Source organism: Corylus avellana, chromosome ca8 (assembly GCF_901000735.1).
Source record: "Corylus avellana chromosome ca8, CavTom2PMs-1.0".
NCBI classification, from domain to species: Eukaryota; Viridiplantae; Streptophyta; class Magnoliopsida; order Fagales; family Betulaceae; genus Corylus; species Corylus avellana.
This window is the reverse complement of record NC_081548.1, coordinates 645,317-702,725: the sequence shown is the minus strand read 5'-3', so window position 1 is coordinate 702,725 and position 57,409 is coordinate 645,317. Positions and strand designations below refer to the sequence as shown.

General features: G+C 36.7%; 10 protein-coding genes across 11 annotated transcripts; 4 read left to right on the top strand and 6 right to left on the bottom strand.

Annotated features, from left to right (window-relative positions):
• Window positions 1-6,557: 6,557 nt before the first annotated feature.
• LOC132190045 (UDP-glycosyltransferase 88F3-like) lies at window positions 6,558-8,264 on the bottom strand. Its single transcript, XM_059604925.1, has one exon. The coding sequence runs from the start codon at window positions 8,214-8,216 to the stop codon at window positions 6,786-6,788; it is 1,431 nt and encodes a 476-aa protein (XP_059460908.1). The 5' UTR covers window positions 8,217-8,264; the 3' UTR covers window positions 6,558-6,785.
• A 1,042-nt stretch (window positions 8,265-9,306) lies between these two features.
• Window positions 9,307-11,586, bottom strand: LOC132190134 (UDP-glycosyltransferase 88F3-like). The gene has a single exon (XM_059605030.1). The coding sequence runs from the start codon at window positions 11,437-11,439 to the stop codon at window positions 10,327-10,329; it is 1,113 nt and encodes a 370-aa protein (XP_059461013.1). The 5' UTR covers window positions 11,440-11,586; the 3' UTR covers window positions 9,307-10,326.
• Window positions 11,587-15,572: 3,986 nt separating this feature from the next.
• LOC132190041 (UDP-glycosyltransferase 88F3-like) lies at window positions 15,573-17,112 on the bottom strand. Its single transcript, XM_059604922.1, has one exon. It carries the CDS (start codon window positions 17,059-17,061, stop codon window positions 15,628-15,630), a length of 1,434 nt encoding a protein of 477 aa, XP_059460905.1. The 5' UTR covers window positions 17,062-17,112; the 3' UTR covers window positions 15,573-15,627.
• Window positions 17,113-17,977: 865 nt separating this feature from the next.
• On the top strand, window positions 17,978-19,861 carry LOC132190186 (UDP-glycosyltransferase 88F4-like). The gene has a single exon (XM_059605096.1). The coding sequence runs from the start codon at window positions 18,709-18,711 to the stop codon at window positions 19,813-19,815; it is 1,107 nt and encodes a 368-aa protein (XP_059461079.1). The 5' UTR covers window positions 17,978-18,708; the 3' UTR covers window positions 19,816-19,861.
• LOC132190187 (pentatricopeptide repeat-containing protein At3g13880-like) lies at window positions 17,984-18,646 on the top strand. The gene has a single exon (XM_059605098.1). The coding sequence runs from the start codon at window positions 17,984-17,986 to the stop codon at window positions 18,644-18,646; it is 663 nt and encodes a 220-aa protein (XP_059461081.1).
• Window positions 19,862-21,606: 1,745 nt separating the features above from the next.
• Window positions 21,607-23,973, bottom strand: LOC132190184 (UDP-glycosyltransferase 88F3-like). Its single transcript, XM_059605094.1, has one exon. The coding sequence runs from the start codon at window positions 23,753-23,755 to the stop codon at window positions 22,328-22,330; it is 1,428 nt and encodes a 475-aa protein (XP_059461077.1). The 5' UTR covers window positions 23,756-23,973; the 3' UTR covers window positions 21,607-22,327.
• Window positions 23,974-27,095: 3,122 nt separating this feature from the next.
• LOC132190182 (UDP-glycosyltransferase 88F3-like) lies at window positions 27,096-28,706 on the bottom strand. Its single transcript, XM_059605093.1, has one exon. It carries the CDS (start codon window positions 28,595-28,597, stop codon window positions 27,164-27,166), a length of 1,434 nt encoding a protein of 477 aa, XP_059461076.1. The 5' UTR covers window positions 28,598-28,706; the 3' UTR covers window positions 27,096-27,163.
• A 532-nt stretch (window positions 28,707-29,238) lies between these two features.
• Window positions 29,239-34,962, top strand: LOC132190181 (pentatricopeptide repeat-containing protein At3g13880). 2 transcript variants are annotated; one of them, XM_059605092.1, is made up of 5 exons: window positions 29,239-31,142; window positions 31,513-32,494; window positions 32,735-32,929; window positions 34,715-34,771; window positions 34,875-34,962. In XM_059605092.1, the coding sequence occupies exons 1-2, from the start codon at window positions 29,422-29,424 to the stop codon at window positions 32,264-32,266; spliced, it is 2,475 nt and encodes an 824-aa protein (XP_059461075.1). In that variant the 5' UTR covers window positions 29,239-29,421; the 3' UTR covers window positions 32,267-32,494; window positions 32,735-32,929; window positions 34,715-34,771; window positions 34,875-34,962. The 2 variants fall into 2 exon arrangements, with proteins under 2 accessions (XP_059461075.1, XP_059461074.1); XM_059605091.1 differs by lacking the exon at window positions 34,875-34,962 and having other exon boundaries at window positions 34,692-34,772.
• On the bottom strand, window positions 34,711-36,503 carry LOC132190185 (uncharacterized). The gene is made up of 2 exons (XM_059605095.1): window positions 35,211-36,503; window positions 34,711-35,013 (listed from the first exon to the last, which is right to left on the bottom strand). Exons 1-2 carry the CDS (start codon window positions 36,240-36,242, stop codon window positions 34,711-34,713), a joined length of 1,335 nt encoding a protein of 444 aa, XP_059461078.1. The 5' UTR covers window positions 36,243-36,503.
• A 3,667-nt stretch (window positions 36,504-40,170) lies between these two features.
• Window positions 40,171-47,851, top strand: LOC132189723 (uncharacterized). The gene is made up of 2 exons (XM_059604501.1): window positions 40,171-40,338; window positions 44,531-47,851. The coding sequence occupies exon 2, from the start codon at window positions 44,836-44,838 to the stop codon at window positions 47,611-47,613; it is 2,778 nt and encodes a 925-aa protein (XP_059460484.1). The 5' UTR covers window positions 40,171-40,338; window positions 44,531-44,835; the 3' UTR covers window positions 47,614-47,851.
• The last annotated feature ends 9,558 nt before the right edge of the window (window positions 47,852-57,409 follow it).

Below are 57,409 nucleotides of genomic sequence, written 5' to 3'. Positions count from 1 at the left end.
TGTCACTTTAACACGTCAACAATTGTTGACGTGTCACTTTGACACGTCAACAATTCTTGACGTGTTAGTATTTGACACGTCAGTAAATAATCAATTCATTATTTATTAATTTTAAAATAATGTTAGACTAAATTTGACTCAAATTTACTGACGTGTTTAAAACAACATGTCAGTAAATGCTGACGTGTTGAAATCAACACGTAAGGAATTCTTGACGGGTAGATTTTAACACGTCAGTAAATAATTTGTTGACGTTCTACTTTTGACACGTCAGCATTTACTGACGTGCCAAAAAAATATTACTGTTTACCACGTGAAGAAATGGCCGTTTTTTTGTACTGTCTTATTTTCGGCATTATTTTTCTGTTTATTGTTAAGGAGCCCATTGTAAGATGTGAAAGTGTTTTTGGCTTCCAAGCCAAAACACACGTGAACCTATTTCATTACATAGAGAGTAAATGAACAATATAAAGTAGAACTAGAACTCTACTACAATTTGCAGTAGGACTTTTCTATTCTAAGAATTATAGATTGAATGCAAGTTAAATACAATGTACGTAAACTTTATCTCTTTGAAGTCTTTGATTGGAAGGAGAGTCCTTGAACTTTATCTCTTTGGAGTCTTTGACTAGAAGATGGGCTCTTGTCTTTATTATCTCTAACAGCCCCCCTCAAGCTAAGGAGAGGAGGAATCACCGAAAGCTTGTCATGAAGTATACAAAAACGGGCTGTCGTGAGACCTTTTGTAAAAACATCGGCTAGTTGATCATGTGTGGAGATGAACTTGACAATAAAATTCTTATTCACCACTTTTTTCACGAATAAAGTGATAGTCAACTTCGATATGTTTAGTGCGAGCATGATAGACCGGATTAGACGCAAGAGCAAGAGCGCCTATATTGTCGCACCACGATGTAGGAGGTGTAGATAAGGAAATATGAAGATCTTTGAGCAACATTCGAAGCCAATAGGTTTCTGCAGCCGTAAACGCCATTGCATGGTATTCCACCTTTGTGCTGAAAGAGCAACAACATATTGCTTTTTGGCACACCAAGACACAAGGCAAGACCCCAAAAAAATCCCGAAGCTCGTAGTAGACCAACGACTATCCGGATCGCCCGCCCAATTTGAATCGCAAAAGGCTTCTAAGGAGAGAGATCCCTTGCGATAAAATAAACCATGATCCACACTATCCTTAAGATAACGTAAAACCCTCTTGGCAGCAATCCAATGAATAGTGGTTGGTGAGTGCATGAATTGACATAATTGATTCACTGAATAAGCGATATCCGGCCTAGTGATGGTGCAATATTGCAATGCACCAACTACTTGACGATAGGTAATAGTGTCAGGCTCAGATAGGGGATCACCATGATTTGCGGAAAGTTTGGAGCCAGACACTGTATGAGCTACATACGGCTTGGCACCTACCATGGATGATTTGCGCAATAAGTCCACAATGTATTTGGATTGCTGAATATGTAATTCCGTGGAATCATGATGAGCTTGCATTCTAAGAAAGAAACCAAGATCACCAAGATCTTTCATTGCAAATACAGCTTGCAATTGTTTGACAACAGAGAGGATAGAAGCCTTGGTTATCCCTGTAATTAATATATCATCTACATAAACTAAGACATACAAAGCTATGTCAAATTTATAGTAGGTGAACAAAGATGTGTCTACGTTAGATGATTGAAAACCAATATCAAATAATGCTTGAGATAGGCAAGTAAACCAGGCTCGTGGTGCCTGCTTAAGGCCATAAATCGCTTTGTGAAGGCGACAAACATAATCAGGATGGGAAGCATCCTCAAATCCTCTGGGTTGCTTCATAAATACAATTTATGAGACGTGTCCATGTAAAAAGGCATTTGAAACATCTAACTGACGAATGCACCAATCATAGTGAACAACCAACGCTAAAACCACCCGAATGGTCATGGATTTAATAACAGGGCTAAAAGTTTTAGTATAATCAACCCCACTTTTCTGATCAAAGCCTTTAGCCACAAGTCGCGCCTTGAACCGTTCTATAGATCTATCTTGTTTACGTTTGATTTTGTACACCCATTTATTGCGAACAATATTCTGATGTAAAGGTTTTGGGCATAAGGACCAAGTGCCATTAGCAAGGAGAGCATCAAATTCAAGGCTCATGGTAGCCCTCCATTCTGGTTTTTTTCACCAATACCCACATTGCCGGCACTGGAGAACATCTTACTGGCTAGCATCGCATGCCATTTCTTCTTTCTTTCTCCCAAACCCTTTTTTCTTCTTTTCTTCTTTCACTTTTCTTCATCCAGAGAAAACCAGAGGCGAAAAACCAAAACCAAATTAAGCTCCAAATCCATCCCACTGACTGTTTCTTCTTTCTTTCTTTCTACCAAACCCATCAGCAATTAAATTTTTTCTTTTCAATTAAATTTTAGCTCCACATCTGAACCAATTACTTCATGTTCTATCATCAAAAGTCCAGTTGCAACTTAAAACCTATATAAATCCCTACAAAACTCCTAAAATCTCATGAATTCACTACACATATATATACCTTAAAATCCCCAAATATTCAGACCCCTTCCCTTCTCTCTCCATTTCTCTTTCTTCTTCACCTTTTCCTTCGCAGGTAGGATCTCTTCTCTTCTCTTCTCTTCTTTTCTTTTGTTTAAGCTATAAACAAGGGAGGTGGGCGTGAGAAGAAGAAAAGAAAAGAAATATATATATACACGTACATGTAAGAGGGCACCTGTAATCGACGTTAAACATAACCCACGCCCATCTCCACGAACAAGAGCTTTATCTGTGGGGACAAATCATTGGTGGTGGCAATTTCCTCGGAAAATTTCATGACTGCTGGGGAGGCGTTGGAGAGATCTAGAAGATGGGTTTATGAGAAAATAAGAGGGGAAGCTGCAGGGGAGGCGTGAGAAAAGGAATAGAACAGAAGAAAGAAGAAAGAAGAAGGGGAAAAAAAATTTAAAATAAAAAAAAACTGAGTGAAAAATGAGCTACTGTACGTGCGCGAGAGGAGGAAGAAAGAGAACTTAGAGGAGGAGGGAAAAACAAAGGACAAAAAGAAAAGGGAGGCAGTTGGCTCGCGCCTTCCCAATGCCCTTTTTTTACGTGCCACGTGTGACACGGCAATAAATAAAAATTTGAAAATCTTCTTCATAATGATCACTTATTTTTTTTTATAAATACTATATACTAAAGACTAAGAGAACACGTATTTATATTAATATCCTAGATTGTTAATACTAAAAAATACTTAAATTTTTTAGTTTATAATACTCCTACAATATTGAAAACGTGATGTAGCCATAATAATTTTTTCAAAATAAATTAAAAGAGTACAAACCACAAGAAATATGTACATATTTATTATTGTCTATAAACATTTAATAGGTAATGCATAAGAATGTTAAGAGACAAGAGCATTAACTAGTTTTATAAAATTTTAATGGGTTTGAATATATCTCTTAATATATGACAACATATACCAATTATACATGAATAGAAAAAAAAAATATATATATATATATATATATAATTTTTTTTAAAACAAATAATTAATGTTATTAATTAATTAATTTTTGATGTATAGAATAATGACACACCAATAATTATTGACGTGCCATTTTGACATGTCAATAATTATTGACCTATCTTTTGACACGTTAATAATTATTGACGTGTCAAAATGTGAAACATCAATAAATTATTGATGTGTTACATTTGACACGTCAAGAAAATATTGAAAACAATAAGAGAAAAAATTATATGATCACTTTTTTTAAAAAAAAATACTATATACTCAAGACTAAGATAATACATATATGTATTAATATTCTGGATTGTTAATACTAAAAAAACACTTTAATTTTTTAGTTTATAATACTCCTACAATATTGAAAACGTGATATATATATAATTATACATATACCAATTAAATTTTGTTACCTAATATAGGTACCATTAATTAAATTTTGAATCAGGTATATATATATATATATATATCAATTTAATTTTGTTACCTAATATAGGTACCAAAATTTGGTTTTGTTATATATATTTTCAAAAACAATTAATATTATTAATTATCACTTTGACGTGTGAAACAATAACACGCCATTAATTACTGGACGTGTCAAAATGACACGCCATGGTGCTGATTCGCAGAAATGGACACATTTGACATCTACCGACGTGTCAAAATGTGACACGTCAAGAAATTATTGACGTGTTACATTTGACACGTCAAGAAAATATATTGAAAATAATAAGAGAAAAAAAATTATATGATCACTTATTTTTTAAAAAAATACTATATACTTAAGACTAAGATAATACATCTATGTATTAATATTCTAGATTGTTAATACTAAAAAACACTTTAATTTAGTTTATAAACTAAAATATATATATATATATATATATATATATATATATATATATATGTCTCTTAAAATCATTCTTTTGTTCTCATAATCAACTCCTTTCATTTCGCAACTTATTTCAATGTAAAAATAATTGAAAGCATATAATCATGTTACTCATAAAATATTCAGGCTCATGTAATAATCATCATATAATCATGTTACTCATAAAATATTCAAGCTCATGTAATAATCATACTTCGAAAGCTTCATAAAATAGTATCAGTCTCAGTAATTAGTTATACTTACTAAAATAGTACTATGCTCAGTAAGTAGTTATACTTACTTTTCATCGTAAACCGTTAAGCTGGATTCCTGCTCTAACCCTTGATTTTAATATCCACTGCATTTAGTGCGCCTGCGCGCCACCATATATTAGTTTAAAATTATATTTAAAAGGCTAAAATAACGACCTCTTAATTTCTCCCTATGTTCTATCAAAAATTGGACAGCATAACGACATATACCTAAAATATTACAATGTCACTCGGGTATCATAATGACTATGTAGTGTTACCACATATTTTTAAATGGGCATTACTACGACATTAATGTAATATTTATCTAAAACTTCTAATATTACTTGGGCATCACAACGACACTATTGTAAAATACCTAATAAAATTTAGGTAGCACAACGACGCATTTGTAATAATATCCTTCTCTAAGATATTCAATCACATTTTCCCGAGCAATTTAGACATCATAACTACATAATTTAAATTATAATAACTAGAATTGACATAAACTAAAGATAAAAGAATTATACCTAGCATTCTCACTTTAAGTAGCTCCAAAGCTTTAAGATTTAAAGCTTATTACTAAAATATATATATTTCTCACTATTTAGAATCTCTTAGTATGTGACTCGTGAGAGAGGGAGAGAGCATTGCTGTGATTTGAAATACACAAGCATCGCACGGGCTATTTATAGGCATGGCTTTGGGGACACGGCTGGAATTAATCCTAAAGGCGGTAAAACAAAAGCTTAAATTGTCATTTTCTATGGAATAGGATCTTCTCCAATTCAAAATAGACTGAAAAATATCAAGTTCATAATTAGGATTTCTTCTTAGAAATCCTAAAGTCACAAATAGGACATCTATCCACTAACCAAAAATAATAATAAAATATTATTTTAGATTTAAATAAAAATAAAAAAAAAAATTATAAAATATTAAGGGCTGGTTGGCCACCCCCGACCGAACCACCCCAATTGGGGGTTGGGGTGGCTTTCCGGTTTGGGGTTGGCCGGACCACCCCAGTTAGGGGCTGGGGTAGCTTCGGCCACCCCTTAATATTTTATAATTTTATTTTTTATTTTTATTTAAATCTAAAATAATATTTTTTTATTATTTTTAATTACTGGATATGTGTCTTATTTATAGCTTTAGGATTTCTAAAAAAAAAATTCTAGCTATAAACTGAATATTCTCTAATCCGTTTTGGACGAAAAAGTGAAAACAATAATTAACTCAAGCAGCGGAAATTTTATTTCATTAAAAACTATTTACTGCAATGTAGCGGACAAGAGTAGGAAACTTTAAAATCTAGTAGAGTTTGGTGGTAGTGGGCATAACTACCTTCAGAGTGATGATACAAAATACGCCGTCGTGCACGCCCGGCTTCTTTTTTCTTTTTTCTTTATTTTTATTTTTAATAATTATAATAATAAAATATTATATTTTATTATTTTAAAATATCACATCAGCCAGGCGTGCATCACGCCCAGCGTGATGTTTAACATCACCCATGGGTTCATATGAGCTATTTTAAGTAATTTTCAACAATAACTAATCTAAAAGTTAATTGAGAGACATTAATATGATGAAATAGTAGTATAATGTAGTATATAGGATTACTCTTCCTCGAAAACAAAGTTAGGAACCAAAGAAACAAAACCATATATATATATATATATATATATATATATATATTCGTTGTTATGTCAATCTTCTGACTTTGAAGGTTGATCCTCACCAATAATATGAACTAATTGCAGTGACCCAAAAAAACTATAGGGCTTCTCCTTATTTATTACAAAAAAAAAAAAAAAAAAGATAATTATGTAACTATGACAAATCAGAGGAAAAAGAAAAAGATACGTCGCTTGTCATTTAATTCGTCAAATGATAGAAACTGGACCAACTCAAACATATTTAAAAAATTTAAACTAACATGCACTTTTTCTTTTCTTTTTTATGAATTATTAAACATACACTTAATTATCTGAATCCCGCTCATGAATTACATTTCCATTAATCATGAGCAAAATTCCATGATTTTTCTTGAAACAGATGTACCGAGAAAATCATTTTCCTAATCACAGTTTGCAATTACTTCCAAACACTATCCAAGTGCCTCAACAAACTTGGCCACGGCTCTGGTAGACGAACCAGATGCCGATCCCAAAGCAGCCAAAGCAATTTCTCTCATCTTCGAACTTTTTCCCCTGAGCTCTCTCCCTTGTTCGGACTCCATCAACTCCTTAACCCTTCTCTCCAACTCATCCCCACTCACAAAACCATCATTCTCTCTCTGCTCCAAGTCAATAGCCATCTTCATATCATTCACCAAAACGTTCCTGTTCAGCTGCTGCTCGGCATAGAGCGGCCAAGCCACCATCGGCACTCCTGCAACCACCGCCTCCAACACCGAGTTCCACCCACAGTGAGTCACGAACCCCCCAACGGCTTCTTTTCTAAGCACACCCACTTGGGGTGCCCACGTCTTCACCACCATGCCCCTGTCTTTGGTTCTCTCCAGGAACCCTTCTGGCAACACACCCTCTAAATCAAACTCCGCAGTAAAATTCTCAGCCTGCTTGGTTTTCTCATCGCGTGGTGGCTTTTTCACCACCCACAAGAATCTCTGCCCACTCCTTTCCAACCCATGGGCAATCTCTTTCACCTGTACCACCGAGAACGATCCTCGGCTCCCAAAGCACAAGAAAACAACACTTCCACTCGGTTGGCTGTCAAGCCATGACAAACATTCATTTCCATCTTCACTTGTTGGCTTCTCTGCATCTGCAATCAAAGGACCTATACAATAAACAGGCGGAGTTGGCGAATCAGGAACGCACACGCCATCAGCAATGGCCTTTAATGCTTTTGACTCCAGGTCATCAAATGTGTTAGCTATGATCCCGTTTGATTTTGGAAGATGTGAACAGAAATAGAGCATGTCCCAATAACCAGGGTCGTCACGGTCGAGTGTTGGTTCAGGCATATGTGTCGCTTTCAACGGCGACGATATTCCTGGGAAGTGAAGCTCAGTGGCGGTGAGGTCCTTGAAGCTCTTGGTGGTTTGGTCGTGGATCTTGGGGAGGTATAACATGGCGGCGAGACAATAAGCACCGGAAGTGAAGAAATAATAAACAGGAAGGTTAAGATCTTTGGCTATGGGAAAAGCCGAGGTGCAGAAAAGGTCGATGACAAGGGCACGAATGGTGCATGAGTTGGAGATTTGTTGGAGTGCATGGGGGGCATGGGCTATGCTGAGCCGGATAAACTCGAAAGCTGTGGCGAGGATGCTGCGAGTCGGGGTGGTGTCAATAGAGACCGAGGGTAATCGGTGGAAGGAGATGGAGGAGTTGGATTGGGAGACACGGTGGATGTAGGAGGTGATGCTTGGGGTGTCCAGATCGGAGCCGGTGGTGAAAAGAATAGTGATGGAGAACTTGTGAACGTAGTGGTGGAGGATGAGCTTGCCAAGTTCAACCATGGAGATGATATGGCCCATGCCTGGAGCTGGGACTAGGACGATGGTGTCCTGCATCTTCTATTTGGCTTCTCTGTGGGTTTGTTTTCGGCTTCTCTCAGAGCTTTTGTCCACATACATGTAAATATGATATATAAAGAAAGTAAAGATTAAAAAAAAAAAACAACGTCAATTGTTAATAATGTGGCAACAACTTGTTTGTAGTTTAGTCCGAAGAGTAGTTGGCGGTGGAGTAATTTATCTTGTGGGATTGGTCGAACTCCCTCTCTCTCATCTCTAGAAAAAAAATCAATGGGGTCCCAATTATGCACGCCGGCAATTTTTTTTTTTTTTTTTTTTTAAAAAAAAAGAAGAAAGCCTGGCGTGCTATGAATCACGGCCCATGAACCCATATCGGGGCTAGTATAGATACTGGAGTGTCAAACATATGAGATATATCTAATAAATAATAAATAGTTAACTTTGATAGTAAAATGACGGAGTAATATATTTAAAATTTGAGCAAAATTTAAAGACCTTATTCTTAAAATTAAAAATCCAAATTTGAGCGTTTTCTGGTCCAAGAATTTGCTACCCAGTGATTTTCTTGATGGCTAAGCTGTGAAGAACCTCTTGTACGACAATGAGATTTTTGCAAAACAAAAATGAGGTCAAAAAGTTATCAATTGAAGCCGAAAACTCTACAATGCTTAAGTTAACATATTTGTTTGTGAATAAAAAATAAAAGAAAAATTTGCCTCTAGTATTCATGAATCTCGGTGTATATTGAGTGAGGTATATATATACAAGAAATGAGAGAGAGAGAGAGAGAGAGGTCTTTGCCAGGGTCTTCTCTCTTATCTCTTTTTATCCTCAAGTAAAAAGGTAGTGCATACATGTTTTGCCCAATAAGAGGTGAGGATAATGTTGTAAATAACTGTAAAAATGAGTGGAGCCCATTAAGAGATATTTTCTCCTTGTCCCAAAATCTTATAGGAATAAGTAAATTTATTTATTTAAGTGTGAGCTCAAATTCTCTTTTAATAAATATTTAATTAAATTACCACTTGTTCTAAAATTATAAACTTACAAAAAATAAATAAATAAATAAATTTAATTATTTAATTAATATTCTTACGAAAAAGACTAATTACCAAAAACACCGACTTTCAATACTACGTTATTTTATGAATGAGTAAATGGACCGAGTATTCTAGCAGTTTTTAGCCAGAAACTTTCAGGAAACACCAACATGTCTCCTAAACACTAACTTATACATTAAGGAATATCCAAACTATACAGCAACTATAAAAGTCAATTCCCAGAAAACAGAAAATCTGGAAAAACTCAGCACTAGCTATATCAAATAGAAGCAGTATCTGCAGCCTCTGTACCTCCAGCCAATAATTGAAACCCGATGCACAAAAAGAACAAGCAGCCCAAATACCAATCTACCTATTTTACTCTATAAAAGCTCCAACAATGCTCTACATCTGCAGCAACTTCAGGATTCTGCAGCAACTTCAGAAGATACCTTCAACCAAAACAGCAGCCCCAACACACTCTAGCTATTTTCCTTGTCTGAAATTCGCTTTTCCTCGGTTTGCAATTGATTCCCATGCCTTCAATTATTTATCTCCTTCCAGAGATTGTAAACTAAAGCACTCAAAAGAAGTCGAGTAATACAGCATTCAAGCCTTTACTCCTCCAATTCTTTACTCCACTCTCTACAAGAGCATCCCATTCCGAGGGTCAACATTAATCAAACACTTTCTCTCAGGTTTCCAACCAAACTCATCCACATAAAAATATAAAAACCAAAAGCCACTCCATCTCATCAATCAACGTCAATCCACATCCCAACCCCACTCAATTACAGTGCTTCAACGAACTTAGCCAGGGCTCTGGTAGACGAACCAGATGCTGTTCCCAAAGCAGCCAAAGCCATTTCTCCCATCTTCCTGCTTTTTTCCCTAAGCTCTCTCCCTTGTTCAGACTCCATCAACTCCTTAACCCTTCTCTCCAACTCATCCCCACTCACAAAACCATCATTCTCTCTCTGCTCCAAGTCAATAGCCATCTTCATATCATTCACCAAAACGTTCCTGTTCAGCTGCTGCTCGGCATAGAGCGGCCAAGCCACCATCGGCACTCCTGCAACCACCGCCTCCAACACCGAGTTCCACCCTCAGTGAGTGACGAACCCCCCAACGGCTTCTTTTCTAAGCACATCCACTTGGGGTGCCCACGTCTTCACCACCATGCCCCTGTCTTTGGTTCTCTCCAGGAACCCTTCTGGCAACACACCCTCCAAATCGAACTCTGCAGTAAAATTCTCAGCCTGCTTGGTTTTCTCATCGCGTGGTGGCTTTTTCACCACCCACAAGAATCTCTGCCCACTCCTTTCCAACCCGTAGGCCACCTCTTTCACTTGCGCCACCGAGAACGATCCTCGGCTCCCAAAGCACAAGAACACAACACTTCTACTCGGTTGGCTGTCAAGCCATGACAAACATTCATTTCCATCTTCACCTGCTCGCTCCTCTGCATCTGCAATCAAAGGACCTATACAATAAACAGGCGGAGTTGGCGAATCAGGAACGCACACGCCATCAGCAATGGTCTTTAAGGCTTTTGGCTCCAGGTCCTCAAACGTGTTAGCTATAATCCCATTTGATTTTGGAAGATGTGAACAGAAATAGAGCGTGTCACAATAAGCAGGGTCGTCACGGTCGAGTGTCGGTTGAGGCATATGTGTTGCTTTCAACGGTGACGACATTCCTGGAAAGTGAAGGTCGGTGGTGGTGAGGTCCTTGAAGCTCTTGGTGGTTTGCTTGTAGATCTTGGGGAGGTATAAGAAGGCAGCGAGACAATAAGCACCGGAAGTGAAGAAATAATAAACAGGAAGGTTGAGATTTTTTGCTGTGGGAAGAGCAGAGGTGCAGAAAACGTCGATGATAAGGGAACGAATGGTGGATGAGGAGGAGATTTGTTGGAGTGAATCTGTGGCATGGGCTAAGCTGAGGCGGATAAACTCGAACGCTATGGCGGCGCCGCTGCGAGTTGGGGTGGTGTCTACGGAGACAGAGGGCAAGTGATGGAAGGAGATGGAGGGGTTGGATTGGGAGATACGGTGGATATAGGAGGTGACGCCTGAGCTGTCCGGAATGAAGCCGGTGGTGAGGAGGATCGTGATGGAGAATTTGTGACCGTAGTGATGGAGGATGAGCTTGCCGAGCTCAATCATGGAGATGATGTGGCCCATGCCTGGAGCTGGGAGGAGGACGATGGTGTCTTGCATCTTGTATTTTGGCTTCTCTGGTTTTGTTTGAATAACGTACGCAGTGACTCAGTGAGTTGAAGGAAGTGATAGACATAAGATGATAGCCAGGAAGCTGAGATATATTCCGCGCACACAGACACTTGTCAACAATGCAACCACTTCTTTCTAATTAATAATGCAACCACTTCTTTTTTTTTTTCTTTTTTTCTTTTTTCTTTTTTTTTTTTTTTAAAAAAAATTTATTCAAAAAAATGTTGGTGGGGTGGGGGGGGGCCAATTGTAGTTATTCTATTTGGGCGTGACCATAGTAGCACAAACCTGCGAAGCGCCGCTCAGGAAGGGCCTAGACGATGAGAACTGTAAGCGCTCCCTCAAGATTGACCAAGCCATAACTTAATACCTATCCCACCAAGGCATTAATAGGACTCAAGGTATCTAATACTAATAGGCTAAGAGATTCCCATTACGAAAGTTGAACTTAAGCCTTAGTGCATGCCCAACCTAATAGAAATTTTCTTGAGACCATTGAACTACCATATTTGATGGTTATTAATGCAACTACTTATTTAGGTGAAAGTGCATATATACCAAACTTTCCTAATTTCCTTCTTAAAGTTAGGTAGGGGTGTTTAACCGCCCGCTAACCGCTTAAACATATAAATCGCTAACCGCTATAATCGGTTAGCGGTTAGCGGTTATTGGGTTTACTAACTGTAACCGCTAACCACATTTTTATATAATATATTTTTATAATTATAATTATAAAAATATTTATACATATAACACAATCACTTGATTATTAAATCACAATTTGAGTATTAATATATTATCACTATAATTTATATGATTATATCACATGATCAATTCATCATTAAATCTTTTGATTATATAATAACAAATTATACATATATAATATGACATAACTCATAAGTATACCAATTCATATTAATACAACAATTAAATATCTAGAGACTTATTTTCAATGTATGTTATAAACTTATAAGTCTATAAAATTATAAGTTTATATATGTTATAAGTCTATATAAGTCTACATAAGCATATGAATAATATAAATGTATAATATCAATACTTAATCATATGATTCAATGACAATTCAAATATTTTATTCAAGACTTCAAGTGAATCATATTATTAATGTACAATGATGATATGATTCGTATAATATCAAATTAAGTAATTGACATTAAATTAAACAATGACCAATGCGTTACTTATAAACACAATTTAAGTATTAATGTATTATTATTATAACTTTAATAATTTATATATTATCACTATAATTTATATGATTATATCACATGATGACTTGATCATTAAATCATATGATTATATAATAATAAATAATACATATATAATATGACCAAATGAGAGGATTGATGAAGCTTTAATATTTTATTTGTATCATTTAATGTTTTATTTGAACTTATTTTATATGTTTTGTGTTGATTTTTTTTTTTACATTTTTTTTTTATATGTTGTGACAGTTGTCTGAATTCTAAACTTTTTTTTTTTTTAATATGTTGTTTTTTTAAAAAAAAAAAAAAATTAACCGGTTATGATTTAATATTTAAGAAAAAAATTTTAAAGTACAAGTAAATATAAATTTTGGGTAAAATATTTTTGATTTTTTAATATAGGCTCTTTTTATAGCAATTGAGCCTAAGAAGACACTATAAATATATATATATATATATATATATATATATATATATATAAAAAGATGGTAAAAAAAAGCCCAAAAAACCTTAATGAAAGCCCAAAAAGCCCAAAAAAAGCTCAATTTTCAAAAAGCGGTTAGCGGGCGGTTATTTATTTCACTAACCGCTAACCAGCGGTTGCGGTTAATGAAATCTACTAACCGCTAAGGCGATTACGATTCACGGTTATTGCCAATAACCACTAACCGTAACCACCTTGGCATCCCTAAAGTTAGGAAAGGTTGTCCCGGGTCCTCAGTTTTTACTAGATTTTGATTTGCTTTATTTAATGATTTAGATTGTGACAAGTCATTAAAATATGATGTTATTAATGATATAAATCATTAAATCCCATAAATTTTAATTTAGGCCGTAGAATAAATATTTTTCATTTTACCTCATCCCAGATATCAAGTTGGATTGGCAAACTGTACCATTGCCCAACCCACAATAACATTCTCAGCCAGTTATATGTCAAACCTGGTTCTCCTATCTTTGGCAAGCTTGCTCATGCCCACCCACATGATCACAAAAGTGCGTTTAAACCATGTCTGTTTTTGCTGAATAATCTTCTGCATATGTATTGTAAATGTGGTGATATAAACACGGCTCGTCAGCTGTTCGATAAAATGCCAAAACGCAATGTCATTTCCTATAATTCTCTGATTTCTGGTTATGCCCAGATGGGTTTTTATGATAAGGCCATGTGAGTGTTTAAGGAAGCAAGAGTTGCTGCTTTGATACTTGATAGACTTACCTTTAAATTCTCTTGACCATTTCCAATCATGAATAGTGCTGAGACCTCACATCGACCTTATTGATAGACAAATGTTATTTTTCATTCTCCTCACCATCTCCTCTCTCTCTTGTTTTTATTTTATTATTATTTTTTTTTTTTGAAAAAATCAAAATGTTGAAAGAGAAAAAGATGGTGGGGAGATGGTGAGGGGAATGTATTCTAGCATCCCTCCTTATTGATATCAACAATTTGGAAGTCTACCACTATACGATATTAACACGTGATAAAATTTTAAGGAAACTTCAGTTTACTTTTTTGAACTTTCAGTTGACTTGATAAAAAAATTTTTCATCTTTCAAATATCTCATTTTAGACTCATGAATTTTAATTTGCTCTCATTTTAAACTTTTTTATTAATTTTCAACATTAAAGTCAAACATTTTGACTTTTTATGTCCATTATATCCTCATCCCAAATTTACACCGTGTTATACCCCAAAACTATAATACCCACCCAGCCAAAAATGACATCATTTTGGACATTAATTTTTGTTTTTTTTAAAGGCAAAATATTAAAAAAAAAAGAAAAAGAAAGAGTAGAATTGGCTAAATTTCTCATGATACAGTTTAAGGTGGTGGTATCACCGGGCAGCGGAAGTGGTCCGATACGCCGCGAAACAAAGAGAATTACGATTGTTTTGAGGGGTGGAAGGACCACCCAAGCACAAATAATTGACCACCTCTATCAGCATTGGTTCACCCAAAAAAACACTGTCCTCCCATTTTTTTTTTTTGAATTTTTGGGGATGACTGGACCTACCCCTTGGCAATAGGGGTGGAGGATCCACCCCCATACCTACCAGGGGAGTGGCTCTCTGTTTATTTATTTTTAATATTTTTCTTTTATATATATATAATTTTGTCTAGTCCAAAACGATGCCGTTTTGGGTTGAAGGTGGATGTTGTAGTTGTGGACAATTTTGAATTTCGAAATTTCATTGATTGAGGGTATAATGGGTATAAAAAGTCAAATCGTTTGAGTTTAATGTTGAAAATTAAGAGCATTCTCAATGGAGGAACCATATTTTTATATAAAATAGCTTCTAAAAATTTACTTTTATCTAGTTTACATAAGCCATTTTTCAATGTCTCTACATCCAATTAGCTATATTTTTATATATTCTATTAAAATATTATTAAAAGTAAGAAAAGTTTTGAAAAAAAAGAGAACATGTGAGAGTAAAAATAGGAAAAATTTTGAGAAAAATAGAACATGCAGAGAAAAAGTAGGAAAATATTTGAGAAAAGAGAAAACATGTGAGAGAAACAATGAAAAATAAAATAGCTCCCTTAAAAAGTGATGCTACATTTAGCTTTTTTTTTAGCTATTCCAATCAAATATCTATTTTACATTTTCTTTTGGCTAATCTAAGGTAGAGGATTTTTTGAACATTTAAAGAGCCATTTTAGATAAAAGTAGTATTTGACTCTTCTATTGAGAATGCTCTAATAGAAGAGTTCAAAGTGAGAGCAAATTAAAGTTTAAAAATTCAAAGTGAGATTTAAAAGTTTAGAATTTCTTTATCAAATTGACTGAAAGAGTGAGAGGACAAACTGAAATTTTCCCAAAAATTTTCCTCGTCCAAACGCTGTCAATCAAGAAACTTGAAATGCACGATGCATTTAATGAAAAAAAAAAAAAAAAAAAAAATTAAGAATCGAACAGATGCGACATCCAAAAGCCACTCAATTACAGTGCTTCAACAAACTTGGCCAGGACTCTGGTAGATGAGCCAGAAGCTGATCCCAAAGCAGCCAAAGCCATTTCTCTCATCTTCCAGCTTTTTCCCCTGAGCTCTCTCCCTTGTTCCGACTCCATCAACTCCCTAATCCTTCTCTCCAACTCATCCCCACTCACAAACCCATCATCCTCTCTCTGCTCCAAGTCAATAGCCATCTTCATATCATTCACCAAAATGTTCCTGTTCAGGTGCTGCTCGGCATAGAGCGGCCAAGCCACCATCGGCACTCCTGCAACCACCGCCTCCAACACCGAGTTCCACCCACAGTGAGTCACGAACCCCCCAACGGCTTGTTTTCTCAGCACTGCCACTTGGGGTGCCCACTTCTTCACCACCATGCCCCTATCTTTGGTTCTCTCCATGAACCCTTTTGGCAACACACCTTCCAAATCGAACTCCGCAGTACTCTTCTCAATGTGCTTGGTTTTCTGATCTCGTGTTGGCTTTTTCAACACCCAGAAGAATCTCTGCCCGCTCCTTTCCAACCCATGGGCTATCTCTTTCACTTGTGCCGCGGAGAACGATCCTAGGCTGCCAAAGCACAAGAACACAACACTTCTACTCGGTTGGCTGTCAAGCCATGACAAACATTCATTTCCATCTTCACCTGCTCGCTCCTCTGCATCTGCAATCAAAGGACCTATACAATAAACAGGCGGAGTTGGCGAATAAGGAACGCACACGCCATCAGCAATGGCCTTTAAGGCTTTTGGCTCCAGGTCCTCAAACGTGTTAGCTATAATCCCATTTGATTTTGGAAGATGTGAACAGAAATAGAGCATGTCCCAATAGGCAGGGTCGTCACGGTCGAGTGTTGGTTCAGGCATATGAGTCGCTTTCAACGGTGACGATATTCCTGGGAAGTGAAGCTCGGTGGTGGTGAGGTCCTTGAAGCTCTTGTTGGTTTGATCGTGAATCTTGGGGAAGTATAAGAAGGCAGCGAGAGCATAGGCACCAGAACTGTAGAAATAATAAACAGGAAGGTTGAGATCTTTGGCTATGGGAAGAGCAGTGGTGCAGAAAAGGTCGATGATAACGGCACGAATATTGGATGAGTTGGAGATTTGTTGGAGTGCCTGAGGGGCATACTTGGCTAAGCTGAGGCGCATAAACTCGAAAGCTTTGGCGGGGAGGCTGCGAGTTGGGGCAGTGTCAACAGAGACAGAGGGTAATGGGTGGAAGGAGATGGAGGGGTTAGATTGGGAGACACGGTGGATGTAGGAGGTGATGCTGGGGCTATCCAGAACAGAGCCTGTGGTGTAGATGATGGTGATGGAAAACTTTTGAGCGTAGTGGTGGAGGATAAGCTTGCCGAGCTCAACCATAGAAATCATGTGCCCCATGCCTGGAGCTGGGAGTAAGACTATACTAGTGTCTTGCATCTTCTATTTTGGTGCTTAATTAATTAGTGTTTGAACAACTTTCTGAATGATAGGAAGTGACAGACGTCGTAGGAATTAACCTGGGTTTATCTGTATATATATAGATAGGCCAAGGAGGAGTAGTTGGACAACGTGCTTACCCAACTTTCTCAGGATTTGAATATTCCCTTCGCATATATTCGTATATTGGTGGGTTCTTCTGCTTTGAATGAATGTCAAGTCATCCGGGCAGCAATATTGTAATAAAAACAAAGTTTTTGATTGTTTTTTGAAGTGATCGTACAACTTAAAATTTGTGGTGGGGCACAAATTAAAAAAAAAAAAAAGAGGTCGACTTAGTTCTTATTGGGGGCTTAAATGTGCGTTTAAAATTTAAAAAATTTGTTTAAAAAAAAAAATTCATTTGTTAGCGTTTTTAATAATTTAAAAAGGAGCAAAATGCACTTTTGAATAAAAAGCTTTCGTTAAAAAAATAAAATAAAAAAACAATTCTTACTAAAAAACTCTATTTACAAAATCTCAAACAAACTTTAAAGGTCGTTTTGACTCTTAAATTATCAATCAAATACAATTTTATTCCCATTTCAATGATATAGAGAGTATCTGTACCATTGCCCAAACTGTGCCATTGCCCAACCCACTACAACATTCTCAGCCATGTCGTATACAAAACTTTTCTTTAGACTCGGTGACCTATACAAAACTGGTCCAGTTATCTATCAAATCCTGGTCTCCTATATATGGGAAGCTTGCTCATGCCCACATGATCAAAAGTGCTTTTAAACCATGTCTGTTTCTGCTGAATAATCTTCTCCATATGTATTGTAAATGTGGTGACATAAACACGGCTCGTCAGTTGTTCGATAAAATGCCAAAACGCAAGGTTATTTCGTATAATTCTCTGATTTCTGGTTATACGTAGATGGGTTTTTATGATAAGACCATGGAAATCTTTAATGCAGCAAGGGTTGCTGGTTTGATAGTTGATAAGTTCACCTTTGCAGGTGCTCTAAATGCGTGTGGTCAAACTGGGGATCTTGAGTTGGGTAAGCTGATTCATGGGTCAGTTATCGTGAGTGGATTGGGTGCTAAAGTGTTTGTAACCAATTCGCTCATTGATATGTACTCAAAATGTGGTGAGGTTAATAGGGCCAGGCTTTTGTTCGAGATTTCTGATGATTTGGATGAAGTTTCTTGGAATTCAATGATTGCTGGGTTTGTCAGAATTGGTGCCAATGAGGAAATGTTGAAACTTCTAGGAAAAATGAACCGATCTGGATTGAAATTGAATACTTATACACTGGGAAGTGTCCTTAAGGCTTGTTGCCCACATTTTATGGATTCAAAACATTACGGAAAAGCACTTCATTCCTGCTCAGTCAAACTTGGGCTGGATTCAGATGATGTTGTTGCTACTGGATTACTTGTTATGTATGCAAAGAGTGGTGATTTGGTTGATGCAATCCAAATTTTCAAACTGATACCCAGCCAAAGCGTCATCATCTATAATGCCATGATCGCTGGATTCCTCCAAGATGATACCATTTATGATGAATATGCAAATGAAGCTTTCAATGTTCTCTGAGATGCAAAGACAAGGAATGAAGCCTTCAAAGTTTACATTCTCAAGCATGCTGAAAGCTTGTAATGGTGTTGAAGCTTTTGAGTACGGAAAGCAAATTCATGCTCAAATTTGCAAGAGGAATCTTCAGTCTGACGAGTTCATTGGAAGTGCGCTTATTGATTTGTACTTTTTGTTGGGTTCAGTTGAGGATGGAGTCAAATGTTTTACTTCAACTCCTAAGCTTCAAGGACCTCACCGCCACTGAGCTTCACTTCCCAGGAATATCGTCGCCGTTGAAAGCGACACATATGCCTGAACCAACACTCGACCGTGACGACCCTGGTTATTGGGACATGCTCTATTTCTGTTCACATCTTCCAAAATCAAATGAGATCATAGCCAACACATTTGATGACCTGGAGTCAAAAGCCTTAAAGGCCATTGCTGATGGCGTGTGCGTTCCTGATTCGCCAACTCCGCCTGTTTATTGTATAGGTCCTTTGATTGCAGATGCAGAGGAGCCAACAGGTGAAGATGGAAATGAATGTTTGTCATGGCTTGGCAGCCAACCGAGTGGAAGTGTTGTTTTCTTGTGCTTTGGGAGCCGCGGATCGTTATCGGTGGGACAGGTGAATGAGATTGCCCATGGGTTGGAAAGGAGTGGGCAGAGATTCTTGTGGGTGGTGAAAAAGCCACCACGCGATGAGAAAACCAAGCAGGCTGAGAATTTTACTGCGGAGTTCGATTTGGAGGGTGTGTTGCCAGAAGGGTTCCTGGAGAGAACCAAAGATAGGGGCATGGTGGTGAAGACGTGGGCACCCCAGGTGGGTGTGCTGAGAAAGGAATCAGTTGGGGGGTTCGTAACTCACAGTGGGTGGAACTCGGTGTTGGAGGCGGTGGTTGCAGGAGTGCCGATGGTGGCTTGGCCGCTCTATTCCGAGCAGCACATGAACAGGGACATTTTGGTGAATGAAATGAAGATGGCTATTGACTTGGACCAGAGGGAGGATGATGGGTTTGTGAGTGGGGATGAGTTGGAGAGAAGGGTTAAGGAGCTGATGGAGTCCGAACAAGGGAGAGAGCTCAGGGGAAAAAGTTTGAAGATGAGAGAAATGGCTTTGGCTGCTTTGGTATCAGCATCTGGTTCATCTACCAGAGCCCTGGCCAAGTTTGTTGAGGCACTTGGATAGCGTTTGGAAGTAATTGCGAAATGTGATTAAAAGGGAAAATGATTTTCTCGGTACATCTGTTTCAAGAAAAATAATGGATTTTTGCTCATGATTAATGGAAATGTAATTCATGAGCGGGATTCAGATTAAGTGTATGTTTAATCATTCAAAAAAAAAAAAAAAAAAACAACAACAAATTTAGTTGTGCAAAAATGGCTAGATGGCCAAAATCACCCCGAATTTTTTTAAAATTTTTTATTAAAACTAAAAAAATAAAAAATTATGGGCAATATAAGAAGTTTTGGATACAATTGGTCAAATTGTAAAAATTTTAAACTTTGGAGGGTGAATTGCAAAAATTGAAATTTTGAGATTAAAATTGAAAATCTCTGTCAACTTTGGGGAGGTAAAAAGTAATTTCTTCCTCCCCAAAAAAAATAAAATAAAAAACAGAAGGCCTAGTTTTAAATAGTTTTAAAATGATACTTCACTTCTCATTTGTCAATGGCAGAAACTGGACCAACTCAAACATATTTAAAACTACACCTTCTTTCTTTTTTTATTTTTTATTTTTTTTATTTTTATTTTTTTGTATCTTTTCCTCTGATTTACATAATTATTATTATTATTATTATTATTATTATTGTAATTATCCTTATAAGGAGAAGCCCTATAGTTTTTTGGGTCACCGCAACTAGTTCACATTATTGGTGAGGATCAATCTTCAAAGTCAGAAGATTCACATAACAACGAATATATAAGATGGTTTTGTTTCTTTCGTTCCGAGTCTTCCGACCTTTGTTTTCGAGGAAGAGTAATCCTCATTATACTACTCTTTCATCATATTAATGTCTCTCTCAATTTACTTTTAGATTAGTTAATATTGTTGAAAATTACTTAAAATAGCTCATAGGAACCCATGATATCATTACTCTTTATTCTTTTAGCCTATTTTTTGTTTTTGTTTTTTTAAAGATGAGATACTTATTGATGATATGACATTGGAGGCTAATACAGATACAGGAGTGTCAAAATGAGATATACCTAATAAATTACAAATCGTTAACTTTGATTGTAAAATGATGGAGTAATGCATTTAAAATTTGAACAAAATTTAAAGACTTTATTTTTAAAATTTAAATAAAATTTAAACTTAAGGAACTAAATATAATTTTAAAGAAAAAAAAAATTAGCGAATTACTAATAACAAACCCTTTTGTTGGAGTGTTTTCTGGTCCAAGAATTTGCTACCCTATAATTTTTTTGATGGCTAAACTGTGAAGAACCTCTTATACGACAATGAAATTCCTGCAAAACAAAAATGAGGTCAAAGAGTCTTCGGTTGAAGTCAAAGACTCTCTGATGCTTATGTTAGCATCCTTATTTGTTGATAAAAAATATAATAAAAATTTGCCTCTAGTATTCATGAATTGTTGAGTGAGGTATAGAAGAAATGAGAGAGAGAGGCCTTTGCCAGGTCTTTTGTGGAGGAAGGAGAAGAATCCACTATCCTTCTCTTCTATCTCTTTTTATTCTCCGGTGCAACTTTTTATTCTCCGGTGCAAAGGTAGTATGTACATGTGTGGCCAAATGAGAGGTGAGAGTTATGTTGTAAATAAGTGTAAAAAGGAGTAAGGCCAACTAAGAGATATTTTCTCCATCTTCCAAGAGCTTATAGAAATAAGTAAATTTAATTATTTAATTAATAATTTTATACTCTCTTCACACGGAGTTAAGCTTCAAAGTTAAACTTATAAAAAAAAACTAATAATAATAATTATTATTTAATTAATACTCTTACGAAAAGACTAATTACCAAAACCGACTTTCAATACTTCGTTATTTTTATGAATGAGTAAATGGACAATGAGTATTCTAGCAGTTTTTAGCCAGAAACTTTCAAGAAACACCAACATGTCTCCTAAACGCTAAACTATGCATTCATTCAGGAATATCCAAACTATACAGCAACTATAAAAGTCAATTCCCAGAAAACAGAAAATCTGGAAAAACTCAGCACTAGCTATATCAAAAAGAAGCAGTATCTGACAGCCTCTGTACCTCCAGCCAATAATTGAAACCCGACGCACAAAAAGAACAAGCAGCCCAATGCCAATCTACCTATTTTACTCCACAAAAGCTCCAACAATGCTCTACATCTGCAGCAACTTCAGAAGATACCTTCAACCAAAACAGCAGCCCCAACACACTAGATATTTCCATACTTGTCTGAAATTTGCCATTGGATAAGCTCTTCCTCGGTTTGCAATTGATTCCCATGCCTTCAATTACTTATCTCCTTCCAGAGATTGTAAACTAAAGCACTCAAAAGAAGTCAAGTAATACAGCATTCAAGCCTTTACTCCTCCAATTCTTTAGTCCACTCTCTACAATAGCATCCCATTCAGAGGGTCATCATTAATCAAACACTTTCTCTCAGGTTTCCAACCAAACTCATCCACATAAAAATGTAAAAACCAAAAGCCACTCCATCTCATCAATCAACGTCAATCCACATCCCAACCCCACTCAATTACAGTGCTTCAACGAACTTAGCCAGGGCTCTGGTAGATGAACCAGATGCTGATCCCAAAGCAGCCAAAGCCATTTCTTTCATCTTCCTGCTTTTTTCCCTAAGCTCTCTCCCTTGTTCAGACTCCATCAATTCCCTAACCCTTCTCTCCAACTCATCCCCACTCACAAACCCATCCTCCTCCCTCTGCTCCAACTCAATAGCCATCTTCATATCATTCACCAAAACGTTCCTGTTCAGGTGCTGCTCGGCATAGAGCGGCCAAGCCACCATCGGCACTCCTGCAACCACCGCCTCCAACACCGAGTTCCACCCACAGTGAGTCACGAACCCACCAACTGATTCTTTTCTAAGCACACCCACTTGGGGTGCCCACGTCTTCACCACCATGCCCCTATCTTTGGTTCTCTCAAGGAACCCTTCTGGCAACAGACCTTCCAAATCGAACTCCGCAGTAAAATTCTCAGCCTGCTTGGTTTTCTCATCGCGTGGCGGCTTTTTCACCACCCACAAGAATCTCTGCCCACTCCTTTCCAACCCATGGGCAATCTCTTTCACTTGTACCACCGAGAACGATCCTCGGCTCCCAAAGCACAAGAAAACAACACTTCCACTCGGTTGGCTGTCAAGCCATGACAAACATTCATTTCCATCTTCACCTGCTCGCTCCTCTGCATCTGCAATCAAAGGACCTATACAATAAACAGGCGGAGTTGTCGAATCAGGAACGCACACGCCATCAGCAATGGCCTTTAAGGCTTTGGGCTCCAGGTCCTCAAACGTGTTAGCTATAATCCCATTTGATTTTGGAAGATGTGAACAGAAATAGAGCATGTCCCAATAGGCAGGGTCGTCACGATCGAGAGTCGGTTCAAGCATCTGTGTCGCTTTCAACGGTGACGATATTCCTGGGAAGTGAAGCTCGGTGGTGGTGAGGTCCTTGAAGCTCTTGGTGGTTTCCTCGTGAATCTTGGGGAAGTATAAGAAGGCAGCGAGAGCATAAGCACCAGAAGTGTGGAAATAATAAACAGGAAGGTTGAGATTTTTTGCTGTGGGAAGAGCAGAGGTGCAGAAAAGGTCGATGATAAGGGCACGAATGGTGGATGAGGAGGAGATTTGTTGGAGTGAATCTGTGGCATGGGCTAAGCTGAGGCGGATATGCTCGAACGCTATGGCGGCGCGGCTGCGAGTTGGGGTGGTGTCTACGGAGACAGAGGGTAAGCGATGGAAGGAGATGGAGGGTGTGCATTGGGAGACACGGTGGATGTAGGAGGTGACGCCTGGACTGTCCATAATGGAACCGGTGGTGATGAGGATGGTGATGGAGAATTTGTGAGCGTAGTGGTGGAGGATGAGCTTGCCGAGCTCAACCATGGAGATGATGTGCCCCATGTCTGGAGCTGGGAGGAGGACGATGGTGTCTGGCATCTTCTATTTTTACTTGGCTACTTTTGTTTTTGGTTGTGTGTTTGATCGAGTGGAAGGAAGAGATAGAGATAGGATGATAGCCAGGAAGGTGAGATATATTCCACACACACACACATATTTGTCAACTACTTGTTTAGGTGAAAGTGCATATATACCAAACTTTCCTAGTTGCCTTCTTAAATTTAGGGAAACTGTCCCGGGTCCTCAGTTTGCACAAGTTGCTTCATTTAATTTAATTTAGACTGTGACAAGTCATTTAAATATGTTATTATTATTAAATCCCATAAAATTTAATTTAGGCCATTAAATAAATATGTTCCATTTTACCTCATCCCAGATACCAAGTTTAAGCTCATTATTGTAAATAGGGTTAGCAGTTTCAAATCTTCCACCTATTTCAATAAGTGGCAAGTATTATTCAATATCTTTAAGTTTTTTTAAAAAAATAATGTTTAAGTTCTTATTTTAGTAGAATGACAATAAATAACTTTTAAAAATATTAAAAAAAAAATGTGAAATATGACACTTATCACCAAGTAAACTGAAGGAAATTTTTTTCAAACTAATTTGGAAGAAATTTTTGTCACTTCTAAAGGATTAAGTATCTTTGATGTACCGGTGATAAGGAACATTATCATTGGGTTCTCAAAAGTGTCTTACATGACACATGTTTTGAGCCTAAATATCGAGATGATACCTCCCTCAAAAATTTTAACAGAAAGACACATCACACTCATCAAAAACTGCTAAGTGGCCCATATGCCTCATGAAAAAAAAAACCAAAAAAAATGATGCGGTGGCTTGAGCCACCCCTATTGGCAATTAAAAGGGTTTTATATCATCCCAACCAAACTTGATCAATTCTTACTTAAAAAAATAATAATAATTAAGGGTTGGCTTGAATTTTTATTCATCATTGTTGATTAATAGTTGTCAACTAACCCTTGGATAATTTATTGTTAATATATATATATATATATTAAGAGTTAGTTGAGATTGTTAGCAATAGGATGATTGTAAGATAAAAAATCTGATATATATTATTACTCTTACAGAATTACTTATTTTTCAAAATTTTGTTTAAAAACATAATTTTGACTTTAAAAAAAGTAATGTTATAGACCATATTTTTATCTCTCAGTGTTAGTGTGGCAAAAAAAATCCAACAAACATAGAGACTGGTCAATTAATATCGAAAAGAAAGTCTATTTGAGATACTCTTTCAGCTTCCATCTAAAAGAGAGCTTGAACACGCCTTCTTACTAGCCCATAGAGAGTTCTTCCAGGAAAGACCAATCACCAATACCAGTTCAACGGAAAATAGATGGCATGGGGGAATGGAATATGGGAAGGCGGGAATTACTAGGGAATGGATTCATGTGTTCGAGCTATCACGTCATAAGCCAAGGTGAGGTTTAGGACAGACAAACCACATAACATTAAGGATTGAGATTCATAATAATTACATGTTTGAATTGTTAATAATTTGAATGTAAGAAATTTCATATGAAATTTATATACCTAAATAAATTGTTGAATGTCTAACCATTTATTCGAACAAACGAATTTCATATAATCTCTTATGTTACTTACCCCAATTGCTAACAATTTGGGCAAGTAATTGCGTGAATACTTGTCCATTAAACCCTTCAAATTCTCCTTTGAAATCCATAGCAACGAAGTGGTAACCTCAATGAACATGTTGCTCCCAGGAACAAAATCCACAAAGCCCGAATTTGTCTTCCACAGCATTACATTTCACGGGCTCAGGCAACCCGGAAAGGATCCCTTCCGCCACGTTGCCGCCAACTGTACCATATGCCCAACCCACAACAACATTCTCAGCCAGTTATCTGTCAAATCTGGTTCTCTTATCTTTGGCAAGCTTGCTCATGATTGATGCCCACCCACATGATCAAAAGTGCGTATGTATTGTAAATGTGGTGATATACGGCTCGTCAGCTGTTTCTTTGTTAGAATATTTTATATTTCCGTTATTTAATTTGTAATGTAGGGTTTATTTCTTTCCTTACGTATTTTAGGGTTTAATTTGGGTTTCTTGGTCACTACTCATTGTCTCTCTATAAATAGAGAGTTATGTAATATTGATTGATATAGTGAATATACAAGATATAACCCATACGTCTCTCTCCGCTTCCGCTCTCTTTTCTTTCTCTTTTATATTTTAGTATTTTATATTTTATATATATTTTAACATGGTATCAGAGTCACGTTTCTGTTTCTGTGGCTTTCAATAAAAGTCTTATGATGTTTCTATGGCGTTTTCTAGCATTCTCTTCTGATGATCTCTTAATTCTGTTGCGATCCACGGCTTTATTCATTAGCGAATCTTGGCACAATGCGGTTTTGGCCCTTCACGGGAATTTTAACGGCTAGTTTTCGTTCTCCGGCCTCATTGTCAGTTGCGGCTTGGCCCTTCACCGGATTCTTTTAGTGGCTTGTCTACGTTCTCCGGTATTTCTCCGGCCGTCACTTTCAGCCTTTCTCGTCTTTGTTATTGGCGAACCCTGGCACAATGTGGTTTGGCCCTTCAAGGGATTTAATGACTAGTTTTCGTTCTTCGACCGTCATTGTCAGTTGCGGCTTGGCCCTTAACCGGATTCTTTTAGCAGCTTGTCTCTATTCTCCGGTATTTCTCCGGCCGTCACTTTCAGCCTTTCTCGCCGGCATTGTCTTGATCCAACCATCGACTTCAGATGCCTTCAATTTATTCTCTTTTCCAAACTCAAGCTTACACCTTGAGTTTGAGGGGGGATGTTAGAATATATTATTTCCTTTATTAGAATATTTTATATTTCCGTTATTTAATTTGTAATGTAGGGTTTATTTATTTCCTTATGTATTTTAGGGTTTAATTTGGGTTTCTTGGTCACTACTCATTGTCTCTCTATAAATAGAGAGTTATGTAATATTGATTGATACAGTGAATATACAAGATGTAGCTCATACGTCTCTATCCGCTTCTGCCCTCTGTTATTTCTCTTATATTTTAGTATTTTATATTTTATATATATTTCAACAGATAAAATGCCAAAACCCAATGACATTTCCTATAATTCTCTGATTTCCGGTAATACCCAGATGAGTTTTTATGATAAGGCCATGTGAGTGTTTAAGGAAGCAAGAGTTGCTGCTTTGATACTTGATAGATTTACCTTTAATTTCTCTTGACCATTTCCAATCATGAATAGTACTGAGACCTCACATCGACCTTATTGATATCAACAATTTGGAAGTCTACCACTATACGATATTAACAATGATAAAAATTTTCCTCGTCCAAACGTTGTCAATCAAGAAACTTGAAATGCACGATGCATTTAATGAAAAAAAAAAGATATTAAGAATCGAACAGATGCTACATCCAAAAGCCACTCAATTACAGATTTACAGTGCTTCAACAAACTTGGCCAGGGCTCTGGTAGATGAGCCAGAAGCTGATCCCAAAGCAGCCAAAGCCATTTCTCTCATCTTCCAGCTTTTTCCCCGGAGCTCTCTCCCTTGTTCCGACTCCATCAACTCCTTAATCCTTCTCTCCAACTCATCCCCACTCACAAACCCATCATCCTCTCTCTGCTCCAAGTCAATAGCCATCTTCATATCATTCACCAAAATATTCCTGTTCAGGTGCTGCTCGGCATAGAGCGGCCAAGCCACCATCGGCACTCCTGCAACCACCGCCTCCAACACCGAGTTCCAGCCACAGTGAGTCACGAACCCCCCAACGGCTTGTTTTCTCAGCACTGCCACTTGGGGTGCCCAGGACTTCACCACCATGCCCCTATCTTTGGTTCTCTCCATGAACCCTTTTGGCAACACACCTTCCAAATCGAACTCCGCAGTACTCTTCTCAGTGTGCTTGGTTTTCTCATCTTGTGTTGGCTTTTTCAACACCCAGAAGAATCTCTGCCCGCTCCTTTCCAACCCATGGGCTATCTCTTTCACTTGTGCCGCGGAGAACGATCCTAGGCTGCCAAAGCACAAGAACACAACACTTCTACTCGGTTGGCTGTCAAGCCATGACAAACATTGATTTCCATCTTCACCTGCTCGCTCCTCTGCATCTGCAATCAAAGGACCTATACAATAAACAGGCGGAGTTTGCGAATCAGGAACGCACACGCCATCAGCAATGGCCTTTAAGGCTTTTGGCTCCAGGTCCTCAAACGTGTTAGCTATAATTCCATTTGATTTTGGAAGATGTGAACAGAAATAGAGCATGTCCCAATAGGCAGGGTCGTCACGGTCGAGTGTCGATTTAGGCATATGGGTCGCTTTCAACGGTGACGATATTCCTGGGAAGTGAAGCTCGGTGGTGGTGAGGTCCTTGAAGCTCTTGTTGGTTTGCTCGTGAATCTTGGGGAAGTATAAGAAGGCAGCGAGAGCATAAGCACCAGAAGTGTAGAAATAATAAACAGGAAGGTTGAGATCTTTGGCTATGGGAAGAGCAGTGGTGCAGAAAAGGTCGATGATAACGGCACGAATATTCGATGAGTTGGAGATTTGTTGGAGTGCCTGAGGGGCATACTTGGCTAAGCTGAGGCGTATAAACTCGAAAGCTTTGGCGGGGAGGCTGCGAGTTGGGGCAGTGTCAACGGAGACAGAGGGTAAAGGGTGGAAGGAGATGGAGGGGTTAGATTGGGAGACACGGTGGATGTAGGAGGTGATGCTTGGGCTATCCAGAAAAGAGCCTGTGGTGTAGATAATGGTGATGGAAAACTTTTGAGCGTAGTGGTGGAGGATAAGCTTGCCAAGCTCAACCATAGAAATCATGTGCCCCATGCCTGGAGCTGGGAGTAAGACTATGCTAGTGTCTTGCATCTTCTATTTTGGTGCTTAATTAGTGTTTGAACAACTTTCTGAATGATAGGAAGTGAAAGACGTCGTAGGAATTAACCTGGGTTTATATGTATATATATAGATAGTCCAAGGAGGAGGAGTAGTTGGACAACGTGCTTACCAAACTTTCTCAGGATTTGAATACTCCCTTTGCATATTTTCGTATATTTGTGTGTTCTTCTGCTTTGAATGAATGTCAAGTCATCCGGGGCAGCAATATTGTAATAAAAAAAACGTTTTTGATTGTTTATTGAAGTGATCGTACAACTTAAAATTGGTTGTGGGGCGCCCTTCATTTGAAGTATATATATATATTGTAACAATAAATAAAAAAAATAAATAAAAAAGGGTCAACTTAGTACTTATTAAGGAGTTTAAATTTACGTTTAACATTCAAAAAAATTGTTTAAAAAAAAAATACTCGTTTAATAAAAAAATTGAAAACATTTTTAATGATATAAAAAACTAAAAAAATGAACAAAACACACTTTTGAATAGAAGCTTAAAAGTTAAGCTTTCATTAAAAAAAAAATTTCTTAACTTAAAAACTCTATATACCAAGTGGTTTTGACTCTTAAATTATCAATCAAATACAATTTTATTTCCATTTCAATGATGTAGAGAGTATCTGTACCCGTCCAAAGCCAAGGCGAGGTTCCGAGCGAACAGACCACATAATATTATTAAACCTTTCAAAATTCAAATCATCATTTGAAATCCATGGCAACGAAGCGGTAAACTCTAGAAACATGTTGCTCTAACTCCAAGGAACAAAACCCACAAAGCCCGACTTTGTCTTCCACCCCATGACATTTCCCGGGCTCAGACAACCCAGGAACCCTTCCGCCGCGTTGCCGCAAACTGTGCCGTTGCCCAACCCATTACAACATTCTCAGCCATGTCGTATACAAAACTTTTCTTTAGACTCGGTGACCTATACAAAACTGGTCCAGTTATCTATCAAATCCTGGTCTCCTATTCATGGGAAGCTTGTTCATGCCCACATGATCAAAAGTGCTTTTAAACCATGTCTGTTTCTGCTGAATAATCTTCTCCATATGTATTGTAAATGTGGTGACATAAACACGGCTCGTCAGTTGTTCGATAAAATGCCAAAACGCAATGTTATTTCTCATAATTCTCTGATTTCTGGTTATACACAGATGGGTTTTTATGATAAGGCCATAGGAGTGTTTAATGCAGCAAGGGTTGCTGGTTTGATACTTGATAAGTTCACCTTTGCAGGTGCTCTAAATGCGTGTGGTCAAACTGGGGATCTTGAGTTGGGTAAGCTGATTCAGGGGTCAGTTATCGTGAGTGGATTGGGTGCTAAAGTGTTTGTAACCAATTCGCTCATTGATATGTACTCAAAATGTGGTGAGGTTAATAGGGCCAGGCTTTTGTTCGAGAGTTCTGATGACTTGGATGAAGTTTCTTGGAATTCAATGATTGCTGGGTTTGTCAGAATTGGTGCCAATGAGGAAATGTTGAAACTTCTAGGAAAAATGCACCGATCTGGGTTGAAATTGAATACTTATACACTGGGAAGTGTCCTAAAGGCTTGTTGCACACATTTTATGGATTCAAAACATTACGGAAAAGCACTTCATGCCTGCTCAGTCAAACTTGGGCTGGATTCAGATGATGTTGTTGCTACTGGATTACTTGTTATGTATGCAAAGAGTGGTGGTTTGGTTGATGCAATCCAAATTTTCAAACTGATGCCCAACCAAAGCGTCATCATCTATAATGCCATGATCGCTGGATTCCTCCAAGATGATACCATTTATGATGAATATGCAAATGAAGCTTTCAATCTTTTCTCTGAGATGCAAAGACAAGGAATGAAGCCTTCAAAGTTTACATTCTCAAGCATGCTCAAAGCTTGTAATGGTGTTGAAGCTTTTGAGTATGGAAAGCAAATTCAAGCTCAAATTTGCAAGAGGAATCTTCAGTCTGACGAGTTCATTGGAAGTGCGCTTATTGATTTGTACTTTTTGTTGGGTTCAGTTGAGGATGGAGTCAAATGTTTTACTTCAACTCCTAAGCAAGATATTGTCTCATGGACATCTATGATCACAGGTTATATTCAGAATGGGCATTTTGGAAGTGCTTTGGCTTTGTTCTATGAACTGCTCTCTTCTGGAAGGAAACCAGATGAGTTCATAATATCAAGTGTATTGGGTGCTTGTGCCAATTCGGCGACACCAAGATCTGGACAGCAGATTCAGGGATATGCAATAAAAACGGGTATTGGGAATTTTACTGTTACTCAAAATTCACAAATTTGCATGTATGCAAAGTCTGGAGATATCAATTCTGCTAATCTGACCTTTGAAGAGATGGAGAATCCGGATGTGGTATCCTGGTCTGTGATGATCAGTAGCAATGCGCAACATGGATGTGCAAGAATAGCTTTTAGGCTTTTTGAGTTGATGAAGGATTGTGGAATTGAACCAAACCACATTACATTCCTTGGAGTTCTAACTGCTTGTAGTCATGGGGGTTGTGTTGAAGAAGGATTACGGTAGGCTTATAAAGCCTTTTCACCTTTTCATAAATATTTGTAATTTGTTTCCTTTGGTTGGTGTTTTGGTTGGATAGGCATCATGCATAGGAAAAATTTGTTTTCAATGAGTAATTTTTCTGAAACTAGGAGTTGATTTGAAAAGTAATTTTGATAAGTTGTGAATTGATCCAAAGTTGAATTATACTTTAGATAGAATCATAGAATATGGACTTTATCCATGAAACTGTGAGTTATTTGCTTTTTTTTTTTTTTTTTTTCAAACTACCTAGCTAGGTTATACAACCTAAAGCAGTGTGAAGTTATGAAATTTAAAGATGCTTTTGCACACACTTATTTGTTGTGGTTTCACTATCCTTGTTCATTGCAGATACTTTGAGAGCATGAAGAAAGATTACGGCATGACAGCTAATGTAAAGCACTGTGCCTGCATTGTTGACCTCCTGGGTCGTGCTGGGAAGTTAGCTGATGCGGAAAGTTTCATTCTGAACTCAGGCTTTGAGGAAGATCCAGTGATGTGGCGAGCCTTGTTGGGTGCTTGCAGGGTTTACATGGACACTGTCACTGGCAAACGTGTTGCAGAGAGAGTAATTGAGCTTGAACCTTGGGCCTCTGCATCTTATGTGCTTCTTTACAACATCTACAATGATGCAGGGATAGAACTACATGCTACAAAAATTAGGGAATTGATGAAAGTTCGAGGAGTAAAGAAGGAACCTGGTCTAAGTTGGATTGAGGTAGGGAACAAAGTTCATTCTTTTTTGGCAGGTGATCGATCTCACCCAATGAGTCAAGCAATATATGCAAAATTAGAGGAGATGTTGGGGAGGTTAGACAAAATAGATCGTATAGAAGAGAAGCCTATTTCTAGTATCTCTGAACCCAAACTCAAAGTTAGCACAGTGGTGAACTACCACAGTGAAAAGTTAGCTGTGACTTTTGGGATTATCAATCTGCCAGCATCAGCTCCTGTGAGGGTGATGAAGAACTTGAGAGTCTGCCGAGATTGCCATATAATGATGAAGCTCTTCTCGAAGCTGGAAAAGAGAGAGATAATTCTTCGAGACCCAATTCGCTTCCATCATTTTAGAGAAGGTTCTTGCTCTTGTGGGGATTACTGGTAGTTTCAATAAGAGTAAATTACTTGGTTTAGTGATCCTAGGTATGATCTGTTCCAGCCTCAAATTCAGGGATGCAGAAGCATCGCTGTTCTGCAGATTTGGATTTGATGAGGTAGACATCTAATTGTGAAGCAGGTAAAGGGGTAAGACTTGGGAAATGGAAGCTAAAAAGGACAGCCAAACTCCAAATAATCAACTATGTCAAGAATCAAACTGATCATAAAGAGTCAGGTATCTACCACAACCTTAATGATATCGTTCGTTGTCTTGTTACTATATATTTCCTCCAAATGTTAGTATTTTCTCATTGGTTAATGGGAATTTTTTAAGTTACACATACACCTAGCAGGTCTCGAACTTTCCACTTGTTTTTAGTTTATTCCTTTTTTTTTCCTCTTTCCTGCAGCTTTTAGCCATCAAGAAATCAGAATTTTAAGAAACTTATTCCTATTCCATTTTTATGTTGCACAGTGGGCATCCAAGCCAAATTGTCTCATTCTACTACCAATCAGAAGAAAAAAAATTGTCCCATTCCAGTGACTTTATGACTAGAAGATTGTCAAAGCCAAATGATGTTGATGCATCACCAAATGGAAGCACCAAGGCAAGCTAAGTGGAATCATTAATCAGTTGGACAGATGAGTTAACTGATCTTATGGAGCTCTTGTAAGTTTTTTCTCCTTTCCTCCATATTTATTACGTACTCAAGATCAAACTGAAAAACATGCGCTCCTTACAATTGCAAAGTATATATCAATTTAAATTACTCTTTTTATTTTATTTTGTCTATCACCAAATTTTTTTTTTGTTCTCTAAAAAAAAAAACTTTTTGTTTGCTAATATTGTACGATGCTCTGAAAAATGGGGCCTAGTTGTATAATTCGGGTGTTATTTTCTTCTTTCTATTTGTTTTGATCAATTGACATCTTATGTCTTGGTTATGATTAGTTTTACTTGATATTGTATGATTAGACGTGCAATTTTAGGGATTTCTTTGCAAAAGTTTTAGAATTTAGATGCCGCTTTATGTTTTAGAGTTTTTGAGAATTCATTGCTTTGGTTGTTGGAAGCACTTCAAGTTCTAACAAATTTCTACATAAACTATTTCCAGTACAGTTTTGGGAGTTTATGACATCCATTGGGGTACGAGGAATAATGCTAAATGTTATTTTCATATTCTTCTTGTATCCTTTTAAAACTGATGCGGCTTTTAAAATGATTAGTAAACAGGTCATTTTAAAAGCCGCATTGAGAACATGAGTCTTTATTTTAACATTACTAGTGTATGAGATATCATACTTTATCAGTCTTGCTTGAAAATATATTACATACCGCAACAACTCTGCACGTTTTATTGGATTGGACTTGGGTTCAATGGATTGGGACATGAGTCCCTGTGTGATATTGTGGGACACATGTTCCAATCCTAACAGGTCCAGGTCCAGTTCCAATCCTAACAGGTCCAGGTCCAGTTCCAATTAGAGTTGGACCCAAACTAAACCCCATTTTAACAGTAACATAGTAGAATCTCCTCTGACTTGGGCCCAGTGGATTGAGACACGTCCATGCGTCTTGTTATTGGACACATGTTCTAATCCTAACAAGTCCAATTTCAATGAACCCCATTTTATCAAGAACATCGTAGAATCTGTGTTATTTTCCCATTGAAGAAATAAAATATTTTTTGGGGATCTTATTTATTTGTTTTGTATTGGTTATATAAGGATTTTGGGATTATTTTTTAGACTTGTTAGCTGATGATTCGTGTGATGTTATGCATCGAGTCAGCAAGATTTTACAAATGGGATTAAATTGCATGTTTTAGATTCTACGGTTTAAAAAATCACTTAAATATGCCTCAGAAATCAGTATAAAAAAATATAATAAATAGGTGTAAAAGAGTAACATTTCACATAAAAAAAATGTTAAAAAACATATATATATATATATATATATATACTATCAAACCTTAAAATTAGAGTAATGTTACTCACACACCGACTAAGGTATGAAATAAGTATAATAAATAAATGTAAAATAAAGGTAATAAATAATTGTGAAGAATTGCATTACTCTTAAAATTATGCCAAGCTCCGCAACAAAGAAAATAATAGAGCTAGGAATATTAAGAAAATAACAAAGTAGTAATTAACATCACTTCTTTCATGTCTTGATCATCTTGACTTGGTTATAACCTGTCAACAACACTACAAACAATCTGTAGCAGTACATGACCTTTTTCTTGTCACGTTGCCTGTGGATTTTTCCTTACAAAATTTCATTCATTATTGTAACATTACACAGAAAATTCAAGAAGGCTTCTCTACTAAAGTTTGCGTTTTACAAAACCAAGAGTACAACTTTACAAGCATCATATACACAGCAGCAACATATCATATATATATATAAACAACGTACAATATTATAGAAAACAGGTTGCTCCATTATCAGGTGATCAAGTGAAGAAGCTGGCCGAGGTAAACAAGATGCCAATTGAGAGCCACCAAGGTGAGTATGTTGAGGAAAGAAGAGTAGGAGTTTAGCTTCTTTAGCTTGTGATTTAGTCTACAAACCCGAGACCTGACCACTTCCTGCTCTGCTCGCGCTGCAGGGGCCGTGCTGGTTGTAGTTGAAGCTGCAGCATCAGCAACTGGCTCAGGCTGCGCCTCAGAGACCTGGCTGGGCTCAGCAGTAAAGTCCTCCCTTCCTCTTCCTTCTTCCTTCTCCATCTTCATCCTCTCAAACATCACCTGAAATGCACAACGAAAAGAAATGGAAATGGAGAAAGTTTTATGCTTCAATGGTAGAATACTAATTTTCAAGTTCGAACCTTGTCAAATAACCGAGCAAATTAATTTGTTTTTTGTTTTTGTTTTAATTCAATGCAGGAAAAATGAGATTATGAAGGGGACCGATCGAGAGCAATTTGAGCATAAAGCTAAAGTACCTTGGTGGCTCGTGGCTCCAAGTATAGCGCATTGACGGAAACCATTAAAAGCGATGCCAATAGATTATAGGCCTGCAACATTTCAACCGTGCTTGAAAACATCCTTTTCCTATTGCCCAACACGTGCGCCAAGAAAGCCAACCCAATGCTACAAGCCATGGCCCTGAAATACACAGGATATATCTTGCTCTGCATAATCCCAAACTGCTGCCGTGTCATCGCCCCTGCCAATACATAGCTCGAAATAAACGTAACCCACATGCACATCCCATAAGCCGTGGCGAGCCCCAGCAAATTCACCACGCCCATTGCCTCCGGCGATTTCACGTACTTCACAGCATCACGCCCAAATATTCCACTCAGCTTCTTCTTACTCTCTTTGGCTTTCTCCACCACCTCCTCTTTAGCCTTCTCCACTTTATCAGTTACATTCTTCGCTATATCCTCTCCCATCGTCTTGCCAATGTCCTTTGCCTCCTTCACCTTATCCATGGCATCTTTTACAGACTCTTTAGCGCCTTCTTCAACCTCGTGAGCTTTCTTTGACACCGTTTCCTTGGCTTTACCTATTGCATGGCCTGCAGCTTCACCCACCTCGTGTACCCTGTCCTTTGTCTCGTCCATTGCCTCGTGTGCCACCTCAGAAACCGTCTCTTTTGCCTTACCCATTGCGCTTGTTATCCTGTGCTTGCATTTACCAAGGGCATCGCATATGAGCTCCTTAGGAAAAACATGGCTCGAGCTCTCTTTCCCACCACTTCCATCAGATGTCTGTGAAAGTCCTTGACCGAGATTTGGAAGGAGAGAGGAAGCTTCTTTGATCTTCTCCTTAGCGTCTTCTACCATGTTGTTGGCATGATTTTGTTGGGTAATGGGGTAGCCATGTTGATCATACTCAACAACAATCGTTCTATGGACTTCTTTCACTATCACGTCCACTCCATGCTTCTGCTGCTTCTCAGGACTAGGAGACCACACTCCCGCTGCTGCCAGCGAAGTCACAACGAGAGATAAGGCCAAGAGGTTCATCATCTTGTTTCTTTTTGCCTTAATTTCAACGAAGGTTTGGTATGCGGAATTGCAGTTGCGAGGTTTTGGGGTGCATCTTTAGAGGTTGAGGTTTCGTGGGGGAGTGCGGTGGAGAGGTAGCGCAGAGACTGAAGCACACGTAGCAACGTTGTGGTTGAGTGGACTGACACGTGTCAGTGCATGCACACGTAGTTTTCTGCGTGTCGAACTTTTAGGGGCCTCGTTAATTTGTTGGTGCCAGAAGGGCTCGAATTTTTTTATTTTTTATTTTTTTAAGTTGTTTGCCGATTGCCGAGTGCTTTTTTATTTTTTATTTTTTATTTTTTATTTCTCTCTCTAATTGATGAAGGAAAGGAGTTAGGGGGGTTGTCACATGCACGTAGGTTAAACAAGTAACTTAATTATTGTGGTTGACAAATAGAACTTTTAAGTCAAAAAAAAATTTTTGGGCAAAAGTTTCATTTTTAAGCTTTTGGGCAAAGGCTTCATTTTTAACATTTTGCTAAAAGTGCGTTTTTGCTATTTTTAGGCTTTTTTGACCCTTAAAAGTGATTTTAATTTTTTTACCAAACGAGTACTTTTTTCTTCAAACGGACTTTTTGAATGTCAAAAGCATTTTTAAGTTCTTCAAACTCAATCCCAAACAGTCCTTTAATCAGGATTCAGTTCAGTTTGTTTTGAAATCTATTTTTAAATGTAACAACTTTAATTTAGCGAGAATTATTAAAATTGGCCTATATGATTTTACCTTCTAATAATTCAACTCCTAAGCTCTTAAAATGATTAAGTAAGCCCATGTGCTATACCCATTTATTCAAATAATGAGAACCAAAAAAAAATACTTCTTTTAAGGGGTGGTGTCACTCTCTTAGAAATGGGTTGGCCACCTCAAAACCTGTCTTGAGGGTCCTTGAATTACCATAAAGTCTTTTGGGTATGGTTGACACCCTCATAACCCACCTTTAAGGGTGGTCAAACCACCCCTCCCTAGAACTAACTAGAGGTAAAAAGGCGGTTAACGGTTAATAATCTTAATAACCGCTAACCGTTTTTTAAAGAAAAAATTTAAAAGTTTAAATTAAAAAAAAAAAAAGTCATCGTTTTTATGGTACGTAGTATGATAGTATTATACTACATATGACATCATTTCTAGATTTTTATATATATATATTTAAAAATAAAAACTACGTTTTATATATACAAATATAAGAGAAATGCTTGGTGTCAATATGTTTCTCATATTTTGCCCATCTCATTTTATAAATAAATCATTAGATTTGTGAACTTAGGTGGACATTGGACCCCAAACAAGTCAATGACGGACTCCACAAATTTATTGGTTGATTTATTGAATTTGTAAAAAAAATATGAGCAAATTATTGATACCAAGCATTTATATATTTTATAATATACATAAAGGCAGAAGGCGGTTAACGATTAGTGATTTTTTCAAAACCAAAAATCGCTAACTGTAACCACCTAAGCAGTTAACAATTTTTCCTAACCGCCTTCAAAAGCAGTTAGCAGTTAGTGTGGTCCGCCCGCCTTTTCACCTCTAGAACCAACTTCCATAACTCAAGACTCTTGAGGGTGGTCGACCACCCTCAAAACTAGACAGAAGGAGTACCATACTACCCCTAAGGGCCTATTGGGTGGTTTTGCCCACTCTTGATCCGAGTGTTTTTTTTTTAAAAAAAAAACAAAATTAAAAAATAAATTGTTTATTTAAAAATTTTTAATTTGAGAGTAAAATTATAATTATATTAAGGCTTTGTCGAAAAAAAAGACATAATTTTATACATAGACATACCACATAGATTTATTTGATGAATTTGACTCTAGAAATTGTTTTTGTTAGAAGGTCAAAACTTATACCTGAATACGATGGCAACATATATACATATTATATTTTATTTCTAAAGAACATGGAAAGTTTGTACTCACCCTCTAATCACCATCTACGGTCTACCCAAAACAAACAAAAAAGAAAAAGCAGCATATTCCATATGATTTGGTTGAAAATCAATTTCTTAGGCATGAAAGGCCTATTAATTTTGGATTTCCTTTTTCTTTTCTTACTTTTCTAAACTTGTAATATGTTATATTCTTGCTGCCCTTTACATATACAAGCCAACTAAGAGGTTGTTATCTTTTTGCCGGCATGTACATATGACTCTACACAACATATAAAAGCTGTTGAACATATACATATTTTTTTCAGAACATAAAAAAAAAAAAAAAAAAACATTTTGAAAAGCAAGTTTTTGTTTTTTCCAAATACATATTCAAATAGTAGTCACAATCAGACAAATGGGTAAGAAAATATTGATCATTATGGTATATCTAATATGATTGATTGACTATTGCTCTTCTCTTTTCATCCATCTTATTTTTTTGAAAATAAAAAAATGAGATATACCCTTACTTCCCATCCTTACTCCTCCCTTTTAGTCACCTGAATAAGATGGAGAGTATATTTATAATGATTAAATCCAATTAAAAGACATGGTCCAATATTCTTGTACATGCCAAAAGGCACAAAGACTGCTTCATGACCTAAAAACCACTCCAACCGTGTGATGCAAGGGTTGCTTTTACACTTATACTAACTTCAATGGTCCATTTTGTCTTATTTTATTTTACTTATGTTTTTTAAGAAATAAATGTCACCAAATAAACTAATTTATTGGAAGAGAATATTAAAGATGTTCTCGAGCTAGCATAGATCATTTCACTTTATTCTAAGAGAATATTAAACATTGGATGGAATCAAGAAAAGAAATAGATTATAGTTATGTTTGATAGTACGTACATAAACATATATAGTATAAAATAAAAAGGAAAAAAAAAATCATTTTTGATAAAGGTAATGCATTCTCCAAGTATTTTCTTTTTGATGTTTTAACTTTATTTTCTATTACTTCCATATCCTTAACTTTGCTAACATAACATTATCATATCAACCCAATAAAAAGTTTTAATTTTTTTTCACTTCAACCAAACCTATAAGAATGTTTGCACCGCTCCACCAAAGCTCTCATGGTGGTAGTCACGACCACCAAATTTAACGATCACAATTACTCCCCACCTGGTGGTTGGTTGAGGGTGACGTACAATTTTTTTTTTTTTTTTTTTTTGGCATTGTTCTTAAATAAATTAAATTTTTTTAAATAAATAAATTCTTTTTTTTAGCTGTTCACAAAAGAAAGAAAAAAAGAAAAGAAAAAAGGGTACTTAGCTGTTAAGCAACAATGCAATATAGAATTGTTATTTGAAAAGCATCATCGTACCCAATGGAGCCATTTCTTTCCATTTTTGGGTTGCTACGACCTAGTTGCTACGACCTAATATCGCCCAATCATCTCCATCTGCACCCAGGCCCAACTGGGTTCTGCTGGTGTACAACGAGCAGGAGTTGGGCTGGGGCCACTCATGAGTCCATGTGTACCACGCGCCATCTGTAGGCGCGTGGGAGGGAGAGGGGAAAGGGTGGCATTTTCTGTCTTTTGGATTTATTGGGTTACATCTATCATACTGAAATCCATCGAATTTAATTCATGTATGTGTACGGATAGGGTGGGTCCAATGAGCCCTTCCCCCCGGAAAAGCTGTCAATATAATAATTTTTGGTGATTCCCACGAACGTGTACTGCGGGGGCCTACCTTGTTTCATAGCAGAGAGTTGGTGGGGCCCAGAAGTCACTGTCGGTCCCACGCCCCTTCTGTCTCCCACTCGCACTCATCAGTTGTTCTCTTTTCTTTTTAGTCTCTGTCACTGTCTCTCTCTTCCTAGAAATGGTGGTTTTGTTTTTGTCCTATTGATATATCTCAGTCCATTTTAATGTATTTTAGTAAAAAAGAAAACAGTGTTTTTACTATTTCCTATGTAAGGGTAATTGTGTCGTCGTCACCGTGGCTTTCTGAGTGGATACCTGGAGGGAGAGAGAAAAGTGGGGGATCGGTTTGGTTGGTTGGACTTTTTGAGGGGTTTTTGAGTGACACAAAGAAACCTCTTTTTAAAGGGAGACTGAGAAGAAGAGAAAGACTTCAGCTTTGAATCCCATCCCTCTCTCTCTCTCTGTGGCTGCGCCACCACCAGGTCAATTTCTTTTGTAATCCTGATTTTTCTTCTTGGGGTGGTGTTGTTTGTGTTCGTGTGTGTTGTTTGGTTTGTGGGTATTTCTTCTTTTTGGGGTTTAGATGACGTATTGTGCATGTGAAAATTTGGAAGCCAAGGTCTTTGCAAAGGTACCCATTTGGGGTTTCTTGTAGAGATTCTATGTTTGGGCTGCCATGGCGAGCTTACTGTTTGGTTGCTGGGGAAATTGAGGGAAAGTGAACCAAATGAGATATTGGGTTTGATGGTTTCTTCTTGTCTTGGTTTTTTAAAAAGAATAAAGAAAACAAAACAAAACAAAAGAAGCATGAATCACTCGCTGAAACTGGTTTTGATCGGTTTCTTTACTCGGGTGTTGAAAAATGGGGGAGTCATATAACAGACTCTAGATCTCTGTTCGGTTCTGCATTTTCTCAGCAACCCTAGGGGCTCATTTAGGGTACATTGAATTTTGGGAATTTTCCTCTGCTAAGATGTTTCATTTATAGAGTCTCTCATTCTTTGGTTTTGAATTGGGATTTGGATCTTTTCTTGTTTTGAGGTTTTACGTTTATTTTGTTTTACTGCTTTAGAATTGTACACGGTGACACCGAATATCAATTTTACTCTAATTTTATGTAATGTTTGCTGATGGTTTTGTCGGTTGTAGTTAGACTATGGTCGTGGTGATAATACAATGCTTCATTTGATAGCAAAGACGGTGGGAAAAAAAAGTAAAATATTAGGTCATGTCGTTCAAATTTCAGCTCACCTGAGCATGATAGTTTTTTAATTTAATTCTATGATTGTTGCAGAAAAAATATTTAGAATCATTGTCTGGATTAAGGATCTAATAATTTTAATGCCAAGATTCTTATTTGTGTATCAATGAGTTGGACTCTTTGTAATAACAACGATATACTTGCTACTTTGTTTTCTTGTTTTTTAATTTATCCAACAATGGAAATGCTTCTAATTTGGGTAATACAAGAGGTTAATTGCTCTGCATCTTACAAAATCTTCATTTGTTTCTTCTTCTTTTTGTTTCCCTTCATGAACTAGGTTTTATGTCCTTCAGTGTGTTTCCTTTTCTTAATGCTTTTCTATTATGTTAGTTGTGCTTTTGGGGCAATATGAGACTTTAATTTTAGTCTAATGCTTCCAGCATTTTATAGTCTCTTGTCGACTTTTGCAAATAATTGAATTTGTGGAAGACAGGTGGCAAAGATGTGGTAAGTACTTAGGTTGTCATGTTCATTAGGTCATTACCATATATATGTGGAATTTGGTTAGCATAGTCTACAGAGAAGCATGTGCTTGTGATTGTTATCATAAATAGGGCAAATAGATATTGGTGCAATGGTGAACCCGAGTTGGCAACTATCTAAGAGATGGAAGGCCCTGGCTGCTTTTTGTGCCCCCTCTTTCCCCATCTTTTTTTCCACAACAATTTAAAATATCTTCTACTGTGTCAAACAGATTGAGTTATAATGGGACATATCTGTATGGTCATCTCTATGTCGTGCCATACAGTGTCTTAGTTGGCCTCTAAGTTGTGTCTCTCTTTGTCTGACACATATGTGGTATGATAAGGCAAAATATACCATATTAAGTTGTAAGTCTTTTGCCCGTTCCCCTAGTGAGTTTATAGTTGCTGGGTGTCTTGTTGAGCTGGTGCCTGAGCGGAAAGCTTAGGTAGGCTTGTATAACATCAAACCAAGGTTTAAAACTATAACCAAACTTCTTGACTTATACTGCTGCTCCTTGATTTTTTTATTATTCTAGAATTTTTAAAGATTGCATGGTTGCTTGGTTGTTCTTTTAATCATTTATTGATGGTAGCTATCATGTAAATGAAGGTCCAAAAGTTCTAGGAGTGCAAACTAGCATTGCTATTTCCAATAATTGTTTTAATCCTTTGTGGTTACTATGGAATGATGTGAACCAGTAGTTATTATTATTTCTAGCATATTGGCTCTACAAAGTTCTGTTTTTAAGCAGTTAGGTTTGAAACATTATTATTATTTTGTGCGTTTGATGTTTTCTTGTCAATTATGTGAAAATGACTTGACCCGTCCTGACCCGATCCGCATAATCTGTTTAATTAACAAAATTTTCAATCATTGAGTGTGAAAATGCCATTTTATACAAATATATTGGCACAATAATTCCCAATTATTGAATATGAAAATGAATTACATTACCCAAGTTATATCGTTACAACTAGGGATGAGACTGAGGGTATTTTTTTTTTTGTATTAGACTTTAGGGTTTTAGTTTTTTAATAATGGTAATACAAAAACATGTTTTAATTTATACGGGTTATGCGGGTCACTCGTGGGTGCAGTGAGTTGACCCGAAATTGACCCATTTATTAATCGTATCTAATCGGGTCGATCTAGCTTGACCTGATTTCTATTTTACTAAATCCTAGCCCGCTTATTTCACGTTGGATTTATGTCGAGTTCGTAGATCGTGTCAAAAATTGTCTGTCTTAAGTTCCTATATATTGATATGAAAGCAGCGCTTGATTTGAAATTGTAGGGAACCTTGATTTTACAATCCAAAATTTAAAAGATAAATATTCAACTTGGAGGGCTCGATAGATGGGAGTTCTAGATAGATTAAGACCTATGCAGAGGACAAAACTAACATTTTGATAATTTCATAAATTATACTTTATGTTAACCTTGTTTTGATGAAATCTAATTGGATCATGACTAGTGATACTATACTTTACCAAATAGCTGAGTTCCATATTTTCTCTCCTAATAATTTTGTTACACAAAATCGACTTTAACATTCTATTTAATTGATGGGTTGACAACCATGTCAATCTGCCACAAAATCATATGTATTATCTTTTGCTGCATAAAGTTTTAATAAATGAACCACAAGTTCAGTGATTGACTCCATTTGGTGGTGGTCTTACCCTATTGCTTTCCTAAAATTATATTTAGACCATCTACTATGTAAATTTGATGCTAATATTTGTTTATAATCACATTTGTTAATGAAGGCTAGGAAAATTACCAGAGCTTGGAAGGTTTATATATCTTAATCTGAAGTTAATATGTTGTAAGCTAAATTAATGGATTACGTTCATGTGTGTGCATCCGGATGTTGAATAGTCTTTGCCTATACATCACACTGATGAATTGTAAAATAGTCCTTTTCCTTTTTGGGTAAGATGAACTATTAAGGTACAAAATGTTCAGTGTGAATATATCACTCGTTTGAAGTCTGCATGTCTTGTATGACCTAATCATGGAAGTTTCTAAGAAATGTATTATATACATGCATGTCTTTCTCAACATACCTTTTGAGTTTACATCTATTAAGAAATATGTAAATGTGTAAATTGTTGACAGATTTAATAAGAAATCAGCTTTCTAGCATTTCAGATCCCAGAATGGTTGCTTTTGCCTTTCAGACTTCTTGATTAGGATTTTTGTCAAATCAGACCTCCAATATTTAATTTTGGGTCACGGGAAAGGAAAAGTTGTGGATGTTATGCTGGTTAAGACGGGTGTGGAAGTTAGAATTTCTTATGTTGCTAAGACTGGTAAATACAACTCAAGCACCACCTCCATGAGATTTGATCCCTTGATATCGCCCTTCACCCTTGTTTGTGGGAGGAGGAGATGCTATTTGGTGCAGAGGCTGTCAGTAAAAGTGAAACAAAGGCCACATATATATAGCTTTTTTTCGCCCCTTTTTTCCCCAGCTGAACATTGAGCATCATTGTATGAAGGTTGGCTCCTGGAGCTAATATTCTGATTAATGAAGAATTTGGCCAAAATGGTCTAGCAAGAAACTATGACGTGTTTTGACCCAAAACTTTCTTTACAACTTCAGTTCATTAAATTGATCCTTATTCCAGTCATCAATCAACACGTTATTTGCAAACAGCTTGTATGACATATATTAAGGATGAAATGAAGGTCTTTTGTGTAGAGTGATCTTTTCTCTTACCATACCTATTAAAATGAAGTCTTTTGGCATGGTTAGTGCTGCTAAATGGCAATTTTGGTTTCATTGTTGCTTAGATACTGAGCTAAAAGTGCCCTGTGGGCCATAATTTTTAACTAGCCTCTTGCCTTAAAGTCTTAGTATCTATATTCTTTCGCATCTCTGGCATTAGTTCCATAAAGTTTTAAGTAAGATAACTTACCTATAATAAATGCTCTTGCAGGAGATAGAATTGTCCATAGCTGGCTCGGTATTTGATTTACTAAAACTTGAAAATGTCATGCTGTGGTGTTCCGGTGTCTCTAATGACTGATGGGCTTGCTGATCTCTCTAGTATGCAAAGATGGTCCATGATACTGCAGAATCGTGTCCTTGTTAATAATTAGTAAAGCAGTTCGCCACTTGTCATTCTTCATGGTATATCTGTAGCTTTGTTTCTTAAAGAATTTGGAGGCTTTTGGTGGATTGAACCTTCTATACAGGTTATTCCAATGAGCGGATAAGCATCCCCTTACTTCTTTGAAGTTGATGATCTCAAAATACTTCAAGGCCCATATCAAAGTATCTATGGACCAGCATGATCTAAAAGCAAGTGGAATGGCGAAGAGAACAAATCATTTAGGGGAGGCAAATAGCTTATCTGATTGTTTTGGAACATGTACTGATGGAAATGCTGGACTTCAAAAACAAGATCATGAATCTGACCATGAAACAAGTGGTTGCAGAGCTGATAAACTGCCAGAAACGGCGAGGAATTATCTAACTTCTTCCACTGATTGTACTGCAGAAAATATGGATGTTTTGAGACAGTCTCCTGTTATTTCCACAATGAAAGAGTCAATACTCAGGAAAGAACATTGTGCTGAAGGTGCTTCTGCAGTAATATCCTGTTGTAATGGACTTGAAGGCCAGGGGAATCCAAAGCAGGGTGAAGTATCTGCACTTTCCCCGGAAGGGAATGCTTCTACAAAGAACATCTCCATGAAGAGTGATATTAGCTCAGACAGTGGACAACGTCTTGACAAAGAAAATAATGAGTTAGTCGATGGGAGAATAACTGGGTATTGGTCAAACGCTGGTGAAAGTGGATTGAAGTCTGTGATGCAGGCATCTTTCCATGATAAACCGTACAAAACTGAGTCTTCATCTTCAAACTCAACACATATAACTCTTCCAGCTTCTTCAAATGACAGCTGCCAGGTAACATCAGTGGATGTTAAAGCATGTACGAATAGCAAAACTAGTGCCATGGACACTTCCACTTGTACCGATTTCAAGAGTAATCTCGAAGAGCCTGCAGTCCGAATTTTAGCAGTGGGTATGGCATCACAAGCTTCCAAAGATGTGCTAGATTCTACCATCTTTCATCCTGGAAAACAACAAAATGCCTTTAAGGTTTCAGAAATTGTTAATGTCAGATCAAAGGATAGCTATAGGGTGCTGGGAATGATTTCGGACCATAACTCTCTTACTGTGGAAGATATTGATCTCCAAAATCCAAACCTCTTTAAGAAGAAAGTCACAGAAGATTCTAATCATGATAAAGCGCAGCCCTGTTATGTGCTGGATGATGCCCTGGAGGTGGCTCGGAGAGTTGCAAGAGAAGTGGAGAGAGAAGTTGGTACGTATAGGGAGGTTTCAGGAAGCTCCTCTTCTGTACATGAGAAAAATGATGAGGCAGTTCGTATGAGCTCTGTTGATTCTGCAGATTCAAATAAAAGAGACTGCTTAACAGAGACTGGAAGTGAAATTCGGTTTTGCAGTGAACAAGACAACTCTGATAGTTTTTGTTCTATCAAAGAGGTGGTGGATCTTGAAACGTCAGCAAGAAATGAAGGATTGTACTTGGAAGTCAAACAGCCATCACATGGCATGGATCCTAGTATGATGAATGTATCCAACGATTGTCTTCATCATCAAGAATCATCTTATGTAACTCCAAAACCTGAGGATGTAGCTGCCAGTGACCTGACTACTCATATCTTTGGATTTGATCTTAATGAAAATATATTGGCCAGTGAAGATGGATGCCCCGAACATTCAGTCTATGAAACTATATCTCATCATGCAAAAACTGTGATAAAGCCAGTACCTGTTCTGGCTAAATCCAGAATTCCTTTTTCCTTACCTATGCTCCAATCGAAGTGTGAAGAGGAAATAGGTGGCTGGAGGAGATCTGCTGCTAGTGCTTTCAGACAAATTTCTCTTTCCAAGAGTTGCAATAGGAATAAGTCATCATCCCCCAATGATAACAATGACTGCTCAAAACAATCACAGGTTAAAGGCATTGACCTCAATGTTGCTGCTGCAGGAGTTGATTTTGACATGGAATTGCTTCCAGACAAATGCGTCCAGGAACAGTCTAGTTTAGCTTCTGAAGAGTCTTCTATGGAAGTCAGTTCTAGACGAGCAAGGATGTTCCATATTGATCTCAATTTTGCGAGTGAAAATGATGATGGCTATCGTCAATTGTCTCCACCAGCTTCATTATCAGGATACTCTGTTAGGGATTTTGATTTAAATGACAACCCAATATCTGTGGATGCAAGCATTGATGCTCACCAGCCAGGTCAAGGCACACAAGCATTACGAAACGGTGCATTAGATGATGATCCTGCAGTTTCATTTATGGGCATTGCAAAGCAACCAGACTCGAGAAATGTTGGCACTGGGTATTTGACAGGTTTTAGTTCTTTCCATGGCTTTCCCCACGGTAATGCCAAATCCCTTCAGGTGGCTGCATCCAATGTGCTTCCCTCAAATGAACAAATGCAGATGATACATCCACTGCATCACAAGTTGAGTTATACAGCACCACCCCCAGCACCATCTCATGCCTTCCTCTATAATAATGGATTCTGCATTGACCCCAACAGCCACTCCTCAACTGTATACCCTCCTAGTTTCCTGCCCTACATAACAGATCCACGTGGAACCACTGTCATCCCTCAAGTTTTAGGTTCAGGTGCTCCGCATATCATGAGCGTTCCTGGTGGAATGGGTGCTCTTTCTGCCTTCTCGGGTGGCCGACATATGATGAGTTTTCCTGGTGGATCAGGCCCTAGTGACATTGCATTCATGAGGCCCAGTTTTGACCTAAATGGCATTGCTGCTACTTCAGAGAATGGAAGCAGAGTAGACAACGCCAGACCACTGTTTTTTCCTGTAAGCAATTCGACCCTTGAAGAACCAGTCAAGTCTTTTCAACAAGTTGCTTTCCCTGCCACATCCATGAAAAGGAGGGAACCAGATGGGGGATGGGATTCTCATCAGCTTAGCCATAGACAGGTGACTTCTTGGCAGTAGGTTTTGACAGGCTTCCATCACCTGATGCTTCATAGTGCGCTCTTAAGCTGAAGAATACTTATTATTTGCTACTGTAGTTCATTGTTTAACCTGACTACGGTAGTTACATGGAGTCAGACAGGCTTCCACAAATATGATTTGAGAATATAAGTTTGTCTATTATTCTTTGCCCTTTCTAATTTGATTGTCATTTTATCTATGCAATTTCGGTTGTACAAAGGGCTTCTGTACATATCAACTATTTATTTAGCAAATAAGGAAATCAGTGTTATCATATAGTTACTAGACATATCACAATTCCTAAATGAGTGTTTTGCATGCACCTAGTTAACACTCTTTATGTTAATATTAGTTTTATCTTTTTTTCTCAATATTTTTGCAGTCATTTTGTCTGTTGAATTGTTTTTTTTTTTTTAAAGAGAACCACTGCCTATATCCCCATACGATAGCTGATAAGTAGACTGAATAATAACAAAAAAAGTTATATGTATAATGCAGAAGATAAGTAACAAGCTGTTAGCTAGTGCTTACCTCAAACAACTCTAAAATATGACCAACTCAACCTCAAAGAATATGTTAGCTCGAGTATTATTTACTCATTAAAAAAAAAATAAATAAATCGATATAGTGGGTTTATTGCAACTTTTGAAGTATGAAAACAAAATTACCCTTAACTTAAGAATGACTATATTGCATTTTCAGAAAGTTTTTCATAGAGTGGGTTGTGATTTTGAAAGTCCAAGGGAATATCTTTAGCGTTTTTCTATGCAGAAAATCATTTAGACAATGCATCTTGAGACACAGTTGCTTGTTTTAGGGTGTGATGGTCTATACTTTGAGGAGAGGAGATGCTTATAACTTTGAAGGTTCTATGGAATGCCCCTCTTTCCCCCTTCTCTTGTAAATAAATACATGACAGGGAAAGTTAAACATTAATCAGGCAAGGCATGATAATAAAGTGCCGTGAGCCTTAAGAATATGCTTAAAGAGTTAAGAAGAGATGCCATTATGAGGAAATTTTGGTGAATTTGGCTTATGGAGCCCCATAGCATCACTTATAGAGAAGGACAATTTGTGGTATGCATGCGTGAAGATTCTTATTGGTCCTGCTTAGTTGTGCTTTTGTTTGTATCTGAAAAATAGTCGGTTGTAGTTTGTTTTCTTGAGCATTTTGAGTGCAGCTACTGGTTTATAGTGTTTGACCTTTTAGACAGCTGAAGGCATTTTTCTTTAGGTAATTCATTCCTCCAAGACAAGACAGAAAACGGAAAGGCAAAAACAAAATAGAAAAAAAAGGGTTCTCACTAGACTGTACACAAACCAAGATAACTTTGAACTGAAATGTCACTAACAAAGGGAAGAAGAATGTGGATTGGCAGAAAAAAAATATCTAGCCAATGCCTTGTGGCTTTGACAAGTAGAAAAAATATTTAGATAGCTGAAATCAGAGAGCAATACGATTTTATAATATCTCATTCCAAATGAAAAAACTAATTCATATATTATGCAAGGAATCGTAGGATATGACAGCTTAGTGTTGGGTTCTTTTGGACAATATTATCTGTTATGTACAATATATTAATATTTGTTGCATGTCGGAACAAATTTCATTGTCATAAATATAACTGTTGCATGTCACTTTCTTTAATAATTTCATGCATGCTCAATAGCTGTAACTTTCTTGCTAATACATACTTTGGACCACTCTTGGTGGTGCCAAAAGGACATCCATTGCATCTATGCACATCAGGAGTGCTTCATATGCAAGTTAGTACATGCACATGCATATATGAACTATGGTACATGCATAGATGAACTTGTGTACCATCGGAGAGTACTGAAGCAGCTTTTGAATGAATTATTAAGCTGATTTCTGATCATCACCTCTGTCACTTGCAAATCTCCCACCATTAGATTTTCCAAGCAAACTTAATATTTGAATCGTTTTGCTGCAGGAAGCTACTTAAGCTGTTGTGATGTCCAGGGAGTTGGAAGCTATTCAACAATTCCGTAAACCCTTTGGCGTTCAATGCCCATAGCTGAAATTGCAGAATTACGTAGATAAGGGTATCAATTTTTTGTTAGAATATTAATTAAATAATTAAATTTGCAGTTTCTTTTCTGTTCAAAGCACCATATTATAACAGAAGTCTTAAATTCAAACCTTAATTGTATTGTTTATCCTTAATTTCAGTAAAGTATCTCCTTAACTTTAGACTCCAAACTGCCCTTGTATATACCATTTGTGGTGGTAGTTTAATGACCTTAAGAAAATTTTCAAAGTAGTCGATCATGTACTAGAGTGAGAGTTCGACTCTCGGAATGAGAATCTTGTTAGCATTAGTTGCCCTGAGGCCCATTGATATCTTGATAGAACTGAATGAGGTTATGGTTCAATCGAACTTAAAAGAGAGCCTGCAATTTTCACTGTCTAACCTCTCATGTGCAGTCCCCAGTAAATAAATACTATTATAGTCATGTTTAGATAAAATAATCACAATTAGTCTCTTTTGCTTGCAAGGCTTTAAAAAAAAAAAAAAGGGTGCCCTCGTATATGAAAGAGTAGGTAGGTTGTCCACTGGAGGGCTGTTTGGCAAGCCTTTAAACATCCGGCCGGTCAAAACTACTAAGTTTTGAACAGAAGAAGTAGTTGGAAAATTTTATAAGAGTGATAGCTACCTATGCCAACTAATTTAAAGTCCTTCATTGTTTCAACTCACGTGATACGTATCTCCTATCCATTTATTGGTGTAGAGCTTTATACAAAGCCACCTACATTTATTATTAACCTATTCATATCTTGAACTTCTTTCATAAACAAACCCTCTCTTCTCCCGACCATCTGTGTCCCTTCAAATTGTAGAATTTAAAATTACGATAAATTTCACATTTTGAAAAGACTCTAAAATAATTCAAAAACTCTTAATTTCATTCCTTAAACTTTTAATTTGATGTAATTTATTTCCTCTGCCACTTTTTAAACGTTAAAAGTGATAAATTAATCATTATAATCCTGATTTTTTTATAAAATTCTAAATTTACCTTTAATTTCAAATTATTTATTATAAAAAAAAAAAAACCACAAGGTGAGCCACGGTTGGGCCACGTTGTGACCCTTTTTTCAATTTTTTTTATAAATGAAAATCGAATGATAATTTTATCTTTTTAAGGTTTTCATTAGGGTTTAACAGCAAAAATTGATGGAGAGAGGTAAATTGTATCAAATTGAAAGTTCGATGGGTGAAATTGAGAGTTTTTAAAATTTGAGTCTTTTCAAAACGCGTGATAGTTCATAGATCCTTTGTGAAGTTTATTCTTTAAATTAAATAAAATTTAAGCTTTTTTTTTTTAATCAAATGACTCAAAAATGCTATATATTAAAAAGGGAAATTTAGTTGTTTTCCTAGTCTTAAGTAAAAAAAAAAAAAAAAAAAACTAACTCTTATTTTTCTAAACTAATTTTTAAAAAATAATATCACTTACGGAACCAAAAAAACACATAGCATTTTCTTATTAAAAATATAGTATGTTACTGAGTCATTAAAATTTAAGACTTTCTCCCCTTTCACTAACCACAACCCCTACCTTCACTGCCACCAAACCGAGGATATAATTGCTAGTTGAGCAAGGTTCAGGCCTTTACATAAATTATAAATATACAATATTTGAATGGAAAAGCTCAGGTACCAAAAGACTACTGTTTTTGTAAATTAATTATGCGTATGTGTCAGTGTCACCGTATTGTGTGGTGACCTGTGCAGCTATACTGTACGGTTCCACACAAGGACCTCCTCGATTCTTGACTCACTGCTGCAGCATGTTACTTTTCTTTTTTCTTTTTTAATTTTTTTTTTTTTTTAGAGATAAAACAAGAGAACAACTAACAACAACAAACAAAAGGGCTGGACAATCTAACATTAAGCCTTAAAATGACCCCATCATAATGAAAAAAAAAAAGAAAAAAAGAAAAAAGGCAATGCATCAAATAAATGACGCGAGCTTATGCTTTCTTAGTACGAAAACCAAGAAAATTGACCACCAATTAAGATGGCTTGTAAAAAGAACCGTTGCAACACACCCAAAATATAGCCACAACAAAAACAAAAAAAACACTGATGAAGAACGATTCAAAGCCTTTGGTAGGAGAATCCAATACAGAGACACAACAAAAAACAACAAAAAACAAAACCTAGAACAAACTAGACACAAGTTGCATCGAACGATAGAGGTGCATCGGAGGCGGAGCACTGGAGGTGCAGCACCTGAGAGGGTGGCGCGTGGGCTGCACGCGCCTGCGAGTGAGATCCACTCGCTGGCGCGTGGACGTCGTATGGGGGCAGTTCTTGTGGCAGACAGAAGCGGCGACACCCAAGAACACGATGGAGGGGTGCGTGTATGGCAATGACTTCTTGAAAAGCATAGATCTAATTTTGAAAAAATCAAACCCAAAATTTCCAAGAAGGGAGCTGATTCGTCGCTGGGAGACGCCGATGACGCCGATGAACGGTGGATTTACAGTGAAAGAATAAGCGATGCGATTATTGGAAAAAGAAAAAACAACTAAAGTGTAAGATAGGGCTTCCGAAAAGACAGATAGGGTCTCCGAAGAGACGGGTTTGGCCTCAAAAGAGGCGAGAAGAATAGGAAGAGGACAAGGAAGAGGAAGAGGAAGAGTGCGGGAGGGGGAGAAGGAGGAGGACAGAGCCAAGGCTCCCTCCTCTCATAAGGGCCGTAGGAGGAAAACCATGGGTTTTTGAGGAGAGAGAACAGAGAGAAAAGGAAGGAGAAATAACGTGAGGCGTTAGAAACTAAACAAATGAATTCAGAAAATTTTTTAAAATAACATGGTAGACTGTAAGTGACATTTAAAAAAAAAAAAAGAGAATTGTATTTTTTTAATTTAAAAACTTTTGGCACGTTAGTTTAAAAAATTTTTTAAATTCATTTGTTTGGCTCTCTAGCACTTCTCTCAATCCACGCATGTTATATTAATTATTTGTTATTTCTTTATACTTATTAAATATATATTTTTTCTTTATTATTATTTTTCGCAAACCGATCATGCTCGTTACCGTCCCGCTGTGTACTCTTCGCCACCTCCTGATCTTTTTCTAACTCTCGGGCTTTCCCTCTTCTAATTATCTTTCTTTTTCTACCTCTCACCGCTCGTTTGAAGCTTGCCTTTGAGACCCCATTCATCCCCAACATAATTTAGAGATGGTAGAATGATTACACCATAATCTTACTACCAAACATCATCATCAAAGAAGTATATTAGCTGCTATATGATGCTAATCATCACAAGTTTTAGTAAATTTGATGGCCACTAGATCTTGAAAATATTGTATAAAATTCAATACATGAAAACATATGTACCAAAGCTACTAAATCTTTCTTCCTTTAGTATATTCCATTGGTAAAGGCACCATCTTTAGAAAAAAAAAAGGGTAAAGAATAAGAAGATGAGAAGCCAAAAGCTGCCATGTGCTCTTGCATGTGGATGTGGGCATGGTGCTTACAAACAAAATACTATGGAGAAGCAAAACACTTTCTGGATTCCATTTCATACTCTTCCATCTTTGTTTTCGTTTTTCTATTATTCTTCTTGCTATATTATTATTATGTCGTTGATAGGGTGCCTCAAATGTCAAATGTGGTCCGGTTGTGTTGGATTCACTAATTCCATCCACTTAGTCCTTAGATTATTAATTTATTATTACTACTATTATTATTCTAATTGAACACCCACCTCAATCATTGGTTCAATGAAAAATTGAAGAGGGACTTAAAAAAGAAGAAAGAAAAAGAAAAAGAAAAAAAAAACAGTTAAATCTGGTTCCGGATCCAAATCATTACAAATTGAGATCTTTTGCAATTCTTAAGCAATTACAAGGCTTGCAATTCGCTCAATTTTTTTTTTTTTTTTAACATGTTCACCCAAGAGGGGAAGGAGAATTCGAATTAGTGACCTTCGCTTCATAAGGCGTGATTTCCAGCCGATTGAACTATCATCTTAATTAGCCATTTGTTTCCGATGAATATTTAGAAATGAGCCACATCATCAAGAGCCAAAAATACCAACCAAATATATATATCACTCAATCGTTTTGAGGTGGTTTGACTGCATCCAAAACGTGATTTTGAGGATGGTCCAGTCATTCTCAACCTATTTTGGGGGTAGTCGACCACTCACAATATCCTAGGGTGGATAGACTCTCCCCAAAAGCATATTTTGAAAATGGAATAAACCGCCCACAAAAGTTTGTTTGGGAGTAATCTAGCCACCATTTCCTATTTTGAAGGTGATCAAACCACTGCACGGTGGCAGTCCAGCCACCACTAACATATTTTGGGGTGGTCCATTTAGCCTTAACTTTCAAAGCCTTTTCTTTCTCTCACTTCCTTATAACGTTGCTCCAACTTGTTCCAGAGTGGTCAACAATTCTTTTGAGGTGGTCAACCACTCTCTCGGGCTTTTAACTTCCAAATCATTTTTTGTTTTTTCTCCTCCTCTTTATTTCATGACTTAATTCATTGTGAATTGCATCCCCTACAATTCTTAAGAAGCAAAAGAGACCTCAATCTGAAGCATAAGTACTTCTTTAAATTATTGTACTTGAGTTGTTGATTTACTTTTATTTTTCTTTACCAAATCATAGAAGCACCTTTAATCAACTTTACCAGTCTCACTAAAAATTAATTAAAACTAAACTTTGATTTTTATAATTAACAAAAGTAGAATGTGTACGAAACTCTAGTGAATCAATGCATCGGGATCACTGATTCACTGTGGATACGTAATAACGTACTCCATACGCAAAGTGGGTAGACAGCATTATTTGAAGTTGGAATTGTTTGTTTCTTTTGTTTATCATGGTCAATGGTCATCCTATATCGTCTATACATATCTAATATAAATCCTATGAATCTCATGTGATCCAGAAAATTATATATAATAGTTTTTTTTTTTTTTTTTTAATTCCAAGCACAGTAATAAATGTGGGATATGGATTTTTACAATTGGCTATCTAAAAGGTACTTATTCGGACAGGTGAGTCCTATACTTCCAATTACTTGGGGTAAGTCCTTAAGTGGCTCTATGATCCGTTTTATATGAAGTTGACCTCAGATGTAAAAAAAATTTCAATGAAATTTACATTTTTATTTTTATTTTATTTTTTGAACAAAAATAAGATAGGGCAGGAAGATCAATTATGACTATCTTACTTGAGTGTGACCATAATAGTACCTATTCATTGGGAGCTGCACAGGAGGGGCTTAGACGGTAAAAACCGCAGGTGCTCCCTCAAAGCTTAATCCAACCCCACTAAGGTATCAATAAAAACTAAGTCGACTAATACTAATCATGCATATTTGGAGATTCTCTATTGCGAAGATTTAAACTACGCCTTAGTACATGCCTAATCACTTTGAAGATTTTTTTGGGCTATTGAACCATCAACACCAAAAACATACATAATTGCATGGATTTTTCAAATTTAAAATAAAAAAATTGAAGTTAAATCCATTTCCAACAAGGCCATTTTTCCAAATCCTGTCTCGAAACTTCTTAAAATATCAGTGAGCAACAACTATTAGACCTTTAACAATGAGACTTTTTGTTTGGAAGCAGATCTAGTATCTACCTGATAACTACAAGAGATTGGACAAAAAGTACTTGGGACCTAACATTCATTTGAAGCTTCTAGTTGCAAGGTGTTGAAGACTTTTCCGACCCATAGTAAATGCAAATTAAAGCTAAATCTTAAGAAAGCTATCTTTCAACCGAGCAGCCCAAGGCTTCCTTGAACGGGTGAATTTTATGACGAATGATATAAACCAACTTTTTTATTCAACATAAGTTTAATTTTTACCTTAATTTTTATTTAAAAATAAATAAAATAAAAAATAGAAAAAAATGTCTGAAGCAATCCTATTTATTTTATTTTATTTTTTTTAAAATGAAAAATGGTATTTTTCTTCATAATAATGACATTTTCTTATTTTATTTTATTTTAAATAAAAAATAAGACAAAAATTGGACTTATGTTGAGCAAAAAAGTTAAGCATTTAGCATTTGTGAATTTATAGGGTTTCTCTTACATCTGTTGTTTATATTGTCATTTGTTGTTGGGATTTGAAAGTTTATACATTTTAAAATCTGATAGAGTGGATCCGGCTTACATGCTGTTAGTTTAATCAACGGTTAAGATTGAATCTTAAAGTTGACTTACTTTTATAAGCATTTAATAGGAGAGAGAAAATAAAAAGAGATTTTGAGAAATTCAATCTTGATCGTTGATTAAATTACAGCATACAATAACAGCATGTAAGCCAAATTCGGACAGAGTTTTCCTCTAAACTGAATTTGAGGAACTTCATTAAACTCAGTCTATAAAAATAACATGTGTCATTTAAATATGTGAGATGCACATATTTTTTTTACAACAGGGACAAAGTTGAAATAAATAATATTAAAAACTTATGTACATCTCACATGTTATTAAAAAAATGGACACGTGTCATTTTTATAGACTAAGTTAAAAAAAAGTCTTCAAACCCAATTTGGAGTAAAATTTTGCCTTTTAAACCCATGTCAATTTAATAGACTAAATTAAAATAATTTATCTTTTAACTCAATTTTTTTTTTAATAAAAAAAAAAAATTATCCATAAAGTAATATAAATTGAGAGGGTGAAAAGAGAAAAAGGTAACAAAGATCCTAAAATATCATCATCCAATACTCCAAAAGGTTGAAGACCAATCACGGAAGCCATGAAAACAACTCTCTCCCGCTCCACTCAGTGCCCTCCTTGGCCCACCGCATATTCGCCAAAATATTTTTGGACCATGCAGTGAAATTACTAAAATACTCTTCTGCCCTACCACCACCACCACTGAAGATCTTTAAATTCTACATTTTGTTGTTGCATAGAGCTTATCATAATAAAGTTGGTCTACAGGATTTATATTTATTATCATATAATTATTAACAAAAGTGAAAGACTTAATTAATGTTTTAAAATATTTTTCATTCCCTCTAATTATAGGTGGTGGTGTATAAGATTTTTAATAAGACTAAAAGATAATTTAACTAAATATCAAAATAAATATTCTTAGTTTTCAGAATTGGATATTTATGATGTTATATTTTAAAAAGAAATATTAATTTTTTAATTGATGTGAAATAGTAATAAGATTTCTACAAATAATTCTTTTGAGTGGGAAGTTTCAGTCATCCACATCCATTGATCCTAGTCATCAGATGACAGACATGATTGACAATAAGAAAGTAAGAAACAATGGATGGCAGCCAGCCATTGTACATTTGTACTGCTCTGTCGACTTGTGGGGTTTTATTATGCTTAATTCAAGTGCACTTAAACCAAGATAATTGTGATTAAGAAAATAATTGGACTACTATAATTTCTTTTACAAAATCATTAGATAATTTCTTTAACGACCCACAAACCCAACTAGACTTAAATTAAATTTGACACGTGAACACGAATTAGCATATGTTTAATAATCACGGGGTGCATTAGTACAGGCAATTAGGAGGCTACATGAGAGGTTTCTTAACTCTATACAGAGAAGATGGTTCCAGTGTTCCACAGCCACATGGGGCAACTTTTGAAAAAGTCAGGGGACCTTTGGACTTATCTTCAAAAGGTACCTTAAAAAATAATGCAAACAAACAAACAGAGAAACGAATTAAAGGAGAAAAAGGTGGAAGAAAGAGAGCCAGAGGTTTCCTCAGAGTTAAGGAGCCTCTCATCAGGCATACTTCCCAAGA

Excerpts from the sequence above, each read along its gene's own strand:
- LOC132190045 (XM_059604925.1), bottom strand. The coding sequence starts at position 8,216 with ATGCAGGACACCATCGTCCTAGTCCCAGCTCCAGGCATGGGCCATATC.
- LOC132190134 (XM_059605030.1), bottom strand. The coding sequence starts at position 11,439 with ATGCAAGACACCATCGTCCTCCTCCCAGCTCCAGGCATGGGCCACATC.
- LOC132190041 (XM_059604922.1), bottom strand. The coding sequence starts at position 17,061 with ATGCAAGACACTAGTATAGTCTTACTCCCAGCTCCAGGCATGGGGCAC.
- LOC132190187 (XM_059605098.1), top strand. The coding sequence starts at position 17,984 with ATGGGTTTTTATGATAAGACCATGGAAATCTTTAATGCAGCAAGGGTT.
- LOC132190186 (XM_059605096.1), top strand. The coding sequence starts at position 18,709 with ATGGTGTTGAAGCTTTTGAGTACGGAAAGCAAATTCATGCTCAAATTT.
- LOC132190184 (XM_059605094.1), bottom strand. The coding sequence starts at position 23,755 with ATGCCAGACACCATCGTCCTCCTCCCAGCTCCAGACATGGGGCACATC.
- LOC132190182 (XM_059605093.1), bottom strand. The coding sequence starts at position 28,597 with ATGCAAGACACTAGCATAGTCTTACTCCCAGCTCCAGGCATGGGGCAC.
- LOC132190181 (XM_059605092.1), top strand. The coding sequence starts at position 29,422 with ATGACATTTCCCGGGCTCAGACAACCCAGGAACCCTTCCGCCGCGTTG. Across the intron at positions 31,143-31,512 it reads TGTGTTGAAGAAGGATTACG|ATACTTTGAGAGCATGAAGA; the intron begins GTAGGCTTATAA and ends TGTTCATTGCAG.
- LOC132190185 (XM_059605095.1), bottom strand. The coding sequence starts at position 36,242 with ATGATGAACCTCTTGGCCTTATCTCTCGTTGTGACTTCGCTGGCAGCA. Across the intron at positions 35,014-35,210 it reads TGGAGCCACGAGCCACCAAG|GTGATGTTTGAGAGGATGAA; the intron begins GTACTTTAGCTT and ends TGTGCATTTCAG.
- LOC132189723 (XM_059604501.1), top strand. The coding sequence starts at position 44,836 with ATGATCTCAAAATACTTCAAGGCCCATATCAAAGTATCTATGGACCAG.